Source organism: Astatotilapia calliptera, chromosome 3, assembly GCF_964374335.1.
Source record: "Astatotilapia calliptera chromosome 3, fAstCal68.1, whole genome shotgun sequence".
In the NCBI taxonomy this organism is placed as follows: domain Eukaryota; kingdom Metazoa; phylum Chordata; class Actinopteri; order Cichliformes; family Cichlidae; genus Astatotilapia; species Astatotilapia calliptera.
Genome location: NC_137424.1, coordinates 81,704,895 through 81,761,870, shown reverse-complemented (window position 1 = coordinate 81,761,870; position 56,976 = coordinate 81,704,895). Strand labels below are relative to the sequence as shown.

General features: G+C 43.4%; 2 protein-coding genes across 5 annotated transcripts; one reads left to right on the top strand and one right to left on the bottom strand.

Annotated features, from left to right (window-relative positions):
- Positions 1–3,785: 3,785 nt before the first annotated feature.
- Positions 3,786–19,262, bottom strand: LOC113019575 (CST complex subunit CTC1-like). 2 transcript variants are annotated; one of them, XM_080299469.1, is made up of 25 exons: positions 18,830–19,262; positions 13,218–13,302; positions 12,739–12,838; positions 12,441–12,663; positions 11,243–11,472; positions 11,037–11,166; positions 10,675–10,971; positions 10,472–10,594; positions 10,156–10,385; positions 9,891–10,035; positions 9,615–9,817; positions 9,373–9,542; positions 9,180–9,294; positions 8,629–9,034; positions 8,446–8,535; positions 7,984–8,121; positions 6,913–6,959; positions 6,707–6,792; positions 6,400–6,535; positions 6,055–6,123; positions 5,819–5,981; positions 5,561–5,616; positions 5,298–5,454; positions 4,470–4,590; positions 3,786–4,399 (listed from the first exon to the last, which is right to left on the bottom strand). In XM_080299469.1, exons 1-25 carry the CDS (start codon positions 19,013–19,015, stop codon positions 4,308–4,310), a joined length of 3,798 nt encoding a protein of 1,265 aa, XP_080155595.1. In that variant the 5' UTR covers positions 19,016–19,262; the 3' UTR covers positions 3,786–4,307. The 2 variants fall into 2 exon arrangements, with proteins under 2 accessions (XP_080155595.1, XP_080155596.1); XM_080299470.1 differs by lacking the exon at positions 13,218–13,302 and having other exon boundaries at positions 18,830–18,962.
- A 15,188-nt stretch (positions 19,263–34,450) lies between these two features.
- On the top strand, positions 34,451–56,540 carry LOC113019590 (NLR family CARD domain-containing protein 3-like). 3 transcript variants are annotated; one of them, XM_026163362.2, is made up of 11 exons: positions 34,451–34,548; positions 36,182–36,297; positions 36,382–36,501; positions 36,600–36,719; positions 44,863–44,941; positions 45,619–45,847; positions 46,046–47,852; positions 48,802–48,975; positions 51,876–52,046; positions 54,076–54,122; positions 54,280–56,540. In XM_026163362.2, exons 2-11 carry the CDS (start codon positions 36,209–36,211, stop codon positions 54,807–54,809), a joined length of 3,366 nt encoding a protein of 1,121 aa, XP_026019147.2. In that variant the 5' UTR covers positions 34,451–34,548; positions 36,182–36,208; the 3' UTR covers positions 54,810–56,540. The 3 variants fall into 3 exon arrangements, with proteins under 3 accessions (XP_026019147.2, XP_080155598.1, XP_080155597.1); XM_080299471.1 differs by lacking the exon at positions 34,451–34,548 and adding an exon at positions 34,651–35,033; XM_080299472.1 differs by lacking the exon at positions 36,600–36,719.
- The last annotated feature ends 436 nt before the right edge of the window (positions 56,541–56,976 follow it).

Here is a 56,976-nt window from a genome sequence, read left to right as displayed (position 1 = left end):
GAAGCTGGTCAGGGACTTCATCTGCTCTGCACTACCCGACTCACTGGACCCTCTACAGTTTGCATACCGCCACAACAGGTCCACTGATGATGCCATAGCCCTGACACTACACACTGCCCTGTCACACCTGGAGAAGAGAGACACGTATGTGAGGATGCTGTTTGTAGATTACAGCTCAGCATTCAATACCATCGTTCCCTCGAAGCTGGACAGGAAACTGCAGGATCTAGGACTGAGCAGCTCCCTCTGCAGCTGGATCCTTAGCTTACTGTCTGACAGACGCCAGGTGGTCAGACTGGGCAGCATCACCTCATCCCCCATCACACTGAACACTGGTGCTCCACAGGGGTGTGTACTGAGCCCTCTCCTGTACTCACTCTACACCTACGACTGCACAGCCACTAACAACTCCAACATCATTGTGAAGTTTGCGGACGACACTACAGTGGTGGGTCTTATCACCAACGGTGATGAGACGGCTTACAGGGAGGAGGTCAGCGCCCTGACCCACTGGTGTCAAGACAACCATCTCACCCTCAACGTCGCAAAGACAAAGGAGTTGATAGTGGACTTCCGGAGGTGCAGAGAAGTACACACCCCCATCACCATCAACGGCGCTGCTGTGGAGAGAGTGAGCAGCTTCCGGTTCCTTGGTGTACATCTGGCTGAGGATCTTACGTGGTCAGTACACACAAACAAAACAGTGAAGAAGGCGCAGCAGCGCCTCTTCTTTCTCAGGAGACTGAAAAGATTCGGCATGAGCCCCCGCATCCTCAGGACCTTCTATCACTGTGCCATTGAGAGCATCCTCACTGGATGCATCACCACCTGGTATGGCAACAGCACCGCCTACAACTGCAAAGCTCTCCAGCGAGTAGTGCGGTGCTCTGAACGGATAATTGGAGGTGAGCTTCCCTCCCTCCAAGACATCTACAGGAAGCGCTGCCTGAGGAAAGCGGGGAGGATCATCAAGGACTCCAGTCACCCCAGCCATAAACTGTTCAGACTGCTTCCATCAGGAAGGAGGTTCTGCAGCATCCGGTCCCGTACCAGCAGACTGAGAGACAGCTTCTTCCACCAGGCCATCAGACTGCTGAACACGTCATAGACACCTCAGCTTCACTACTGGAACTTTAACATTATGCACTACATACTGTACAGTAATGCCACTTGTTTTGCACATATTCAACTCTGTATATTTTATATATTTTATTATTATTATTATTTTATTTTATTTTTTTACTATTTAATTTGTAAAAATGTGTATACACACACACACACACACACACACACGTAGGAAAATATTTAGTATACACATCCAGAAATGCATACACTATTATATATTGTACATATATTTATTAGTTTCAGGTTGGCCATTCTTGTATTTTGCTCGTTTGTGTTGTTGTGTTTGCACATCTCTGTTGCTTGTGGGGCTCGCACACAAGAATTTCACTCGCATGTGCTGTGCCAGTGTGCCTGCACATGTGATGTGACAATAAAAGTGATTTGATTTGATTTGCTAGTCTGCATAACACACACACAACTTTCCCCCTGAGGCAACGAAGCAGCAACAACACAAAGAACAGCTGCAGACACACACACGATTGTGCGCTCCCTTTCAGTCTGAACTCTCAAACACACAAACAAACTCTATCAATGTCGTACTGTTAAAGAACTCCTCCTTCTTCAGTACCAAAAAAACCCTTTTATCTGATATTTTCACCTTATTGATTGATTATATATATCTATTATATTTTCTCACCTTATTTTGACCTTTGACCTATGTCCTTGTTAGCCTTGATCTTCCTTCATCAAACGTGAAATTTCTTTCACCTTTGAACTTAAAGCTTAAATCAAACCTTTGTTAAAAAGCTTCTTACCAACTTGTAATTCCAACTCTCTGCATTAAACACGTATCTTATCATATAAACACTGGATCACTGAGAGAACTTTAGGCAGAACCAAATGAAGCAGCTGACCTCGTCAAACTCACAGCGACAGTAACTGACAGTGAATTATTTTAATCTTCTTCATTGTATTTGTTAGAAACATTTATTTTCCTTTAATTGGACTTTGGTTAAGTTCAATCCGATGTATTAACCGACCTTTGAGGTGAAGTGCAGCTGCGAAGAACGCTACGGCAGGCAATGAGGTGCGTTTAATGTCGCTCTGTTAATTTGAGCGTCCATAAATTGAATGTCTTATTTTTTCTTACTTTATTATTGCTCATTTATTGGAGAATTTGGCCATTTAATCAAGATAGATTTTATGTTGTTGGTGGTAAAGATCTGGATGGATGTTTTATTCTGTGTTTCTATTTTTCAGTTTTACTTTTCAAGACTTGGTGAATTGCCTTTTTCTACTTTTTGTTTAGTTTTGTTAAAATTAGCAGCAGTGAGAAGTGTTGTTGTCGGTCTTGAATATATTTGATGTAGCCCATACTGTTAAGGTAAGTGTCATGTTTTTAGTTGTTAGTCTGATGAAGAATCTTTTATTTCTCTCCAAAAGTTGATTGTGTTTATCTGGACATAGTGTTTTTCAGTTCCAGCTGAATGCAGGTTTCCCCAGTCTTATACGTTGTGACAGCCACTATGGTGTGGTGTCCCTTTAAAACACCCAAGTCGAGGGTTGATGGTGTCATCAGTTTGTGCCGCTGCTCTCTCTCTGGGATTATGAGGACACGTGCCTGCACGCTTCTGCTTAACGAGGGACGGATTTACGTTTTCTTCTTGTTTTGTTTGCAACGCTTGGGTTGTATGAACGCTGGGCGTTATGTTGTTGAGCCGCAGCCGTTCAGCCGGGCTTTTATATGGTTGTTGAAGAAGGCGTATTAAAGAACCACCGTGGATTACCGATACCAGCGTGGGTGTGTGTTCTTCCGACTAGCCTGCTAGGTGTTTTGCCGCCTCCTCTCAACCACGCAACACAACCCAACGTTCCAACGTGTCAGGAGCATCAGCACAGCTGAAATGCATTTTTTCTAAGCACCGCGTCTCTGTGGCTTTTAAACCCCAAAACACGCTACAACAAAAATGGGTCCACCCCAAGGATGGGGTCCCCCGGTGTAGTTTCCACTGTGACAGACTGTGGGCTTCCTCAGAGTGAGGCTGAGAGCGGCAGGCCCAGCTGGAGTCTGACCTGTGGCCCTTCAGATAAAGCTGAAAAAGGCCAATATATGATATTAAATATAAAATATAATTAAAAAACAACATCAGAATGAACAACGAGCTGCTGTTAAGAACTCCCGACGTCCATCCAAGGCCCGATTGGTTTCTGTTTCCATGACAACAACAACCGTATGTGGAAAAGACCAAAAACTGAAGCGGTGAAAAAGTTTTGTTGCAGATTAACTATTAACTTTATGTTATTCATTGTCAGCTCGTGCCATCATTAAAGCATGTTAGAACACACATGTAGGATTTCACGAATCATCGCTCCTAAATTTAATCGTATCCATAACAACTGTGTGTACGTGTTCGCTTTGAAAACATCACGTTCTTTATGTTGGTTGGTTTAGACGAGTGATCTCCAGGATGAATGAGGGCAGAGGCCCGTTTCATGGAGACTGTTTAAGTGTAAACCTGGATTAAAAGCCACATTTGAACACCTTCATCAGAGGCTGTGACCATGTTGAAGGACTGATGCTGACGTGCTCTGACACTCATTAGCATAGAAAACAAAGTGGTGAAAGCACAGAGCCCTGAGGAGCTCCACTGGATGGTCTGTTCACAGAACATTTAATTATTTCACTTTTATTTACATGCAAAACAGCCTCAGAGAGAACAGCTGTGTCAGAGCTGCCAGCTTTATTGGAAAGATGAACTGAAATCCTAAAATAGTCCAATTCATGACAAACTGACACGGTGAAATGTTGCAGGATTCAAATGTGTCGATGGATGAACTCTTTCAGTATAAGATGCAATAATACAAAACACATGAAGGTGAGGAGGAATTCATTTAAAGTAAGTGTGATTTAAAGAGGACTGATTCTTTCCTGGTCAGGCTGAAGCTTTCACCGTCTGACCTCTGTAAACAAACCGAAACACGTTCAGTGTTTAGTTTTACCAATTAGGTTTCATGAATCACCATCTGAGAACGTCTCCGATGTGGGCGCCACTCACAGGGATCACTTCCTGTAGAAGGGTCACATGACCTGTTAAACCCAGAGAGCTTCGTGTGACCTCTGACCCTGATCACCAGCGTCAGGGTCAGTGAAGGTGAGATACCGTGTGACAGGAGGAGGAACTATAAAGTTTTATTTGTACGAACACGTAGAACAGATGAAGTCAGAACGAAGCAGGTGGAGCTCAGTCAGGGTGGAGGTGCAGACAGGTGAGCTGAAGGGGAGGAGCCAGTCTGGTCAGGAACTCTCTGTCTCCTCGAGTGAACCTCCTCACCTCTGAAACACACACACACACTCTGAAGGTTGCAGTCAGGGTGGTGAGGGTGGTGTGTGAGGGTGGGGTTACCTTCTGGTCTCTGGTTGGTGTGTTTCCTGCAGGTGAGGCTGAGCGGCCGAATCATGACATCGCTGCTGCACAGACACAACAGGAAGTGGAGGAGGAAGTCGTCAGCGTCCCCGTCACACACCTGAGACAGACACAGAGGTTATGTCTCTGCAGACTCACGGCTCGGCCCTGTGGAAACGTCCTGCAGGACGCCTGTTTCTCTCTGTGGTGGCCCCCCCACAGCGTCCCCACCGTGCTTCACTGTGTGGACGCTGTTCTTTGGGTTGTAGCTGCATCTTCTTCTCGTTTCACCTCCTCTGACCACAGGACGTTTCAGTCTGCAGGGTCTTTTAACACAGCTCCACCTGTGGGTGGAGGGGCCCTGTGGGTTCTCCTGGTGTGCCCCGAGTCCTAAATGCCTCTCGCTGTCCTGCCCCTCCCCTGTGGTCTCCACCCTCCATGTGGGAGGTGTGGCATTCACAGTCAGCCCTGATTACCCTCAGAACTACACCACCTGCTGCTTCATCAGGTCGAGTGGGTGGAGTCAGGGGCACGACCTGAGTCTCGCTGAAACACACGGCTGTAAGGCCCCTCCCTCCTGTTCACGTGGGCCCAGCGTGGGTCCGTCACACCTACAGACTTTTAAAGGTGGAAGTGGCCACGCCCCAAAACCAGTTCAGCAGTAAGGTGTGAGCAGACGGAGCTGTTACCAGGATGCAAACAGGATGTGCCCTTTCAAAGTTAAAGCCTCATCTTAAATTTTAAAGACAAAATAAAGTTTAAAGACGACGATGAGCACGTGACTCACCTGTGACAGGTTAATATATACACCTGACAGGTGCTACTGACCTGGCTCTGCCCACGAGGGAAGACTCTGATGTGACCTCTGACCCTGAGAGCTCTCTGAAGCCCCTCCCACTGAGCATCAGCCAATCCCAGCAGAGCAGGAACCAGAGCAGCTGAGAAGCAGACGTGAGCCTCACCTGTCCCGTCATCGATCACCAGCCTGATCGAAGAGCAGAGCCACATGGTTTGATCATGTGACTGTCACCTGACTCATCCAGGTGATTAACACGTATCAGCAGGTGAGCTCAACAGGAAGCTGCTCTTACTTTGCTTTGGACTGAAACACTGACGAGGTCGAGTGACACTGAGAGCTGCTGCAGCCCTGAGAGAGAGAGAGCAACAGGTAAACACACACACCTGAAATCGTGAGCAGTTTCCTCCAAAACGACACTTTACTTACTGCACCAACACTAACACGCCACCAACACGCTAACAACACATGAAGCACTCTGAGTACTTTCACTGCACCCGAGAAACTGACACTAAACACATCCTGTACACACTGTGTGTATTTTATGCAGTACCTGTGTGTACACGCTGCCACACAGCGAGCAGCTCCACTGCAGTTGCAGGAACAGGAAACACACCACGTGACCTTTGACCTGTCCCACAGCGCACCTCTGCTTGCTGCTCAGAGCCCACTCACCCAGGTGCATGATGGGAGCAGGAGGAGGAGGCTGGGCCGAGCTGATAGAAACCAAACAAACAAATAAACAACAGCACGACAAACACGTGAACCAGACTTTACCTGTAAACTTACCTGGTGTCTCCCAGGGAGACCACAGTTATGGAGCTGACAGGTAAGTACGTGCAGTACACACTTCCTGTCCTGAAACACACACACAGGTAAACCGCACAGGTACGTAACCATGGGCGTGACTTTGTATTGAACATTGGGGGGTCAAGATCTCTGTCTAAATAAATAAATCTGGGTACATTTCCAGATGATCAAACAACTATTTTACTGGTAACACCTGAAACCAGTAAAGAAAACCAGCAGCCTATTGATGCAAGATGATCCAGAACTTTATTGGGGCTGACATTGTTGGAAATGAGTCCAAATAAAGAGTCCAAACTTTTATAAGCCTGTCTATGTGTGTCTCACCTGGACAGCCTCCTCTGGAAACCAGACAACAGCAGAGTGTTACCTGGCAACAGGCCAGGTGGGTAGGGGGTGTGGCTTAGGTCCAGGTACACCTGCAGACTCCTCCCAGCTTGGTCACAAAGAGTGAGACGCACACCTGCACACACACATTCAGCTAACAGTCAGACCTGAGACTCAGACCTGAAGCACTGATGCCTGCAGTTCCTCTAGTGTCCAGCAGAGGCAGCAGTGAGTCGCCTCCATAGATCCCCATGTTACAACTTCACAGCAGAAAAGCCTGATACACAAACCACCTGTGTGTTTGTACCTGAGTGTGTGTGTCCAGAGTGGGCGGTCCTGTTGTTCACACTGATCCTTTCAGACACCACACCCTGAAAACACACCAGCTCTGAGCTGAAACACACACACACACACACACACACACACACACACACACCAGTAAGAGAGTGTGTGTGCAGCTGCAGTTCCTCAGATGGCCACAGGGGGCGACTCAGTGAGGGACGAGCAGTTTACCTGCAGTCTAAGACCTCTGAGACGGACAAGACTGTGGGTGGGACGGCCTGAAAACACAGAGAAGAGACATTAAAAATATGACGTCATTCTGGGGTAAAACCGCAAAGGATTGTGGGAACGAGTGGCAAGCGGTACTAGCGCACGCAGGCTTTCACACGAAAACAGTCACACAGTAATAAAAAGAAACACAAAAATGGCAAGAAGCTGCTGTATTATTAACTGTGTTGTATTATTAAGTCTTCTGTTGGAGTTATTACGTAATTTATCACAACATGATTGATGATGTAGGTTACAAATAAGTCTTATATTGATTTGAATTGAATTCGTTGCTATGCTGCTTTGTTCACTGTGGCTTTGCGGGCTAATGTTTGTTGTGTTTTGTAGGAAAACCAGAAACAAAATGCAGGAATGTGATCCAGACTGGCCCCTCTATCAGCCTGGGTCATACCGAGTTTAAAGCTGCTACCACAGCCAGATCTGATTGGTTAAGAGAGAGAGCGATATCGAAACAGCCACGAAACGTCCGCATATATGTGCCCAAGGGTTGTACTGAAGCAAGCAAGTGATGAATAACTGTTTTCCAGTTTGTTGTTAGCAAAGTTTTTTTTCTTTGCATTGTTGATTTGTTTTTCAGGAAGCAGCTAATAAAGCTGATGGATTTTTACAATGTTGCTTCTTTCTTGTAAGATTCTATAATAGAATGAAACAATGATGCCAGTTATAAATAAAGACAATAAATTGAATGAATTACGAAACACTCATTTTATTTATATTAGATCTGAAAATGTTGTGTAACACTACAACCTGAAACGACAAACAGATTGTGTTGGCCTGTACAGGAGATAAAATATTTAACAACAGCTAAATAAACGGTAAATGGCCTGTATTTGTATTCTTTACTTAGTCCCGAAGGACCCCAAAGTGCTGGAAATGCTAGCGCTTGATGCAGTGTTTTGATTTTGTTGCCACTTGTACCCACAATGCAATGCGTGAAAGTGACATGGTCTGTCAATCTCTAAAAAAAAAAGTTTAAGGGTCCTGGAGGAAGATGGGGAGCAAACCGAGTGTTACCTGTCTGCAGGTGGGCAGCAGCAGTGGGCGTGTCAGAGTGTGGAATCTCCAACCACGTCTGACTTGTAGGGTTGACTCAGCGTGGAGATCCACCCCACTGCGCTCAGAAACTCCACAGCCAATCAGAACACTGGGATCCTGATTGACAGACACATGGGCCAATCAGCTGCAAGGATTCAGGTCAGATCAACTCCCCACAAACAGGAATGGTGGGAGTCATCTGCATAGCAGTAAAAATGTAAGCTGTGTTTTGATGATGCTGCCTAAGGGAAGCATGTATAATGTAAACAGAACTGGTCCAAGCACTGAACCCTGTGGAACTCCATAATTAACCTCAGTGTGTGAACAGCTACAGTTAAAGCTGAAAAACGTGTTCATGTGTACTAATATCAGAGAGCAGAGACCGATGAGGGAAACCTCTGGCCACGCCCCTTAGTGACATCATCAAAGCTGGGTTGATACCTGAGTGTTAGCGGCGATGAGTCTGTAGAAACATCCAGGCTGGAGGACAGGAAACCACCGCGTACACACACCTGAGAACACCAGCACCACCTGCACACACACACACACACACACACACACACACACACACGTAACTGTGTATCCAGGTGAGCTCAGGTAAACACACACAGGTGCGTCTCTCACCTTTCTCTCCTGCTTTTGTTCACTTTCTTTCTCTGTCATTGGCTCATTCTTTGGGTCCCGCCTCCAGCTGACCACTGGACCAATCACAGCAGCTTTCACTGAGAAGCACAGTCTCAGCCCTGCCTCCTGATCCTCTGCCTCCGCCCCTGTATTCCTCCAGGACACACCCTCCTTCTGCTCCACCCTGATCACCATGGAGACACAGAGCCAGGGGTTGCCGGAGTTGGCTTCTTCTTCTTCTCTTCTCCTCCTCTTACTCCCAGCAGTCTCTTCTGCTTCTTCTACTGTCTGCTTCCTGGCAGTGACATCCCCTCCTGGCTCCTCCCCCTTGTGTCTCAGGTGTGTCTCCATGGCAACAGATGGACTCAGGATGTGCAGGTGGTCCAGAGAGAACTGCAGGTAAACCCTGTGAATTGAACCCAGCTTTATTTAACTCATAATGTTTACAACCAGGAAGGAAGCTCACACCCTGAACCAATCAGACGCCCTCTTACATCACAGAGAGTGGACCAATGAGCAGTCAGCATGCTGCAGGTTGTGTGTGTGTGTACCTGCAGTGTTTGTGTGTGATGAACCTGTCCTGGTCCAGGTGTTGGTAGGAGGGGAAATCTGATTGGAGGAATCTCTCTGTCACCATGGTGAACTGCACCACACCCACCAGACAACCTGCAGCACACACACACACACACATTAAAGAATAAAGCTGTGTGTCCCTGTGTGTGTGTCTGTGTGCGTGCATTGTACCGATCCAGGCGCTGTTAAAGACCGCCCTCTGCGCTCCCTCCTCCTCCTCGCTGCTCTCCGTCAGCACGCAGGCTGCAGCTCCCGCGGCGTCTCTGAGCTGCATCGAGTGTTTGAACTCAGACGTCTGTGACGGCAGCTCCAGCACGCCGACCAGCAGCAGGGGGCGCTGCCTGACACACAAACCGGCAAAAACCATTGGTACGTAATCACACGACTTCATGTGGGAGCTGCTGTCACCTTACCTGACAGCGTCTCCACCCCGAGGCTCGGAGGACAGAGTCCTGCAAGACCAGGACAGGAACCCGTTGATCTGGGCGGAGGTCAGGTTGGAGCCATCAGGGGGCAGCAGAGAGCTCAGAGGGGCCGAAGACCAGCAGCCAGTCTGCAGGGACTCCAGGAGCTCCGACACACCGAGGTACTGCCGGACCGCCGAGGACACGCTGTACTGCAGGGACACAGAGCACACTGAGCATGCTCCACACTCACCTGTAAGGAAGACAGGTGAGAGTGGGACCTACCTGCGTCACAGGACAGGTGTGAGGCTCGTCCAGCATCTCAGCGTAGATGTCTCTGCGTCCTCGTCCTCCAGCTCTGCTCAGAGTCTCCATCAGCCTCCAGGACAGCAAGCACACACACTGCTGCCTCCACACACCTTGGACCAGACTGAGGACCAAGACCAGAACCAGGACCAGGAAACAAGCCAGAGCCAGCGGAGGACAGGAGGACAAAGGTTAGGCTCTGCTGTCTCTGACTGTGGACAGGTGGTGGTGGGTGGAGCCTCACCTGTGTGCCAGCTGCGAGCTTAGGTGACAGGTCCACAGGTAATCGGACACATCTGTGTTTCTCTGCAGCAGTAACCGTGGTAACGCCCCATCTCCCGGGCAGCGGTTGTCGGGTGGCGAGCCTCCCGCCCTGCTGAAGGTCGTCACCCTCAGGCTGGAGCGCAGGCAGGTGCAAAGCATGCTGGGAGGGAAGTCCGGGCAGGGCCGGTACAGGAAGTGGGCGTGATGCAACTGCAGGAGGAGGAACCATCAAACTTTATTAGTCGTGGCTGCCACGAACACAAACGGGCATGATGATGTCACATCATGTGACTCACCTCCACTCTGTCTCCCGCCCTCAGCTTCCTCTTCGCCGCCGGCTGATAGGCCACGCACAGACCCACCTTCCCATCCAGCACGTAGAGCCCCGCCCCCTCACTCACAACCTCAGTCACCGTGCCCTATCACAGCAGAGGAGGCTTAGTAATCAGCACACAGGTACAAACCTGTGGTAGCCAATCAGAGCTCACAGCACTCTCACCTGGTAGCTGATGACTTTGGATTGCTTTATCCTCACAGCTGATTGGTCCAGCTCCACCTCCTCATGCTCCGCCTCCTCACAGTCGTCCTCAGCAGGCTGTGACAGCAGGGACTCAGAGTGTGTGTGTTCCTGTGTGTGTTCCTGTGTGTGCATGTAGTCGGCGTGCAGCTCGGAGCGCTTCGTCACACACAGGATGTTGTTTCCTCTCCAGCCTCGTAGCGCACACACACGTAGAGCTGTCACACACACGCTCTGCCCGACACACACACGCTGGATCCAGCTGAGCCGGCTGCTGTCCTGCACACACACACACTGAGCTTCATCGTCCCTCCTCACCATCATCATCCTCAGAGAGCTGGTACCTGTACGAGCACGGGCAGCGAGCGCGACTCATCCGTCAGCGTGAAGCAAAAGAAGGTCGTTCCTGCCACGGCCAGCAGAGGGCAGACTGAGCCCACCTCTCCGAACACGCTCAGCCGCTGACCTTTGACCCTGGAGCACACACACACACATCTGTCACACACACTGCTCAGAAACTCCGCTGCAGTTCAGAGGTCATGTGACCCACCTGTGCCTCAGCAGCCTGCCGGCCTCTCCGACTCCCACCGCTCCGCTTAGCTCCACCCTTCCAGGAGCAGCAGCCAATCCTTGCTCAGCACCAGGACACAACAGGACAGGGGAGCCAATCAGCTCCAAGAAGCCTGCGGCCTCTTCCTGGCCCGATGCATTGTGGGGGATGTAGTTCCAGTGAGGGAGGAAAACAGGACGATCGAGCCACCGGGGCGAGAGAGACAGGCACTGGATGAGGGAGAGAGAGAGACGCGGGTGAGAGAGAGGCGGAGTGTGTCCTGGGTGGATGCTGGAAGCCTGTACTGATGATGACAGCTTCATCAGCTCTGATCTGCAGTGATGCCGTTTGTTTAATAGCTGCATTAGATCAGATTAGATTAGATCAGATTAGATTAGATCAGATCAGATCAGATCAGATCAGATTAGATTAGATTAGATTAGATCTGATCTGATTAGATGAAACTTTATTGATCCCTCGGCTGCGTTCCTCCAGGAAATTCGGTTTCCAACAGCCCAGGACCGACAGAAGTTACAGAAGGTGAGCAGAAATATACACATATACAAATACAGAGTATAGAAATGGGATGAATAGAATAAATAGCAATAAGAACACAAGGGAATTGCACATTTCAAGTACTGTGAGTCATTAATCCGTGCGGTGATGCTAGGACCACACTGAGCCTGCTGCAGCTGTCTGACTGTAATCTGTCAGGTTACTGCAGGTGATGCTATCTGTATACTTTATGTGAGGAGGAGGCTCCACATCTTTATAAAGCTCTGCTGTCATCACGTCTGTGCCAGCACAGTTACTCACTTGCTGACAGACTCTGTCTTTACATCCTTACTTATCGATCAGCTAAGTGAATCCATATAAACACAGCTCACATTTAACAAGTCCTGATGTTTCTGAGTTACAGAAATGAAAGTCAGCTGTTGAGCTTGTTTGCTTGTTTCATGCTGATGTAAACATCAGCAGAGAAGCGTGTGATGACCAGACTCTATCAGCACTTGTGTCGATTCATTTCGAGGAATTCGATTTCATTCACGTTGCACATGAACACCTGCAGTTTGTTGTGACCTCGTTACCATCAGTTCTGACCAGATCCGGTTTAGTGACGCTGCTGTGAAGAAGCTCCTGAGAACTAACCAGCTGATGGACCATGGGTTAAGGTTAGGCTCCTCCCCCTCTGACTCACCTCACACATGACGCTGCCGCTGGCGTCCGTCAGCCTGTACTCTCCGTCAGGGCCTTCTCTCAGACAGCCAATCAGCAGCAGGTTGACCCTCGGCAGCGCCCTCTGACCCGGCACGGCGAGCTCCGCCTCCCTGGCCCAGGCTCTCTGCTGATTGGTGCTCCAGGACAGGTTGCTGACGCAGGCCAGGTGCTGCTGGGAGACGAGCTGGGAGACGGACAGCAGCCTGCGGACAGACGGGAGGACAGCGGTAAGGCCAGGTCACGTGACCTGCTACAGCGATGATGTCAGCGGGCGTTACCTGTAGCTGACAGGTAAGCTGTGGGCCACACACATCTGCTGCTGGATCGCCTGCACCGCACACATGCTCAGATCAAAGAGGCTGAGGTCACCGTGGTTACCTGGGAAAACAAAGTTTAAAGGGTAAACACAAACATAAACAACTGAAGCCCCGCCCACTGAGAACACCTGAAGTGGACACCAGAGCTGGTGTGTGAACAGGTGGGACCACCTGAGGAAGCAGCTGCTCTTCATCCTCAGACTCTTAGTCCTCCCTGTTCCTCACTGACAGTCGGTCACCTTCATGGCTCTGACCTTTGAACCACACTCACATCTACACACTGGACTGCTCTGATGACACCTGTGAGGGCAGGTGAGCCCTGCTTTCACTGTTTAAATAATGGTTTAAATAGTATTTGGTTTCATAAGTGGACATCGTCATTAAGGATTTAAAGTACAGCTGATTTATCAGCCAGCTGTTTCAAACAAACAGGAACTCACCTGTCTGCGAGGGGGCGGAGCTACACACCACAGGACTCAGGTGTTCAGAGATGGAGGTGAAGATGCTCTTTAACCACAGGGACTCCTAAAGAAACAAAGCAGCAGGTCGGAGGTCACAATAATAAATGTAGAACAGGCTCACATCCTTATATTCTCTTTTCTGTGTGGATTTCTGCTATAGAATTAGCTCGAAACAGCGATCGGCTGCTGCTCTTAATTGCCAGGACAGGCCGGGTTTCGGCAACCCTCAAGGGTGCTTCGCAACCAGCGGGCCTTAACGCCGTTAAGATGCCGCCTAAGAGGAGCAACGTTAATGAGGAGGAACTGGAGGACATAAAGAAATCCCTAAACTTTATGTCTGAAGAAATAACAACAATTTCAAAACAACAAAATCTGATACTCAATTTAATGGATGATATTAAAGAACTAAGAAGGCAGAGCGAGGAAAAGGACAAGAAGATTGCTATGCTGGAAGGACGGGTGTCAGATCTGGAACAATATTCAAGAGTAAATGATGTGATAGTGACAGGACTGGAAACCAAGCATCAGACATACGCACGGGTAGCAGCATCAGAGAGAGGGGAGCCACCCGAGCAAGAGCTACGCTCTTTGGAAGAGCAGGTAATGGCCTTCTTTAAAAGCAAAGGTATCAAAATGGACAGTAAAAATATTGAGGGATGCCATCCTCTTCCTGCCATTATCATTCATTTTGTTAATAGAAAACAGAAAAAAGAACTGCTCAAGCAAGGAAGAAAGCTAAAAGGTACAAATGTTTATTTAAATGAACACCTAATCAAGAAAAATGCAGACATTGCAAGACAAGCAAGAATATTAAGAAAACAGAAGAAAATACAGTCAACTTGGACGTCAGACTGTAAAATATTCATTAAGTTAAATGGAACACCAGAGCAGGCTAAGGTTCTAGTCATCAAAGAGATGACGGAACTAGAAAAATATAACTGATAAATGCAAAGCTAGGGATGGGTATTGATAAGATTTTAACGATTCCGATTCCATTTTCGATTCTGTTTAACGATTCGATTCCTTATCGATTCTCTTATCGATTCTTTTTTTTTTAAAAAGGAGAACACTAAAGTCGATTAGCTTAGAACTTTGTTTTATATCTTCTCTTTGAACAAGATAGAAATTTAGGAGTAACATGGCCTTACAAACCCAACAGTGAGATCTTAAGAGAGCCACAGCCTACGGCTCTTCAATGGGGTGTCACAGGGTCCCCAGGAAAAAAAATGGTATATGTAAAATAATAAAATAAATATTCTTCTGTAGCAATAACAAAGTTTAACATAAATTATTCTGTAGCAATTACACAAGAATATCCAGTAATGTCCCTGCCTACAATTAAACACATTCACTTACCAAAGTGAAATCGGGGCATCTGCTGTGGCAAATGGGTGCAAGTCCTTGACCACAAACTGAGTCACTGCTCGGTGACATTCGTCTATCCTGGCCTGAAAGGAGACGCTACTGGTAGACTGCAGCGAGAACTGCCAGCATCTGAGCCAGCCAGACTCTGTCTGTCTCATCATGGTCACTAAATGCACAGTAATAGCAGGTTTTGTAATAAGGTAAATCGCGCTAACATAATATGCAATGCTAATTGATTAGTTACCTGCAGTATTAACGGGAGAGGACGTGGAAACGCTACCGCTGCTGCTGGGTTGAGCTTCGCTAGTCCGGAGCGGATCAAAAACACGACATTCGTTGAAAGCAATCGCGTGTTTTTTGAGCAAATGCTTTTGCATATTCGTAGTGTTTCCTCCCTTTGATGAAATATCTACTTTGCAAGTATTGCACGTTGCCCTGTTGTCATCCTTTCTCATAAAGTGTAACCAAACTTTTGAGCGTTTGTGCCGCTCAGGCGCCGTGTTTCCTACTGGGTAAAAGACGCTACTCAACGTGATGACGTCATTCGGGGCGACTGGAATCGATAAGGGAATCGTTTTTAAAAGTGGCAAACGATTCCAAGGAATTGAAACAGTGGGAACCGGTTCTCAACAAGAACCGGTTTTCGATACCCATCCCTATGCAAAGCAGTGCTAAATATGATGGGACCGTCCAAGTGCACAACCAACGCAGATGTCTGACAATTTTCAACTAACAACTCATATAGATATTGAAAATAAGACATTGATGTATGACAGCAACATAGATCCTGATTGTAATTTCTTTAACAATAAGACAAATGAATGCAATTATTATACAAATGAGCAACTTAAAAAGGAATTCAAGGTAGAACAGGGTATAACAATGGTTCACTTTAATAGTCGAAGCTTATATGCAAACTTTCAATCCATCAAAGACTACATAACACAGTTTGAACAGCCATTCAATGTGATAGCCATATCGGAGACCTGGATAACTCCTGGAAAAGAAGAAGACTTTAAAATAAATGGATATGAATTCCTTCATGTAGACAGGATCAACAAGAAAGGAGGTGGGGTGGCACTTTACATTGATAAAAACCTAAAGTACAAAAGAATGGGAAGAATGACGACTGTTATTGATGGAGTGATGGAATGTTTATCAGTGGAAATAAGTATAGAAAAAAGGAAAAACCTAATTGTCAGTTGTATATATAGAACACCAGGATCTAAGATTGAGATATTTAAGGATAATATGGAGGACTTATTTACAAATATAAATCAGAAAAGAATGTTTATTTGTGGGGACTTTAATATTGACTTATTGAATCCAAATCATAATAAGAGTACAGAAGAATTTATTGATTCCATGTACAGCATCGGTTTATTTCCACTGATAACAAGACCGACCAGAATAACATCTCATTGTGCAACTCTATTAGATAATATATTTACAAATATAATAGAAGGAAAGATAAAAAGTGGGCTGTTAATCAATGATATAAGTGACCATTTACCAGTCTTTGCATCGTATAATTGCCATTATAAAGTGAACAACGATGGACATAAGATTATTTACAAAAGAATAAGAACAGAGAAGACCTTAAATTGTCTTAGAAATGAACTTTTAAAGCAAGATTGGAATATTGTATATGAACAAACAGAAGTTAATAAAGCTTACGAAGGATTTTTAAGAACATTTAACACATTACTTGATAAAAACTGCCCAGTAATTGAAATCAATAGGAAACACAACTATGCAGGAAGACCATGGATGACAAAAGGACTATAAAATGCCAGCAAAAAAAAGAATACCCTATATCGAGAATTCATAAAAGAGAGAACAATAGAAACTGAAATGAAGTATAAAACTTACAAAAATAAATTAACTAATATAATGAGATCCTGTAAAAGAGAGTATTTCATTAAAAGGTTAGAACACAATAAAGATAACACAAGAGATATATGGAATGTATTAAACAGAATAATCAAAAATGAATCAAGGAATAATGATTACCCTGGGTACTTTATAGAAGGGACAAGAAGTATTAATAACATGGAGGAGATAGTAAATGGCTTTAATGAATTCTTCGTAAACATAGGGCCAAAACTGGCAGAAGAAATAAAGGTTGATGGAATAGAAAGGGACACTGGTGAAAATATTGAAAGGAATAGTAGCTCAATGTTTTTAAGAGCAGTGGAAGAGAAAGAGATTTATGACATAGTTAGAGGACTTAAGAACAAAACCAGTACAGACTGGAATGATATTGATATGGTAACGGTAAAGACAGTTATTGATGGTATCGTAAAACCATTAAAATATATATTCAACTTGTTGTTTCAAAAAGGAGTTTTTCCACAAAAAATGAAAGTTGCTAAAGTTATTCCCATTTACAAAACCGGTGAAAGACATCATTTTACAAACTATAGACCAGTGTCAATACTCTCCCAGTTCTCTAAGATACTGGAAAAACTCTTCATAAAAAGATTTGACAGTTTTGTGGAAAAATATGAATTAATGACAGATAGTCAGTATGGGTTCAGAAACAACAGATCAACAGCTTTGGCACTGATAGATTTAATGGAAAAGATAACGGAATGTATGGATAATAAGAGGTATGCGCTCGGAGTTTTCTTAGATCTAAAGAGGGCGTTTGATACTGTGAATCATGAAATTCTATTAAAAAAACTGGAAAAGTACGGGTTTAGGGGAGTGGTTTTGGAATGGTTAAAAAGCTATGTAGGGAATAGGCAACAATATGTACAAATAAATGAATATAAATCTAATTTGATGGATATAGCTTGTGGAGTACCTCAAGGTTCAGTACTGGGTCCAAAAATGTTTATTATGTACTTAAATGATATCTGCAGAGTATCGGAGATTTTAAAGTTTGTAATATTTGCAGATGACACAAACATACTGTGTTCAGGAGAGGAATTGCCACAGGTTTTGGAGATGATCACACAGGAATTAACGATATTAAAGAAGTGGTTTGATATAAATAAATTATCATTGAATCTAGATAAAACCAAATTCATGTTGTTTGGAAACCAAAAGAAAAACATCGAAGTAGAAATATGTGTTGACAATGTATATTTAGAAAGAGTCAATGAAATAAAATTTCTTGGGGTGATCATTGACCACAAGCTCTGTTGGAAGCCACACATTACTTATGTTCGGGGGAAACTGGCACGGGGCATTGCCGTCCTGGGGAAAGCAAAGCATATGTTGGATCAGAAAGCACTGCACATTTTATACTGTGCTTTACTACTGCCATATATGAGCTACTGTGTAGAGGTCTGGGGAAACACATACAAAAGTAACACACAAACAATAACTATAATACAGAAAAGGGCCATTAGATTAATAAATAATGTAGGGTACAGGGACCATACAAATGCACTCTTTGTCAAAATGCAAGCTATTAAATTCCAAGACTTGGTGAAGCTTAAAACAACGCAAATAATGTATAAAGTCAGAAATAAATTGCTTCCCAAAGAAATCTGTAAATTGTTCATAGAAAGAGAAGGTGGGTATAACTTAAGAGGGAAATGGAATTTAAAAATACAAAGTGCTAGAACAACTTTAAGAACTATGTCAATTGCAGGAGTTAAATTATGGAACAGTCTAACAGAAGAAATAAAAGACAGTCAAAACATAAAACAGTTTAAAGTAAAATATAAAAACCTAATTTTAAATAAGTATAAGAATGAAGAAAACGGGGTTAACCCAGGACGGTAATGTAGCTGGTAATGGTGTTGTGGTTCTTTTTTGGTTGTTTTTTTGTTTTGGTTTGTTGTTTTTCCATAACTTGTGTATCTGCAAATATACACATTCTGTATTTTTCATATGAAAGAAACTATACTGTGGTGGGGCTTGCTAATTTCTTGTTTTTGATTTATGTATGTTATGTTTTGTTTTACTTCATATGTTTCATATGTTGTTTGTTTAATTTAAGACAAAAAAAAATTAAATGAATGACAGGTAAAACTTGAAGGGGTAGGGACAAATAAGTAAATACTTCAGCCTACTCCTTTTCAAACAAATACTGGAATGATATTTTGTAATGATTGTGAAGGCACATGTTTGAAATGTTTGAAATAAAAATGAACTGAACTGAACTCTGCCTTACGTCATGACGCAGACAGTCTACGTACGCAGGGCTGTGCGTGTACGTAGACTGTTATTTATCGCTCAGTTCGGGCAAACAGGGTCAGACTGGGACTCACCGCCTCGGTGCTGGGCTTGACCCGGTCCAGGAGCTCCTGCAGGGGGTCCATGTCTTCGCTCCGGGTGCCGGTTTCTCCCCCTGCTGACAAACTCCCGCTCACGGCTTTCAAACAGCTTCCGGTCCTCCTCCTGTTGATGTCCTCCCTCTGACCGTCGCCCCCGTGTTCCCGCCTCTTACCGTTCATAAAGCCGCCATGATGCCCTACCGTCCTACTTTGTTTACTTTTGTTCTGTATTTTAAACAAATCATCAAACTTATTAAACTGACTAGTCGCTGCTCACGCAGGATCTCTACCGCGCATGTGCGGAACAACTTTTCCCTACCCTGCATTTCACAATAAAAGCCCTTCACGTTCACATACACTCAGTGGTCTCCTACCTCCTTTCCTAACCACTTTTCCTTGTTAGAAACGTTGTGAGGTGGAGGAAATGTGTTTAGGAGATGTGATAAGAACTCAGGAAAGGAAACAGCTGTGTTTGAACTACAAGTCGATCACGTGACTCCAGCCCAGCGTGTTCTCAGCCTGATTAGTGCAGGTGAAGAACATGCTTTTATTATGAAGGGGTCAGACTTCCTGCTGAGGCTCAGGGTCATGTGACTGACAGCACCTTTTGCAGCTCACCTGACGCCACAAGGTGTTTCCTTTTCAGGAGGATGACACCGTGCGAACCTCGGGAATCTCCAACAAAAACACATTTCTGTCAAGTGGAAACTTTAAAATAAAATAAAATTATATCAAACTGAAGGTTTGTCGCTGTTTTTTGTTCACTTTTTATCCAGGCTGCAGGTGTCTCAGTGGAAAAATAGAGCGTGGCTGAGCGCACCTGTGCAGACCAGTGATACAGTTTAAGATCAGAGAATTGTAACCCCCTCTTTCATATGGCAGGTACAACAAGCCAAGTCTTCATCTAGGACCTTTGTTATTCCAAATTAACCAATTAAAGATATCGTTTAACTTCTGAAAGGATTCTTTTGGAGGAGGCAGAGGACGTGACTCAATATAAAAACTTTGCATAACCTTTCATCCTTGTTCAGGAATAGGACGGAGGAGGATTTTGAATCATTTATAGCCAGAAAATCGTCTAAATAGCTCCATTTGTAGCATTAATTTTGCAACTTGGCTAACAGACAGCCAGTCTAGGGCCTAGGGCCAATCTCTGCTCTCGATCTCCTAACTGGAAACCAAATAGTACAGCTCTCATTGTAAGTGTCATCACCAGAGGTTCCATAGTCAGAATGAATAGCATTGGAGATAACGGGCACCCCTGATGAGTGGAACGCTCCAATGTGACGGGTTAAGTTGAACCCATCTGAGAAAATGATTTCCAAATCCATATCTTGGGAGAAGGTTAAATAAATCTGACCAGTCTATTCTGTCCGAGGCCTGACGAGCGTCCAGTGATAATAAAGCTGCATCGTTAGCATCACATCTCTCATGAATTATATGAGAACCCTTCTTATATTGTGAAACCCTTGATGCTTTGGTACAAAGTGAATCAAATGTGGGATCCAAGGCTCTGATCTTCATGCTAAACATTTAAAGTATTTTAGTGTCAACCCCCGTCAGACTCTAAATGATGAGTGTTCTGCAGGTTTAGCAGGTTTCTCAGTACTCACTGCCTGTCTCACAGTGGGTGGAGAGCCTCCGTGTGATATGCGTCTACATACATGTTAAAAAGTGGAATTATTCTTTCTTCTGGGAAGGTTTTTTAAAGTCACAAAGCCATCTGGCCCAGGTGCCTTACCACACAGCAAATCCAACATGTCCAAATGAAGACTGTCAGATTTGATTTCAGCTCTTTTAAAGTGTCTTTATAAGTTAATTTAACTCTTATTGGAGAGTTGGAACGTTAACTCTGACTTAGTGTTGAATACCAAATCTGTCTGGAGTTGATCATTCAACACTTATTCATGCTAACTAGGTGTTAAGAGTTTATATACTAACCCCCACAGAGGATTTTAGTTTAACTACATCAGAGTTATCTTCTAATTCATTCTGTGAATTTTACTGTTCTGAATTTCTAGAAATTCCTTTGGAAATAAACATTATTGCAAAGAGGACTGCATCAGCTGAGGCAACATGGTGTACTGTGAGCTCAATTTCCTTTTAATCAGAAAAGGTCAGACACAACAAAAGCCAAGCAAAGCATCAAACAAAGGAAAAATAAAGACAAGTCAAATGTCCAGCCAAAGGATTTATGGGAGACTCCATCAGGGATGGATCGAGTCAACCGGAGCCACAGCTGGACTGGCCAGAGTGGCAACAAGCTCATCAGACCTCTGTGTTGGGAAGGTTTGGGGAGTGTCTGTGATGATAAAGCCACGACTCTGAAGACGACTGCAGAGTTTGGTGCAAGATGTTGCGTCCTTGCAAAACTCCTGCAGCTCCGAGAAGCTCCAGAGTCGACCTTCCCTGGAAAACAGCTTCTGGGAGGCTTTAGCTCTGGAAGCTTCTTGCTCCCTCTCCTGTGCTGTGCCGTGTTTCAGGCACACTCCGCTCAGGTGATTCCAAATGAACAGCTGGGGCTTGTTGCACAGCAGGCAGTACACAATGTTTTTCTCCATGTTGTTTGGACTGCAAATACAAAGAGAGAGACAAACTCTGCACATCACTTTATAGCACCAGTAGCGTGTCTCGGTATGATGCAAAGCTAGCTATGTCGCTACACTGGACACAGAGCAGTACCTACTTTAAAACTGAACCTTTGTTGATCCTCTGCTGTTTCTCCAAAGCACACAATGTTCTGCACAAAGACATTTAACTTTAGCACATGTATAAAACATGCACGCACACGAGCAGTTCGTTCAGCTAAAAGAAACGCTTCATAGAAACCATTTCTACAACCAGCAAACGCAAAGAAAACAAGCCATGACTAAAACAGCAGTTACGTAAATGAGCAGAAGTTGCTAAACAAACAAAACTGAACCAGAAAGTCTCCAGACATCATGTAACCACTGTTTGACAAACGGTCCTACTGTAGGATGATGTTACAGTGATGTCTGACAAACCATCCCACTTAACCGAAGCTGCAAATTCGATAGTTTTGTGCCAAAAGCAGATGGCGTTTTCACTTTAAAATGAACAAACATTCACAAAGGCTTAAAACAATATAGTATCCAAGTCAATAACATGCTAATACTTCCAAGTATGAACACAGAGTAGCGTTAAATCACCCGGTGTTCCAGATTAACTGGTGACGGTGGAACAGATGGTGGATTTTTTAATATTTTGTTGTTAACAGCAACAAGACTGGCGGAGTGTGTCTGAGGGAACCTCACAAATGTCACAGCAACACACTGCAGTGGAACCCCGACTTACGAAATTAATCTGTTCCCGACGGTTTTTCGTAAATCGAAGCAGCCATCGCGCCTTTTGAGTGCTTAGATGCTGGCTGGAGACGAAGTTCTTGGTGGCGGAGGTGGTGGAGGCTGAAGAAAGCATACGTATGCATGCATACATACAGCACCACCACGGGGGAAACTGGCATAACATTAAGGTGTAAAGTTGTTGATTTTTTAATTCAAAGATTAATCAGGCTTTAAACATCAGGAGGTAGTGCAACAGACACTGAAGTGCACATTAAAGACCAGAGAGAACATTATTTTTATTAACAAAAAGTTTTAATCCACCAACAGCCCTGACATCTAAAACACTACAAGTAAAAAAGAAAGGCAACAAAAAACAATTCAGACATTTTTACACAATTAGTAACACTTCAGCTTTCTTTGTAATGTCTGCTTGTATTTTAAGAAGTATCGCATTTGGGTAAAAACATTACCAATAACTCAAAATTAGAGGAATAAGTGTATATATGTGTCAGCTGTATGCATGCATACATATGCTGCATGTACATGACGTTCTAAACATTAAAACTAAAACTTTTTTTAAACTTAGATAATTAAAAAAAATCTATTTTATCATTTATTTTTTACATTTTTTGTGCATTTTTATGTTTTTGAACTAATCACTACTGCTACTTTCATCGCTTTTCGCCCTCTAAGGCACACTTTCACCTGAAGGTTGACTTGTTGCTGGCCTCTTTGTGAAAAATCTATCCAACGACGTCTGTCTCTGTCTACTTTTCAAAATGGATCTGAAGTGGGAGAGGCAGACGTCACCAAAATGCTCTATAGCACGAGCGGTAAAGTTCTTTTCAGGGTGATTGTCCTTGATATCGGCCGATGGTATGACGGCCTCCTCCTCGCTGAATTGTTGCTGTACTGATGAGTGCAGCATCGCCTCCAACTCTTGCAGCTCTGCCGTTGACAGCTCCTCTCGATGTTCATGCACAAGGTCGTTTATATCCTCCTCGTCAACCTGCAGTCCCAGGGCGGTGCCGAGATTTACGATCTCCTCAACCTTGACTTCAGGTTGAGGTTCCCCCTCAAAGCCTTCAAAATCTCGAGGGGCAACAGCATCAGGCCACAGCTTCCTCCAAGCAGAATTTAGCGTTCGACGACTCACCTCCCGCCATGCCAAAGAAATCAACTTGAGGCATGCAGCGATGTCGAAATGATTTTTCCAAAACTCCCTGAGGCTGAGCTGCGTACTCTCTGTTATGTCCGAACACCGTTTGAACATGTGTTTCGTGTACAGTCTCTTTAAATTAGAGGTCACTTGCTGGTCCATGGGCTGGAGGAGAGGGGTCGTGTTGGGAGGGAGGAAGAGAACCTTGATGAACGAGAACTCCTCCAGGATATCGTCCTCGAGGCCAGAGGGGTGGGCGTTATCGATGATCAGCAGGCACTTCATGGGGAGCTCGTTCTCCTCGAGGAACTTCTTGACAGCACGGCCAAAGACCAAGTTGACCCATTCGACAAAGAACTGTCGGGTCACCCAGGCCTTGGGGTTGGACCTCCACATAACCTCGAGCCTCTCCTTTAAAGTTTTTGTGTTTCTTGAAGGCACGCGGATTTTCTGAGTGGTACACTAGGAGTGGCTTGACCTTACAGTCCCACTGGCATTAGCACACAGGGCGAGGGTGGAGACGGTCCTTCATGGGCTTGTGGCCTGGCATCTTTATTTCCTCCGCGGTGATGTACGTACGCCGCGGCATCTTTTTTCAGAAGAGGCCAGTCTCGTCACAGTTGAATACCTGCTGGGGGATGTAGCCTTCTTGATTTATAAGTTCAAATTTTTTAACAAATTCTTCGGCAGCCTTGTGATTGGAACTTGCTGCCTCGCCGTGACGCACAACGGAGTGGTTGCCAGTCCTCTTCTTGAACCGATAAAACCACCCATGCGATGCCCTGAACTCTGGGGAGGTTAGGGGTGCCTCCTGCGAGGACGTCGATGCCGTTGGCTGCTCATCGGAAGCTGCCTTACTTACTAAATCATTATAAATTGAAGACGTCTTCTCGCAAATGACAGTCTCTGTGGGGGTATTGCCAGTCTCTCCCTTGTCTTTAATCCAAACAAGGAGAAGCCTTTCCATCTCGTCGTGTATGGGGGTCCTCCTTTTGGACATGATGGTGGTGCCCTTTGAAGGTTTACCTGCTTTGATGACTTCTTTTTGTTTTAGAATTGTTCCTATGGTCGAAGGATTTCGGCCATACTCGCGTGCAATAGCACAAAGTTTCCCACCTCGTTCATATTTATCAATAATTTCTCTCTTTGTTTTCATCGACAGTACTTTACGCTAGGGCTGGGTTTTTATAATCGATTCATCGATTAAAATCGATTCTGGCTTGGATAACGTAAAATCGATTCATTAAAATCCTGAATCGATTTTTAATATAAATTTATTTTGCCCGAAATGCCAGAATCTCAGGTGACATCTCACAAAATTTCAAGAACCACCAAACAGTAAATGAGAGCAGGTACAGGGACTCTGCACATAGACTTAAACACACAGCGCGACCCGCGGATCAGAATCAGTTAGATGGCGCCTTTCTCACGGTCGGGGCTGAAAGCCGACAGCTCGCTGATTCTGATCTGTCGGCGGGTCGGCGCTTTGTGTTCACGCCCTTTATGCGCTGATTCTAAAGCTGTTAGTTTGATCTCTCTCCAAACAATATTGACCGAACCAGCAGCAAAAGAAGATCCAAACGCTTCACATAAACATCGTCATGAATTCACTTTTACTGTTTTGCTTCCATCGCGATGCGCAGCTCTCTCTCTCCCTCTCTATACTTCAGGAACAGTTTCCCTTTCTTCATTATTCGCTTGCTTGTTACGCACAAGTCTACTGTTGTTTACAGGCTGTCGGCCGCTGTTTTTTTCCCTTTTACATTCTTCCGAAATGAAAACCTCATTTCTGCCGTTCAATACTGAACAAATTTAAACTTTTTAAAATTATTCAAAATGCAAAACGTTAGCCGTGTCTCTAATAAAACCGCTGTAACGTCAGAGGTAATGTTCATATGTTGATTAATGGTTTTCTTTCGTTTTTGATGTACTGCAGAATACTTTTATAAAATCCCAGGCCAGGAAAATCACCTTCATGTGTTTCTGTGTTTTATCCTCAGCTACTTTGACACAAAGGCATCTGCTGTGACGCTCACACCTGTGATAAAGTCTTGCGTGTGTCAGCTTCCTTTTTATAGATACAAAAATATGTAAATGTGCTGATCTGAATTATATTTCTGACTGTCAAAATTTCCCAGATTTAAATCGAATCGAATCGATTCGGGACCTTGTGAATCGGAATTGAATCGATTCTAGAAATCAGTGACGATACCCAGCCCTACTTTACGCTTCATTTTGCTAGCTGCGTGGTTCAAGTGGAACAGCGAAGCGCAAGTACGGAAGCCAAGGGGTTGTCACATGATTCGGAAGGCATTGTGGGCATTGAAGGCTCAGCCAATCAGAGCCAGCGGATTTCGTTACGCGGGCATTTTGCCGTAACACGGGCAGAAGTATTGCCGTTCAGTGCCTTCGTAACTTGAACTTTTCGTGAAACTCGGGGCTCCACTGTATTCTGCATTAGCCAAGTCGCTAGCATTAGCATCCATCAACCTGCAGCCTAAAGCCACAGTGTACACACAATGACCCGCATCCTTTACCGAGATGTGCGAATGACCGAACAACAGCCTGTACTGTGAGGTGCGCCGTGCACATTCATTGTAATTCGTGTTTACTAACCTGAGGCAGTGAAGCTGCTGTCAGCCTGGGTAACAAGTAGACGAAAACACAATAATCTTCTTTAAACCGTGAACACAAACGACACACATGCTGTGCTGGCGTTAGCTTCACAACAGGAAGTTCTTTCTGTGAAATTCTTCTTCTGCGCCCCAAAACACTGCTCGGTACCACCATCGCGCTCTGCGCCCTCTAGTGTCCGGATGTAGAATTGCATTTAATGCCTGAAACTCACAATCCAACAGGTTTCTGCAACGTTTTTAAATCACTGTAACGTTTGAACCGTTCGCTCAATTGAAACTAATCCAATTGTTTCTGAAAGCAGAGACTCTGCGCTTTCTCTGCATTTATCTTTAGCGTGAATATGCATGCACAGTTTGTTCACCTGATAGAAAAAGTCACATATAAAATTACCCGATACTTGAAAAAACACCAAAGTTAGCAGGTTTACTCTCGCTGTAGTTTCTCCGTAGCGTTACATTCACCTGGAAGTATGTCGGTTCTCAGTCATCCAGCTCAGCATAGTGTAAGGAGCTGCTGATGGAGAGTCCCACATTTAGCCATATGGGAGAGTCCCCAACAGGGTCATGGACCCCTAATCATCCTCTACCTAATCATATGAACCGAGGTGTGAAGATAACAAAGCCAGCAGGCAGGGTGGCACCTTTGTCTCTCATGCACGAAGAGAGACGCCTCTGAAAAGGCCTCCAGGCCTCTTTAAGTGCAGTCACACCTGACAAAAAGGGATCTTAAAACTGGATTATAGATGTTCAACGATGGTCGTGCAGCACAAAAGCATTGCACATCTGCCTTTCACGAGCTGCCGTCTTCCAACAAAAAGCATTTACAATTCCTCATCAGCCGTCAAAGGGTTTCCTACAGCTCGCCTCCTGCCTCTGCACAGCCAGGGAGCTCCTAACGACCTCTGACCTCTTGTAGTTTGGAGTTATCAAAGTAACCCATGACAGTAATGTTTATGCTGAGAGATGGGCTTAATATGATGGAATAAAAATCAGGTCTGATTTTATAGAAATGCTGTTGAATGCATTAGCTTTAAAATAAGTGAGGAATGTGCTTTTCTATCTCCAGTGCACCCAGGAGGCATTTCTGCTGCACACAAAGGTAACTGAATGTCATTTCTTCTTTTCAGTGTGGAAATGTGTCCAGACTCTAACATGGACCCACGGGCCCCACCCTTGGGATTTATGAGGAACAGGGAAAATGATCGGGAGAGAAGCAACAGACTGACTGAAAGAACTGGAACGAGCTCGTATAGAATCAGCTAAACAATATTGTGGATGAACAAATAGAAGCTTAAACACCTCAGACAAAACTATTATAAAACGGCCCCAAAGCTAAAGAATAACAGCACGGAAACTGTGCAAACAGTTAGAAACATTAAAAATCCACCTGCTTATTGCTGCAAACCCAAAGATACAGAAGAATCCTTTTGGTCCTCCTTCATCACTTCCCTGCTCCTCCTCTGCCTCACCTCGTGCTCTCATCCTGGGTTTGCATTGAAAGTATCCCCACCTAATCCCTTATCTATGTAATGCTGAGCTTGCTAAACCTTTTTTATACTTTTTGTTTTATTGGTGACTCCAGAACTCGTGCAGCTGTTAGTGATCACAGCAAGTTTCCCAACCCCAGTTTTAGTTTCCACTCACCCTTTATTTACAGACAGACATCAGTAACATTGTCAGCTCTGTCTTGCCTGTTGATGGTCTTGTTTTCACATTTTGGGGTTAATCCTTTTAAATAAACTATAAAAACAATCCATGTGTCAGAGCCTCGTTTGTGCTGATTAGAGTCAAGTTTCTTTATTTGTCACATGCACAGTTATACAAATACAACACGCAGTGAAATCTATCCTGACACGCTCCTGCACTGTGAAGGGGACAGAAGAACATGATGTTATATACATTAAGTATAGCAAATATACTTTGATGTATATATTATATACACTGTAGGTGTTGGAGCTGTTATCGATGAAACACTGTCCTTCTCCCTGCCGTCTCTCTTCATGAGATCCTCCACCGATGGGCCAAAGTCGGCTGTCATTCCCAGAATGGTCCAGGTCTCTATCTTACAATGAAACACAGACCGATCTCTGCTTCCTCCTCTGCCTCCTTCATCCCCTCTGAGGATCCAGAAAAGGCTTCAAAGACTCTACTCCCTGTCAAAATTAGGGCTTAAAAAGTTTTCTCCCCCAATAAAGATTAAACCATAAGCTGGGAGGGCTGGGTTTGTTTGCTCTCACTGGTCTGATCGAGCATCCCTGACGTTTCACACTGGTTACCAGTTCTTCAGAGGGAAAAACACAGGTGGGAACAGGAGAGAAACAAGGCACAAGATAAACAGCTCCCCACGGGGTCACATGGGACTATTTCACACATGGTGTGTTCAAAAGCACATCATTAACCACGTACATTCTAAACCCTAACCAGCTTCACAACATCATTCACACTATATGAGGGTTAGTGTTGAGGAAGGAAAAGACTGCAGAAGCTGGTAATCCACAAGTGCACGGTGCTTCAGGAGACAGGTGGTCAGGAGCTGCTGAAAAGAAAGCTCACCATGGTAGGGACAGTGAGGAAGAACAAGCCTGAACTTCCCCCTCAGCTGGTATCAACCAGAGGAAGGACTCTCATCCAAATGTGCTTTCACTGACACACACACTCTTGTGTCATAAGTTCCCAAGAAGAATAGAAATGTCATCCTGACATCTTGTCGTCCTACACAAAGACGCCGCTGTCAGCACCACAGAGGACAGGAAGCCTCTGATGATCCAGGACTACAACAAGAACAAAGGAGGCGCTGAGAGCCTTGATAAGGTTTCATCCATCATACATTTTATTTTTATTTATGTGAATCATAGCATTTTTTATTGTTATATATAATATATATAATTATATATATTATTTATTATATTATATATATATAGATTCAATATTGTTCCTAATCTCTTATTTATTGTTCTTGTTATTACAGCTTAATGGTACAAACACCTGCAAGTGAATGACAGCACGCACACGCACACACACACACACACACACACACACACACACACACACACACACACACACACACACAGCACAAATTAGTTCTTAATTAATTAAGTAAGTAAGTAACTTTTTTAATGACCTCAGTGAACTGCTGTCTGTGATCTGTGTTGATTTTGACTGTGTAATTATTGCTGGGGATTTTAACATCCATGTGGACAACCCTCAGGACAAAGGGACTAAAGACCTGAGTAACACTCTGGGCAACTTTGGGCTGACTCAGCATGTAACAGAGGCCACACATAATAGAGGACACACTCTTGACCTACTGATCTCCAAAGGCCTGAGCATTTCAAAGGTTACTGTGTCTGATGTGGGCGTGTCTGATCATTACTGTGTTTTCTTTGAAAGTAAAATCTCAGCCCACATAAATATATCAACAACAGTGATCACAAAACGGTGTATAACTGAACACAGTAGTGCAATTTTTAACCAGGTCTTCCCATTAACACCTGACCTGCCCAGAGGGTCAGTCAATGAGCTCGTCAATAGCTTCAATGCTAACATGTTAAATGTAATGGACACTATTGCTCCCATTAAGGTGAAGGTTATCTCTGGAAGGAAAAAGTCTCCATGGAGAAACTCCACACTGGTGAAAAATGAAAAAAGAGAGTGTAGGAAAGCTGAGCGCAGATGGAGAAAAACAAACCTCCAGGTTCATTATGACATCTATAAAGAGAAACTTCACAATTATAATTTACAACTGAGGAATGCAAGGAGGTCCTACTTCTCTGACATCATCACTAAAAACAGCCATAATGCTCGGGTCTTATTTTCTACAGTTGACAGGCTAACAAACCCTCCTGTGCCAGTGGCAGCTGAACTTCATTCGACCATGGCCTGCAATGACTTTGCCAAATTCTTCACAGAAAAAATCCAAAAAATTAGACAAGCAATTGGTACATCAACAGCAGATCCAGGATATGTACTGTGTCCACCAAAAAACTGTTTAAACACCATGAAACAGTTTCAACCTATTAACAGCAAAGACCTGGAGGACATCTTAGGTCAACTGAACTCCTCCTCCTGCTGTTTAGATGTCCTGCCAACAAGTTTTTTCAAAAAGGTCTCAAAGACTTTAGAGTCAGACCTGTTACAGATCGTCAACTTTTCTTTATTATCAGGTGTGTTTCCAGAATCACTAAAAACTGCTGTAATCAAACCTATACTGAAAAAGGACAATCTTGACAAGACACAAATGAACAACTACAGGCCGATCTCAAATCTCCCGTTTTTAAGTAAGATCATTGAAAAAGCAGTTTCTCAACAGCTCAGTTACTTCTTAAAACAGAATAATTGCTACGATGCCTTCCAGTCAGGTTTTAGACAGAACCACAGCACTGAAACCGCTCTGACCAAAGTGTTTAATGACATATGTCTGAATACAGACAGTGGAAAAATGTCAGTCTTAGTTTTACTGGATCTCAGTGCAGCATTTGATACAGTTGACCACAACATATTACTCAAACGACTGGAGAACTGGGCAGGTCTTTCAGGAACTGTACTAAACTGGTTCAAAACATACTTAGAAAACAGGAAATACTTTGTATCAATAGGTAACTTCACATCTGAGCAGACAAGTATCACATGTGGAGTTCCCCAAGGTTCCATCTTGGGACCCCTTCTGTTTAACATCTACATGCTCCCACTGGCACAGATGATAAAGAACAACAAAATAAACTACCACAGCTATGCAGATGACACACAAATATATATCACAATGTCACCAGGAGACCGAGGCCCTGTGCAGGCTCTTGGTAAATGCATTGAGGAAATCAATGACTGGTTGTGCCACAATTTTCTCCAGCTAAACAAAAACAAAACTGAGGTAATAGTCTTTGGCGCCAAAGAAAAACGATTACAGGTCACCAGAGAACTTCAATCTATACATCTAAAAACCACAAACCAGGCGAGAAATTTGGGTGTAGTGATGGATGCAGACCTAAACTTATAAAAACACATTAAGACAATAACAAAGTCAGCTTACTATCACCTCAAGAATATATCAAGGATAAAAGATCTGATGTCTCAACAGGACCTGGAAAAACTAGTCCATGCATTCATCTTTAGTAGGCTTGATTACTGTAACAGCATCTTTACAGGTCTACCTAAAAAATCAGTCAGACAACTACAGCTCATTCAGAACTCTGCTGCTCGAGTCCTCACTAAGACCAAAAAAGTGGACCACATCAGTCCAGCTCTGAGGTCTTTACACTGGCTGCCTGTCCGTCAGAGGATAGACTTTAAAGTTCTGATGCTGGTCTATAAAGCTCTGAATGGTTTAGGACCAAAATACATCAATGACCTCCTGACCCAGTATGAACCTTCCAGATCCCTCAGGTCATCTGGATCCGGTCTTTTATCAGTTCCCAGAGTCAGAACCAGACACGGAGAAGCTGCATTAAGCTTTTATGCTCCTTTATGCTCCACCGAGGGCCCGGTGGCGCCAGTGTCCGGCAGCCTCGCCTCTGTCAGTGCGTCCCAGGGCGGCTGTGGCTACAATGTAGCTGCCATCACCAGTGTGTGAATGGGTGTGTGAATGGGTGGATGACAGGTTGTGTAAAGCGCTTTGGGGTTCTTAGGGACTAGAAAAGCGCTATACAAATACAGGCCATTTATATCTGGAACAAACTCCCAGAAAGCCTCAGATCAGCTGAAACACTCAGTTTATTTAAATCCAGGTTGAAGACTCACCTGTTCTCAGCTGCATTTGAATAAAACAGCAAATCCGCACTTTTAAGCTTAAATTTTAAATTTAAATTTTAACTACTGATTTTATCTACTGTTCTGATTTTTATCTACTGTTTTTTTAAATCAATTTTAAATCATGCTTTTTATTTGTTTTTGTTTTTTAATGTCTCTGTAAAGCACTTTGAATCACCTTGTTGTTTAATTGTGCTATATAAATAAACTTGCTTTGCCTTGCCTTATTGTATATGCACCTGATTGTTGTTGGAACACTTTAAAGTATTTGTACAGATAATACCTGAGTTTACTTTTGCTTCATTTCATGTAAAGCTTGTATAGATTTGGTGTTTGGAAAGATCTTGGACATGAACAGTTTCTCTAAGTTCTAAAAATGATTCATTAAACATGTTTGTGGCTTTCACAGTAAAAATCAGACTTTTCTACTGTCAGCTGGGAGGACTTCAGTGAGCCTCCAAACATGGCTGCTGCTTAGTTTTCCACACATCTGTACACATCTGTATGTTTCAGCTTTGTCCTTCAGTCACAACATGGTTCATCTTAACTTCCTGCTTCTATCATGGTTAAAGCTGATGAATCCTCTGGACATCAAACACTGATGGTGTTATTGGAGCTGAGTGAAGTTTGATGGCTTTATTATCCACATTGTGACACATGGCAGCTGTCAGAGCAGAACACAGGAAGTCAGCAGGTGTGTTTCAATTCAGCCTCTGCTTCCTCTGAAGGTCCATGACATCACAGCGAGGCCACGAAGGCCGTCCAGACTCCCAGGCTCCCACAAACGTGTCCTTCTTCTCCCTGGATTTGAATGACAGGTGGGCCCACCCTATCCCAAGATGCATTGCAGCATAGTGGTGGAATATATATTACGGTCCAGAGATGGAGCAGCGCTCTCTCTGAGTCTCTGAGGCTGTTTTCTGTTTGAGTCTGGCTTCAGTCTAATTTAGCAGCTGTGACATCAGAGATTGTAGGGGAGGAACAGCCACGCCCACAGGTGAGTTTCCCACCCAGAAACAGAGTGTGGACATCACCTCTGTCTGCGCTGTGTTGGTCACAAGCTTTGTTCTGGGCTTTTAAGTGGAGGGTGGAGCTTGTGAGTGATGGAGGCTGAGAGCTGTGTTTGCACATGCTCAGTGTGACAGGATGTTGGCTGCTGTGTTTGCACATGCTCAGTGTGACAGGATGTTGGCTGCTGTGTTTGCACATGCTCAGTGTGACAGGATGTTGGCTGCTGTGTTTGCACATGCTCAGTGTGACAGGATGTTGGCTGCTGTGTTTGCACATGCTCAGTGTGACAGGATGTTGGCTGCTGTGAAAGCTGAATGCTCTCTGGTAGTGATGATATACATTAGGATGACTGTGCTAGCTCTCTGTCAGAGTACCAGGGCCTTGCTTTGACCACATGACTCTCAGTACACAGCATGATGTGCGCTGTAAACAGGAAGCAGAGGAGCAGGTCTGAGGTAAACCTCTGAGGGGTCAAACTGAGACTGAGGTCCAGATGTTTCCACATGTTTCTTCTCTGCATGTGTTTGATGATTATTTCAGGTATAGATGATGGAATATGACCAGTCTGATGTCAGCCTGCTTCTCTGACAGCGCCTCGCCTCTCTGTGCTGCCCCCTGCTGGCTCTGATCATTACTGACTGAGTCCTTGCTGCCACTTTATTAGGTACAGCTTGCTAACACAGGCTCAGACCTTCTTTGCCTTCAGAGCTGAGCCTTAAATCTTCATGGCTCAGATTCAGCAAGGAGCTGGAAACATCCCTCAGAGTCATGTGATCAGTAAAGTGCATCCACATAAACAGGATATATAATAATAATAATAATAATAATAATAATCAAATGCTGATTTTTTCAGCCCTTTGTCTGGGTGCTGATCCAGCTGTGTGTGTTTGTAATGACAGTAAATAAATGTCAGACTTACAGCTCCTGCTTTACTGCATTAAAGTGATAAGATGAGTTCAGCACTTTGACATGGATGGAAGTGAAAGCAGGAAATGTCAAATGTAGCAGAGCAGCAGCGTTTAACACGTCTGAGCTGGAAACACAAACTCTGGTATGAACATCATTCATAGAACAGCTTCCAGCTTCTTTTGTTCGGCTACAGTCTCGTTGGATTTGCATTTAAAGATGCAAAGAGACTGAAGTGGATAGGGTCAGGAGGTCAAAGGTCAGAGCTCCTGTGGGTCTGAGGGCGGCCTCACGCTGGAGAAGGATGAAGGAGTCTGACCTGAGCCAGTGTTGGACATGAACACATCAGCACTGCTGACAGTGAGCCTAACGACAGCCGTTAGCATCATTTCCTGTCACTGTGGTGGTTACAGTGACATCATGCAGTTTGTGCTTTGACCTCCAGAGGGCGACAAATCAGCACAGACAGAGAGCTCCATTCAAACTTTGCTGCCATCAGTAATAATGCTTCAAATATAATCATCAGTGTTTGAGCAGCTATGATATCAGGGACAATCTAGACATGTGTGACAATACTGAACATGTCACATGACACACCTCAAACATCATGTGATCCACTCTCAGTCTGCACTTTCATTCATGACTTCAACAGGTTGAAATGAGCTTTGAACAAACATCAGTTCAGTGTTTAAATATTTAAACGCTGCAGGAAGAAGAACAACAAAGTGATGACGGATGTTTGTGTTCAAACAGGAAAACCGGCAGAAATAAATCACGACCTGCCAACAATATGGGAGTTTCTGAGGTGCACCTGAACGCAGCACACAGTGTTTCGATGCTCGTGAGTGTCCTCAAACGCCTCTCTGGGTGTTTCCGTCCTGCTCAAAGTTTACTTTCACTTTCCTGAGCTTCGTGGAGTGGAGCTTGTTGTTGGTGTGTGTGTTTGAAGAAACTGTAAGTTTGCTTTGTTTCCTCCTTTAACAGTTTGTCTTTAGGAACTTTACTGTTTGTTCAGCTCATGTTGGATTTCTTCACACAACAAACTGTGTTTTTATTTCAGGTCTCTCCATTAAAGTCAGTGTGTAATGTTTTTCAACGAGGTCGAATGTGTCCGCCATTTTCTCTAAGTGTGTGTGATCAGATAAAACACGCTGAATGTTGGCTGAGCTCGACCGGAGAGCTCCGGGACTTTTTATTCGCAGGGACAGCAGCAGACGGAGAGCGGACATCATAAACGAATGTTTTGTTTACATGTGTGTTAGATATAGATTCAACTTGTTCTTCAAAAAAGAAGAAGAAGAAAGTGGAGACATCAACTGTTGGCTCCGCTCCAACCCTCCTGAGCTGAGCTTCAGGTTTAAGCCCGCCTCCTTCCAGGAAGCAGCTCACCTGTGTGTCCGTGTTTAGTGTCCGGGTGTGGCGTGGAGCCTGTAGTTGGTGTGCGTTTGAAGAAACTCTAAGTTTGCTTTGTTTCCTTCTTTAGCAGTTTGTCTTTAGCGTTATAACAGGACGTGGGACATTTCTATTTACATAACATAAATCAGATCAGTGAATTAGGGTGCAAATCAAATAAACTGCTGATGTATGTTAGTCTTTATATGGCTCTGTTAAATAGCATGTTGTTATTGTTGATACTTACAAAGGTCAGCTGTGCTGCATGGGGTTACTAGTTTTGTTTGTTTGAACTTTTATGAAGTATCCTTGGCTAAAGCACCCAACATCATAAAAAAAGCTTGTTTCCCTCCTCATGAGTATGATGTCACATAGAGGAGGGAGCTGCTTGTGTTCTTTTTTCTTGGGTTTAACCCCAATAAGCAGCTCCCTCCACATTATAAGTCCTTCTGTATCTAATGTCTGCATATGATTCCTCATCTTCAAGCATGAGTATTTAAACTCTGACAGTTTTGCTTTGCTGTATCAAAATCCCAGGACCAAAAACATGTGAGGCTCAGCTTTGAGGTCCAAAGGGAGATCACATCTATATGAAGGCTAACATCATTTTTGACTTAAGTTAACTGAAATAGCTGTTAAAAGTTTGCTCACACACCATCAACATCCAACACACAAAAATTCAAAAGACGCTAAAGCGTGTTCTTCAAGTCAGAGAGCTGCTCAACATGTTTTCATGTTAGTGTCTCTAGGACTTGATAAAAAAAGCCCTGATTGAATTCACTACCCAGGTTAAGTGGAATGAGTGGAATATTTCCCAAACAGAGAAATCCAATAACAAAAGATAAGATCAGTTTCTTTTTTCTATCGTCTCTTTTCTTATGGTAGATTTATTTCTCTGAATCTCCACAGCATCAGGTGGAGGAGATGATCATAGATTCTGTTTATAGAACCAAACTCAGTGGAAAGGCCAGACTTTAAGGATAATTTAAAACACTTTCAGACATCAGTATATGTAGCCACTAAAGCTGGTAGGTCTGAATTTCCCACGAGAAAGTTCTTTCATATAAAAGGAAAAAGGAGGAGGTGAGCACTCAGGGCACAGAGACCCCCCCCCCCCCCCCCCCCCCCCCAGCACACATGATGAAAGGAGGATTTCAGTTGATGTGCACATGAATGATTTGTGTTTCCTCTGCAGGTAGAAAGTGTGTGTGAGCTGAGCAGCATGGATCAGTGTGAGGACAGAGAGGAGGGAGCCCCTCCCTCTAAAAGCACTCTGTGTGGGGAACATGAGAGCCAGACCAAAGCTCAGAGGTGAGATGACCATCTCTAACTGTGCATGACTCTTCTCCATGTCACAGCTCAGCACTCACATCACTGCTCCATCATTATTCACAGGAATAAACGAGGAACTAAATCCAAACATGAACCTGGACCCAGCTCTGTCTCCTTAAAGAGTGACCGGTCTAAAGCTGACATTATTGATTTTAAAGTCCAGCCTGTGTCTGCTGCAGAGAGGTGAGCTGTTAGTAACGTGAACTCTTTGATTTAACTGCTTGATGTTGTTGGACATAAACTGTAGTGCAAACACTCCACTGCTCCATCATTATTCACAGGAACCAACGGGGAACTAAATGCAAACATGAACCTGGACCCAGCTCTGTCTCCTTAAAGAGTGACCGGTCTAAAGCTGACATTATTGATTTTAAAGTCCAGCCTGTGTCTGCTGCAGTGAGGTGAGCTGTGAACTCTTTGATTTAACTGCTTGATGTTGTTGGATATAAACTGCAGTGCAAACACGTCATTCCCTCAATCCCCTTTAAACTGTCTCTTAAAAACAAGCCTTTGGGTTCTAAACAACTGAAAATCGCCTTAAGCAAACCAGAAGTAAAACATATTAAAAAAAAATTTGGTCTTCTCCAAAGTGGTTAATGTAGTTGTTTGGGATCCGGCTGAGGAACCTTCACATTACAAATTTTAATACTGCATGAATTACTGGAAATAAAATGCCACAACAGAATGAAATATTTGCTTTGTGAAGAAACACCAGTGAAATAAAGTCATTAATTTTAAATCAGGCACGTGTCCTCCTGCAGCGAGGTAATGTGTGTGTAAATGTTGCTGTGACTCAGTGTTTGTGAATAAATCTCCATCATGTTTAATGTCAGCTCAGCTCTTTTTCACACACATTTCTATGTTCATATGTGAAGCGGTGTGTGTTGGACTGTTTCAAAAAACACAGCAATCAGAATGTACAGAATGGATGTTCTAGGAGGTGTTTCTGTTGCACACACACCCATCATGGTCAAGTGCATCGAGTGGTTCATTATGAGGCATATTAAGGCCCTGCTACCACCATCTTGGACTCATTGCAGTTTGCCTATTGCCCAAACTGGTCAACAGACGAGGCCATTGCCACCACCCTACATTTTGCTCTCAGCCACTTGGACAATAAGGACACATGTGTGAATGCTGTTCATAAACTTCAGTTCAGCATTCAACACAGTCGTTCCTCAGCACCTGATTGGAAAACTGAGCCTGCTGGGTCTGAACACCTACCGTAACTGGATCCTAGACTTTCTGATGGAGAGGCCTCAGACAGTCCAGATCGGTAACAGCATTTCCAACACCACCACACTGAGCAATGGAGCCCCTAAGGGCTCAGCTCAGCCCACTGCCGTTCACTCAGCTGACTCACAACTGTGCAGCAATGCACGGTTCAAACTACATCATCAAGTTTTCCGATGACACGACTGTGGTGGGTCTCGTCAGCATATAGAGAGGAGGTGCAATAGTTAACGGACTTGGCAAATAATTTACAGCCAAAGTATTCACTCACTGTGTCTCTACTGTTTCATTAGCTTAGCTTAGCTCGTAGCCGACTCGTTAGCACCACGGCTTCTTCACCAGTTCCTCCTGCACTTTCTTGCTCATTGTGTCAGATGTTTAGTTACTCCTCGGCCTCCTTTAGCAGTAATGATACTTGTAACAAATGTAGCATATTTGCAGCTCTGGAGGCCAGGATTACTGAATTGGAGACTTGGTTCCCCCCCGATACACCCGTAGCTAGCCAGGCCCCTGTAGCAGGCCCCTGTGCAGCCGAAGATGGCGTAGGCCCCGCTACCTGTTCCCCGGCAGACCCCAAGCAGCTGGGGAAAGAGGGCGGCTGGGTCACGGTGAGGAGGAAGCATAGTCCTAAACAGAAGCCCCAGGTACACCACCAACCCGTTCATGTGTCTAACTGTTTTTCCCCACTCGGCGACACACCCGCCGGGGGTCAAACTCTGGTAATTGGTGATTCTGTTCTCAGACATGTGAAGCTAGAGACACCGGCAACCATAGTCAATTATCTTCCAGGGGCCAGAGCAGGCGACATTGAAGGAAATTTAAAACTGCTGGCAAACTGTAAACGTAAATTCAGTAAAATTATAATTCACGTCGGCAGTAATGACACCCGGTTACGCCAATCGGAGGTCACTAAAATCAATATTGAATCGTGTGTAACTATGTCGGACTCTGTAGTTTTCTTTGGTCCCCTCCAAAATCAGACCAGGAGTGACATGTTTAGCCACATTTTCTTCTTAAACTGCTGGCTGTCTGAGTTGTGTCCAAAAAACGATGTGGGCTTCTTAGATAATTGGGAGACTTTCTGGAGGAAACCTGGTCTTTTTAAGAGAGATGTCATTCATCCCATCCTTTGGATGGAGCAGCTCTCGTTTCTAGAAATATGGACAAATTTATTAAACCCCCCCCAAATATGACTATCCAGAGTTGGGAACAGGGAAACAGCCAGAAGCTTGATGTCTGTAGTGCACAGCTTCTCCCTCACAATGACTGTAGAGCACCAGCTGCTGTTTACATGCAGACATGCCGCCGCCATGTTGCTTATGGTGCGTTCATGGTCTCCGTCCAGATGAAGAGGTAGTGAAAAGCCATCAATGTGCAGCGTGCTGTCGTCATCACTCATGCAAGTGCTTGCAGCTCGTCCAGCTTGTTGCAGAGAGAACACACATTAGGTTAATGGACAGGAGTGCTCGTTGTTTGTGTGTCTCCCTCTTGAGTCTGGCTCTCACCCCTTCTTCTTTAATCCCCTCCTGGTTACCTTGTTTTTGTGAGTTTTTTGATTTCCGTGTCCAAGAGTATTTCCTCGCGAAAATAGTCTGTAGGAGCAGAGCGGAAAAGCCGGAGCCTGGGCTGCAGCTGCAGCTGAATGAGGGACTCTCTGGTGTAGGTGAGCCTTGGGGTCATGTCGAAGTGTCAGAAACAAGTCCACAAAAATGAGAAAAAGGAAAGAATACGAAATGTACAGAGTAGACGGCGAAAAACAACAATGGAAAGAGCATTAAAGTTAGAAAAGAATGCAAAACTGCTCAGCTGACCGGCCATTCGACCACACGAACAGTGACCTGGAACTGGAAACCTCAAATCACAGGCCGAGGGGGCGGTGTGGCAGCAATTTTTCACACCAGCCTATGTATAAACCTTACACAGAGTTTCTGTCTGATTTCTCAGACCTTTTATCTGATTTAGTTCTCAGCTCAGATAAAGTAATTATTGTGGGTGATTTTAACATCCATGTAGATGCTAAAAATGACAGCCTCAACATGGCATATAATTTTTTCATTAGACTCAATTGAAGTATCTCAAAATGTAAAAGAACCCACCCACCACTTTAATCACACTCTAGATCTTGTTTTAACATATGCATAGAAACTGAACATTTAACAGTGTTTCCTGAAAACCCTCTCCTGTCTGATCATTTCCTGATAACATTTACATTTACAATAATTGATTACACAGCGGTGGAGAGTAGACTTTATCAAAGTAGATGTCTTTCTGAAAGCACTGTAACTAAGTTTAAGAATATAATCCACCCACTGTTATCATCTTCAATGCCCTGTACCAACACAGAGCAGCGCAGCTACCCGAACGCTACCCCAACAGAGGTCGATTATCTTGTTAATAACTTTGCCTCCTCTCTATGTTTAACACTGGATACTGTAGCTCCTGTGAAAACTAAGGTCTCTAATCAGAAGTACCTGACTCCGTGGTATAATTCTCAAACACATACCCTAAAGCAGATGACTCATAAGCTGGAGAGGAAATGGCGTGTCACAAATTTAGAGGATCATCATTTAGCCTGGAGAAATAGTTTGCTGCTTTATAAGAAAGCCCTCCCCAAAGCCAGAACATCTTACTATTCATCACTGATTGAAGAAAATAAGAACAACCCCAGGTTTCTCTTCAGCTCTGTAGCCAGGCTGACAAACAGTCAGAGCTCTTTTGAGCCAACCATCCCTTTAACGTTAACTAGTAATGACTTCATGAACTTCTTCACAAATAAAATTTTTATCATTAGAGAAAAAATTACCAATAATCATCCCACAGATGTAATATTATCTACAGCTACTCTTAGTACCATTGATGTTAAGTTAGACTCTTTTTCTCCAATTGATCTTTCTGAGTTAACTTCAATAATTACTTCCTCCAAACCATCAACGTGTCCTTTAGACCCCATTCCTACAAAACTGCTCAAAGAAGTCCTGCCATTAATTAATGCTTCAATCTTTTTTTGTAAGTATGTTTATTGAGATGTTTTGATATAAGGAAAAAAGAAAGACACAAAAAAAACAAAAAACAGACAACATAACAACAAGGGCTAAAACACACAAATAAGACAAAATATTACACTGCAACGACAAAAATACTACTTCAACATCAGTTGAAGTAGTATTACTAGTAAAATTACTATTGTAAATTATTCAAAATTACTTCAACTGGCAATAAACAGAAATAAAACACTAAGGTGGTAGGCCGAGTTATTGGTGATCGATCAAACAGGACTTTGCTTTAATACATGGTCTAAAAATGGCTGCCACACATCAAAGAAATTACTAAGTTTGTTTGCTAATGTGTACCTAATTCTCTCCATATGTAGTAGAGCACTCAGTTCTGTTTGCCACATTTTGAATTGAGGTACAATATCCGACTTCCAGAGAGTCAAGATAATTTTCTTAGCAATTACCATTCCGAACAAAACTGCAGTTTGTGCAGCAGGGCTGAGGTGTAAAAGGGAAGAGTAAGTTCCAAACAATGCAATTATTGGGTCCGGCTCTAATGTGCAATTATAAATACCAGAAAAATATTTTAAAATGTCCAACCAATAGTTAAGCAATTTGGGACAAGTCCAAAATAAATGAGTGAGAGAGCCTTCTCCAAGTTTACAACGATCATATATCACAAATCCTGTGCAGTTTAGTTTTTGAATAATGAAGTCTGTGAAGCACTTTGAATTGAATTAACTGATGCCTTACATTTATAGAGCAAGAATGGATCCTACACAGACTCCTCTCCCACACCTCATCTCCTATTTGCAAACCAAGCTCCTCCTCCCATGCCATCTTCAAAAAGTCAGATTCAAAATTTAAATACTCAGAAAAAGCTTTCACAAAACCAGAAACCAACTTTTTAGAATCCGGGGAACTCAGAAGGAGTGTAAAAATTGACCCCTCTTCCGGAAGAGATGGAAAATTAAGAGTACTCTGACGAACATAGTTTCTTATCTGTAAATAATGAAAGAAATGTGATGCGGGGAGAGAGAACTTGTTCTGCAACTGGGTAAATGATGCAAACTGCCTGTCAATAAATAAGTCTTTGACAGTAATAATACCTTTCTGTGTCCAGACCTCAAAAGAGGCGTCTAAACATGAGGGTGGAAATGCATGATTACAATATATTGGAGTATGGATCGAAGTATCTGGTAGAGCACAACCTTTTTTGTTCTGACTAAAGATTTTAACGCAGTTCGAAACTATAAAATTATTGACCTTGGTTCGTGGATTAGAGGATGAAAAAAGAAGAGCAGGGAGGGAACTATTCTCAACCCCACCACTCTCTATGACCACCCAAGGTGCGGTATCGGCAGACATGACCTTTTTGTACCCTTCCTGCCAGTAAACAAGAGTTCTAGCATTTGCAGCCCAATAATAAAACTGAAACAGTGGCAGAGCAAATCCACCCTTAAGTTTAGACTTACAGTACATAGATGAACTTTTGATATCCTGTGAGTTTTAAAGCCCCAAACAAATGGTAATACTACTGAGTCGATCACTTTAAAAAATTGCTTATTCAAAAAAATTGGTAAATTTAAAAATAAATATAGAAATTTAGGAAGGGAAACCATTTTAATTACGTTAATGCGACCTACCATGGGAATAGGTAGAGCCCTCCATTTCTCAATGTCCTTTTTCAATTTTTCAACTTGTTCAAGATAATTCAACTTAAACATCGATTTAGGAACCTTAGGCAAAATAACACCCAAGTATTTCAATCTGTCTGTAATTTTAAAAGGCAAAACTTTCAAAATTGCAGTTAAAGCCACAAACTCACTCTTCTGCCAATTAATTGTATAACCTGAGATTTCCCCAAACGACCTCACCACATCTAAAAGTACAGGAACAGATTGCTCAGGATTTGACAAGAACAAAACAACATCATCCGCATATAAAGAAATGTAGTGCTTGATATTCCCCAATCGGACAGGGTCAATAGAGGGCTCATTCCTAATGGCTACTGCAAGAGGTTCAATAGAAATTGCGAAGAGCAAAGGGCTCAAAGGGCAGCCTTGTCGTGTCCCATGGTGTAAAAAAAGAAAAGGCGCTGATCTATCTTGGTTAATAAGAATGGAAGAAGAGGGATGTCTATATATCATATCAACCCATGATATAAACTGTTCGCCTAAACCAAACTTCTCCAGTACCGAAGCATATAGGCCCACTCGACCTGGTCAAACGCCTTTTCAGCATCTAAGCTCAGTACTGCGATCTTGGAAGCTCCCTAGTGCCTATGATACATAGTGTTCATCAACATTTGAACATTAAAGAAGGAAAACCTCTGCGGGACAAACCCAGTTTGATCCGGATGGATAATTCATCCAACATGTCCATTTAATCTGTTTGCCAAAATTTTAGTGAAAATTTTCATATCCAAATTCAACAAAGCAATAGGTCGATAAGAGGGACATTCTGTTTCATCCTTTCCTTCTTTCAATAACAAAGAAATATTAGCTTCATATAGCGTACGGGGAAATCTTTGAGTATGGAAAGAATGCTTAAACATTCTCAATAAAAGCGGGGCCAGCTTTTCAGAGTATTTTTTATACAGTTCAATGCCAAACCCATCTGGGCCTCGGGACTTTCCATTGGGGAATTACTTAATAGCTTTCGAAACTTCTTCAATAGTAATATCTGAGTTTAAAGCCTCTCGTGCAACGTCATTCATTTTCGGGAGATCCAGCTTCCCTAACCAATCAGTAATATTGCCCCATGATTTCGACATATAGAGCTCTTCATAATATTCTCTAAATCGCTCATTAATAGCTTTAGGGCTAATTAAAATTTCGCCTGATCTTGATTAAATTTTGTGTATAGCCCTACTGGCCTGTAGGCCTCTTAGCTGCCGAGAAAGAAGCTTATGGGGCTTATCTCCAAACTGAAAATGCTTCTGTCTGATCCTAAATAGCTGATCTGTTACTTGACTAGATAAAATTGTGTTATACTCAAACTTCCTTTTAATTATGTCTTGGAAAAAAAGAGGGACAAGAGGAGGCCTTGTGGTCCTGTTCTGTGTTAATTCAGCTTCTATTTCGAACAGGCGTTTCCGGCGTTCTTTTTTTTTTAACGAAGATTCAAAAGAAATAATTTCTCCTCGCATTACCACTTTAAATGTTTCCCATAAAATCGAATCAGAAACGTTTATCATTAGCTTCCAAGAAATCTGATATTTTAGTTGTCATAAATTGGCAAAAGGATGTCTCACACAGGAGTGACGGGTGAAAACGCCAGTAACCCTGTTGTTTCGTACCACAGAAGTCCAGGACTAAAGAGGTTGGAGAGTGATCCCAGATCAATATGTTATGATAAGTTGAGCATACAACTTTAGACATAAATTTAGAATCAAGCAAAAAATAATCTATTCTGGAGTACGATTTGTGCACTTATGAAAAATAAGAGTAATCTCTAATCTCTTAATGCTTCAATCTTAAATATGATCAACCTATCACTAATAATTGGCTATGTACCACAGGCCTTCAATCTGGCTGTAGTTAAACCTTTACTTAAAAAGCATCTCTAGACCCAGCAGTCTTAGCTAATTATAAGCCAATCTCCAACCTTCCTTTCATGTCAAACATCCTTGAAAGAGTAGTTGTCAAACAGCTAACAGATCATCTGCAGAGGAATGGTTTATTTGAAGAGTTTCAGTCAGGTTTCAGAGCTCAGCACAGCACAGAAACAGCTTTAGTGAAGGTTACAAATGATCTTCTTATGGCCTCTGACAATTATACATGGTTCCCTTAGCCTGAAACGCTCGCCTGATATTGACACTTAAGTATGGGTCTGTTGATTGATTTAACTGACTGGCTTCAAGTTCCACACCACATGGCCGCTGGACCTGCTAACCGGTCCTTCCTCGCTAGACTGCTATTACAATCACTGTCTTGCAAGCTCCATGACCTGGATGACTGAGAAACTACACAGAGAGTTATGTAGTTTCCAAGGAGTCAGGTATGGATGGCTAACTCTGTGCCTTAATCCTGGCAGGTTAGAAAACACTAATGACACATGTCATCTGTGTCATTACAGTTAAGATAATTAGACCATTGGAAATATTACAAAAGATTTACCAGTCTTTATTCTTGTAAGAGCTCCAGGTATTTAGTGGTGTAAGCTGTTTTTTTTCCTTTTCCATTTCTCTTCTTTTTTTCTTTTTCTTGTTTTTGCCAGCAGCATTAAGATGGTGTTTTCTGAGAGCCAAAACTCAGCATTTTCAAATATTGATCTTTCTCCTGTGTTGAACTAATTCTTCATGATTCCTCCACAGAGTGGGCCAGCAGAGCTCAGAGGTTCCCAGAAGTCAGTCTACCCAGCAGCATCAAACACAGCTGGACTCCATATTTATGGTCTGTACATGTTCAACATCTATTCTATTCAGTCATTTCTCAAAAAGAACGGCTATTTATACTTCAAACATATTGCAAGTATTAGTTTTTCGTAGTATTAATTGCAAGATAAGACAAGTTAGAAGCACAACTAAACACTGTTTCAAATAAACAATGAGCTTTAGCAGCTGGGCTGGTCAAAAAAATGTGTTTGTAATTTTATCTATACCCATGACCACCTTGACACATATTGCTACAGACATGTCCTTTAATTTTTGGCTGTCATGGTAGTGTCTAATAAACTATGTAAGCTGGATAAATGATTGGAAAACTTTAGAAAAAGTAATTTATCATATTATTATAGCATTTATTCCACTCTAAACAATGCAAAGTTGAGTTATCTGATCTCAGAATTTGATTTATTTTTTTGCTTCTTTTTTTAAACATTCCAATTTAACAACCTCCCTTGAACATACTGACTACAATTACCATGATGTAGCAATATTCACTCTGTTTCCAGAATCAAAATATGCTGTGGACTGCAACAGAAATATGATTATGACAACACCTTCATATCTCCTGGCTATTTCTGTCTGTTGTTCCTGGTCTCCCTCTGTTCATTGTTCCTCTCTTCTTCCACTGCACCACCAGTTGAGGTTGTAATGTAACATATTAATTGACACAATACTCTATTCCAGCTACTGCAGGACAACATCATCACTTTTGTGAAGAATGAACTGAAGAAGATTCAAAAAGTTGTCAGTCCAGATTATCTGAAATACTTGCCTGAAGGTCAGAGAACGGTTGAAGAGAAAGTGGGTGAGGACGAGGAGCAGAGGAATAGCAGCAGAGAGGCATTTGTGAAGATCACATTGGACTTTTTAAGGAGAATGAAGCAGGATGAGCTAGCTGACCTTCTGCACAAGAGTAAGAGGATTTCTATAAAGATTTAAGCTGCTGGTTGAACAGGTTGTTTACTAATGTCTAACCCTAAAGTGATAGTCAAACATAAATATAAAAATTCTGGACTGATATTTGTTGTCTATTCTGCTGTACAATGATGCGAATGTTGTTGTGATTTGGCGCTATATAAATAAAATTGAATTGAATTATTCTTTCTTTTAGGAACTTCTAATAGAGACGTCTATTGGAGTGAGTGTAAACTTAAATCTACACTAAAGAAGAAGTTCCAGTGTGTGTTTGAGGGCATCGCTAAAGCAGGAAACCCAACCCTATTGAATCACATCTACACAGAGCTCTACATCACAGAGGGAGGGACTGCAGAGGTCAATGATGAACATGAGGTCAGACAGATTGAAATGGCCTTCAGGAAACCAGACAGACCAGAAACAACAATCAGACAAGAAGACATCTTTAAAGGCTCACCTGGAAGAGATGAACCAATCAGAACAGTGCTGACAAAGGGAGTGGCTGGCATTGGGAAAACAGTCTTAACACAGAAATACAGCTTGGACTGGGCTGAAGACAAAGCCAACCAGGACATCCAGTTCATATTTCCATTCACTTTCAGAGAGCTGAATGTGCTGAAAGAGGAAAAGTTCAGCTTGGTGGGACTTGTTCATCGCTTCTTTACTGAAACCAAAGAAGCAGAAATCTGCAGCTTTGAAGACTTCCAGGTTGTGTTCATCTTTGATGGTCTGGATGAGTGTCGACTTCCTCTGGACTTCCACAAAACTACAATTATAACTGACCCTAGAAAGTCCACCTCAGTAGATGTGCTGCTGATAAACCTCATCAGGGGGAAACTGCTTCCCTCCGCTCGCGTCTGGATAACCACAAGACCTGCAGCAGCCAATCAGATCCCTCCAGAGTGTGTTGGTATGGTGACAGAAATCAGAGGGTTTGCTGACCCACAGAAAGAGGAGTACTTCAGGAAGAGATTCAGAGATAAGAAGGAGGCAAGCAGGATCATCTCCCACATCAAGAAAGCTCGAAGCCTCCACATCATGTGTCACATCCCAGTCTTCTGCTGGATCACTGCTACAGTTCTGGAGGATGTGCTGGAAACCAGAGAGGGAGGACAGCTGCCCAAGACCGTGACTGAGATGTACATCCACTTCCTCGTGGTTCAGGCCAAAGTGAAGAAGATCAAATATGATGGAGGAGCTGAGACAGATCCACACTGGAGTCCAGAGAGCAGGAAGATGATTGAGTCTCTGGGAAAACTGGCTTTTGAACAGCTGCAGAAAGGAAACCTGATCTTCTATGAATCAGACCTGACAGAGTGTGGCATCGATATCAGAGCAGCCTCAGTGTACTCAGGAGTGTTCACACAGATCTTTAAAGAGGAGAGTGGACTGTACCAGAAAAGACTGTTCTCCTTCATCCATCTAAGTGTGCAGGAGTTTCTGGCTGCTCTTCATGTCCATCTGACCTTCATCAACTCTGGAGTCAATCTGCTGGAAGAACAGCAAACAACCTCCCAGACACGTGAAACAAGAGAATCTGCAGAGACACACTTCTACCAGAGTTCTGTGGACAAGGCCTTACGGAGTCCAAGTGGACACCTGGACTTGCTCGTCCGCTTCCTCCTTGGTCTTTCACTGCAGACCAATCAGACTCTCCTACAAGGTTTGCTGACAAAGACAGGAAATAGTTCACAGAACAATCAGGAAACTGTCCAGTACATTAAGAAGAAGATCAATGACAGTCTGTCTGTAGAGCAAAGTATCAGTCTGTTCCACTGTCTGAATGAACTGAATGATCGTTCTCTAGTGGAGGAGATCCAACAGTCCCTGAGTTCAGGAAGTCTCTCCACAGACAAACTGTCTCCTGCTCAGTGGTCAGCTCTGGTCTTCATCTTACTGTCATCAGAAAAAGATCTGGATGTGTTTGACCTGAAGAAATACTCTGCTTCAGAGGAGGCTTTTCTGAGGCTGCTGCCAGTGGTCAACATCTCCAACAAAGCTCTGTAAGTAAATATGTACTCATTTTAAAGACTTTTGTAACAAAATGATACAGGGAGTGCAGAATTATTAGGCAAGTTGTATTTTTGAGGAATAATTTTATTATTGAACAACAACCATGTTCTCAATGAACCCAAAAAACTCATTAATATCAAAGCTGAATGTTTTTGGAAGTAGTTTTTAGTTTGTTTTTAGTTTTAGCTGTTTTAGGGGGATATCTGTGTGTGCAGGTGACTATTACTGTGCATAATTATTAGGCAACTTAACAAAAACAAATATATACCCATTTCAATTATTTATTTTTACCAGTGAAACCAATATAACATCTCCACATTCACAAATATACATTTCTGACATTCAGTCTCTGAGTATTGCACACCTTGTGCTCTTGGGCACTCCAGTGATGTTGCAGCTCTGAAATATGGCCAAACTGGTGGCAAGTGGCATCTTGGCAGCTGCACGCTTGACTTTTCTCAGTTCATGGGCAGTTATTTTGCGCCTTGGTTTTTCCACACGCTTCTTGCGACCCTGTTGACTATTTTGAATGAAACGCTTGATTGTTCGATGATCACGCTTCAGAAGCTTTGCGATTTTGAGACTGCTGCATCCCTCTGCAAGATATCTCACTATTTTTGACTTTTCTGAGCCTGTCAAGTCCTTCTTTTGACCCATTTTGCCAAAGGAAAGGACGTTGCCTAATAATTATGCACACCTGATATAGGGTGTTGATGTCATTAGACCACACCCCTTCTCATTACAGAGATGCACATCACCTAATATGCTTAATTGGTAGTAGGCTTTCGAGCCTATACAGCTTGGAGTAAGACAACATGCATGAAGAGGATGATGTGGACAAAATACTCATTTGCCTAATGATTCTGCACTCCCTGTATGAAGTGTATTTCTCTTGTCTACATGAAACAATAAAACTATTTTCAATAATAATTGTTTCAGACTAAGTGGCTGCAACCTCTCAGAGAGAAGCTGTGAGGCTCTGTCCTCAATTCTGACCTCCCCGTCCTCTAGTCTGATGGAGCTGGACCTGAGTAACAATGATCTGCGAGATTTGGGAGCGAAACTTCTGTCTGCAGGACTGGAGAGTCCATATTGTACACTGGAAACTCTCAGGTTAGAACTCAGACAGTCAAGCAGTCATTTACCCTTCAGAAATCAAAAGTGTAACTGGCTATTTTTCACTAACTGTAATGTGACCTTTCTATTCTTTTACATTAAAAGAAAATGTCTCGTTTGTTGGCATTCTATTCAACACAACCTCACGTTTAAATTGGCAGTTTCTTTGTTTTTTTCATTTTGACGTACTGCCTTAACACAACCTAAAATCTCACAAAAAACACTTAAAAACAATGTTTTTTATTTTTATTTTTTAGCATTAAATCACCAACATGTTTAAGAAATCATTTAAAACTTTAGCCGCTAATATTAACTAGAGCAAAAATGTACTGCTATTGAGTATAGTTTACCTTTCTTTCACTAGAGGAAGCCAAACGCACCATGACTGTAGTTTGCCATTCATACCACTAGATGGACTGTAGTTTCATATTCATTTCAATAGGACCAAAATTTGTGCAGAAATTTCATATATAAAAAGTATAAAGGGTTATAACCATCAAAAGTCATAGAACACCATTTGCGATCAAGCCAGACGAAACTATATAACATTTTAACATCCCTCCGACAGAAGACAGAGACGATATGTTATCTGGTTACCTGGTGTTTTTTTTATTTTTTTTTATTTATAAGAACAGTAACACAGGCTACCGTGAACCGTAGCCAATGCCAAAACTACAAGGGAAAAAATGTGCTCCCCTGAATCAAAACAAAAGTTTTTACAGAACCCCCGATAGAACCATGCCCAGAAAGCGACGCAACGTGTGCCGAGTTTGTGACACTGGAAAGTCCACAACGGCCTGAACTTTTTCAGTCACGGGCCATATCTGCCCTTGTCCCACTTGCTTGCCCAAATAGGTAATAGTAGCCTTCCCGAACTCACATTTAGAAAGGTTGAGCGTGAGGGAGGCATCGTTGAACCGCCCAAACACCTCAGAAAGTGTTGCGAGATGTTCAGGCCACAAGGTAAAATAGACAACCACGTCGTCCAAGTATGCCTCGCACTTAGACACTCCACACAGCACCTGCCGCATAAGGCGTTGAAACGTTGCGGGCACATTACGTAACCCGAAAGGCATCACTGTATATTGGAGGAAGTGATCGGGCGTTACAAACGCAGAGATCTCCAAAGCCCTAGGTGTTAATGGAACCTGCCAGTACCCCTTTAATAGGTCCAGCTTTGTAACATACTGAGCAGAACCAACACGATCGAGGCAATCTTCCATCCGCGGGAGCGTAAACGAGTCTGGTTTGGTAACCGCATTCACTTTCTGGAAATATTGTCCGCTATCGCTACCAGAATACAAGGCGAGCTCCACGCGTCATGACTGGAAATAGCAAGGCCATGCTCAATGAGATATTCAACTTCCTACTGCATCAAGCTCCGCTTTGTGGTGTTTACACGATAAGCGTGCTGTTTTATCGGCCTGTCAGTTTCCACCGTGATGTCGTGACACAGGACAGATGTTTGCCTACGGTAGTCAGAAAACAAAGGTTGATGAGCTTTCACTAACGCAAGGACATCCCTATGAGCAGGGGGTGGCAAATGAGAGCGGGAGGACTCCAAAGTGGCCAACATCTCGCAATTCCAATCTCCGAGCCCCCAGTATACAGCCACTTTTTTCCATCAAACCATCGTCTTGTGGGTGGTACTCTGTGGTGCCCAGAGCAAATTACATCACCGGTGGCGAGCTCTTTGGACACATAACATTTGAGCATATTAACATGACACACTTGCAACTTTCGCTTCCGATCAGGCGTTTTAATGACATAGTTAGTATCACTTATTTTCCGATCCACCTCATAAGGACCAGAAAATTGAGCTCGAATGCTAGACACAGTCACTGGAAGCAAAACCAGCACCTTCTCCCCCGGGGCAAGATTCTGAACCACGGATTTCTTGTCAAAACGTGCTTTCATAATGCCCTGGGCTCGCCTCAAGTGGTCGCGGGCCAACTGCACGAGAGAGACATTCCTTAAAAGCACACACATAATCCAACACATTATCCTCCACCCGATGCGATTCGGACAATAATTTCTCTTTAAGTAATTGCAACGGCCTGCGTACCGTGTGTCCAAAAACAAGATCAGCTGGGCTGACACGGAGGAATTCCTGCTTGGCTTCTCGAACGGTAAACAACAATAAGAGAAGCTAACTCAGAGGAGCGATTGCTTACGTAGCCCCCAAAAACATAACTAAACAACAATCACTTACCTCCCTGACTAACTAAACATGAGAAAACTGTACCCAACTGAAAAGGCGATCCACTCGAACTTCCTCATGACTTGCAGAGCAACACAGGGCATGTCGCAGCCCCAGCTGGTTGGGGTAAAACCGAGGATGGATGATTGCCGTCCTCAACCGCGCCGTCTTATACTCCTGGTGTACCATCTTTGGGATCCACCACTCCTGGAGGCGCACCTGCACACTCACATTTACATGTCATAATCCCAGCCCACGACGGCAGCCGTAACAGCAGTGTGTGTGACATTCCATCATTGTCCAACTGTTCTGACACACACACCAAACAAACAAACAAAAAATGTCTAAATTGCACACTACCTACTAACTGTGTAAATTCTCTGTTATGACTGGTTTTCCTTGGTCTATAAAAAAAAAATATTACAATATTACATATCAGAATTTGATGAAATTGTCTATTTCTTCTTAAACAAATAAAACAAATCTCACAAAGTTTTCTTCAGGTGTTTGAGGGTGCATGGGATTTATCCAACAAGTCTACATGTATCTTGTGGACTTGGCATTTGACTATCATTCATTTGTTTGTGACAAATAAAATTTGAATTTGAATGGGTATTTTATCCATAAAAATAATTGAAAATAAGCCTTTAGTGAAGTTTTAACAAATGTATTGGTTTTTTTGTGTGTGTTTATATAGTCTATCAGGCTGTCTGATCACAGAGGAAGGCTGTACTTCTCTGGCTTCAGCTTTGAGCTCCAACCCCTCCCATCTGAGAGAGCTGGACCTGAGCTACAATCATCCAGGAGACTCAGTCCAGAGTTTGTTGGCTGGACTGAAGGATCCACATTGGAGACTAGACACTCTCAGGTATGGAGAGAATGTCTGATAGAGGAGGAACAGTTGAAAACATCTGCTGTGTCCTACATTCAGTTCCTGATTGTTTCATGCAGATGTCACAAATGAAGGGAAGTGCTTGCTCATTACAGACAATCTAAGGAGCTTGAAAAGAGCAACTGGGCTTTTTCTTGCAGACATTTCATATGAGAAGCTTCTTCAGTTCTAAAATAAAATTTTGGAGAGACTTAGGTATTTAATTTAATTTAAAATTTGGTTATCCCTAAAAAGGGTCGTTGACCCATTATTAATTATGTGCCTCATCACATGATCCAAGGTAAGAAATAGATAGAAATGTTCAGCTGAGTCTTTCCCTGTAAAGGTAGCGGCCATCTCTGTCCCACATCTTGGGTAGCACTGCTCTGTTCTGTCAGGGTCCCATGTATGGGGTGGGCTATGTTGTCCAACAGGGATGACATCTTAGCCACCATTCTCCTTTCTCCATTCTTACTCACCACCTCCACTTGGTCTAGAGGGCATCCTAGAACAGAGCTGGCCCTCTGGATCAGGCTGTTCAGTCTCTTCCTGTCACCAGTAGAGATGCTGCCGCCCTAGCAGACCACACCGTAAAAGATGGCTGAGGCCACCACAGAGTCATAGGTCTTCAGGAGTGGGCCCTTCACTCCGAAAGACCTCAGTCTCCACAGCAGGTACAGCCTGATCTCCCCTCTTCTGTAGAGGGTTTTTAAATTGTGAGTCCAGTCAAGTTTATTGTTCAGATGTACACCAAGGTACCACAGCCTCAAAATGTCCATACCTTGGATGTTTAGTGGTTGAAGTAGAGGATGTTTTTGGTTGTGGAAGTCTACCACCAGCTCCTTGGTTTTTCTTGTGTTGATCTGGAGGTAGTTCTGCTGGCACCAGTCCTCAAAGTCACTGGGTGAGGTGTTCCGGAACATGCCCAGAACACCTTACCCAGGAAGCGCCCAGGATGCATCCTTGTCAGATGCCTAAACCACTTCAGCTGGCTCCTTTCAATGTGGAGGAGAAGCAGCTCTACTCTGAGCCCCTCCCAGATGGCTGAACTTCCCTACCCTCTCCTATCTCTAAGGGAGAGACCAGCCACTGTTCGGAGGAAGCTCATTTCCACTGCTTGTATCTGTGATCTTGTTCTTTTGGTCACTACCCACAGCATGTGACCATAGGTGAGGGTAGGGACGTAGATCAGACAGGTAAATTGAGAGCTTCACTTTTGCGCTCATCTCTCTCTTCACCACGACGGACTGGTGCAGCGGCTGCAGCACCAATCCGTCTGTCGATCTCCAGCTCCCTTCTCCCATTACTCACAAACAAGACCCCGAGATACTTAAACTCCTCCATTTGGGGTAGGAACTCGTCCCCGGCTGGGTACTCTGAACTGCAACTCGGCGCATAAGTGCAGATGACAATCAGGACTTGTTCCCTGAATCTAAGGTGCAGAGAACAAACCCTGTCATCCACCGGGAAGAACCCCAATGTACAGGCAGCAAGCCGAGGGGATAGTAGCATACCCACCCCAGCCCGCCAGACTGAGACAGAGTCCACCGCCTCTCCAGGAGACTGGTTCCAGAGCCCAAGCCATGCGTAGAGGTGAACCCGACTATATCTAGCCGGTACCTCTCAACCTCATGCACTAACTCAGACTCATTCCCCACGAGAGAGGTGACATTCCATGTCCCAATTGCCAATCTTTGTAGCCGGGGATCGGTCCGCCAGGGCATCTGCTCCTGGCTGTCTCCCGGCACACAATGCACCCGACCCCTACGGCACCTCATGCGGGTGGTGGGCCTGCAGGAGGATGGGCCCATGTCCCCTCTTCTGGCTGTGGGCCTCGGTAACCCTATCCGGGGCAGGATAAACTGTTGTCTCAATGTTTTCCTCATAAGTGTATTTGTGAAAATGTTGCACTGTTCCTTTATCAGTGTCTAACAGTATGTATATGAGAGCCATGTAATGTCCAGTTGTGTATGCTGAAAGAGACTGTGCTGGTCTGACACACCCCCCCCCCCCCCCCCTCTTTCAGGGTGGAGCCTGCTGGAGTCCAGTGGTTGAGACCAGGTCTGAGGAAGTGTAAGTGTGTTTTTAATGTGATTCATGAAAACAAAGCAGCACACATTCAACCATCTTCAAACTGTCACATCACTCATTTACATCTCTGATGTCAGGAGTCAATCAATGAACAGATGATCAATAACTGCAGCTGGATTGTGTTTGTTCTCTCCATCAGATTCCTGTCAACTCACAGTCGACGCAAACACAGTGCACACAAAACTCCAACTGTCTGACAGCAACAGGAAGGTGGCACATGTGGAGGAGGTTCAGTCATTTCCTGATCATCCAGACAGATTTGATTACTGGCCTCAGCTGCTGTGTAAAAATGGTCTGACTGGTCGCTGTTACTGGGAGGTCGAGTGGAAAGGAGGGGTTTATATGTCAGTGAGTTACAGAAGAATCAGAAGGAAAGGAGACAGTAAAGATTGTTGGTTTGGATACAATGATCAGTCCTGGAGTCTGATCTGCTACGATGATGGTCCTCATTCTGTCTGGCACAATAGCAGAGGAACATCCATCTCCTCCTCCATCTCTGTCTCTAACAGAGTAGCGGTGTATGTGGACATTCCTGCCGGCACTCTGTCCTTCTACAGAGTCTCCTCTGACAATCTGATTCATATTCACACCTTTAGCACCACATTCACTGAAACTCTTTATCCTGGGTTTAGATTCAGGTATCTTGGTTCCTCAGTGTCCCTGTGCTGAGCTGAGTTTAAAGTAGGGCTGCTCAATTAATCGAATTTTAATCTCGATTACGATCTGGGCTTTCAACGATCATTAAAAATGACCGAGCCGATTATTAGCCCCTCCCTCGTGCTTTACTCTCGCGCTGCTCCGTGTGGCAAATCGAGCGCACCTCTCTGCATTTCGAACACGCGTCACAACAATTAAGAGCAGCGGTCTCCAACCTTTTTTGCGTCACGGACCGGTTTATGCCCGACGATATTGTCATAGACCGGCCTTTAAGGTGTCGCGGATAAATACAACAAAATAAAACTAGTACCGGTACCGAAAAAAAGAAAATTTATTCCTAACACACGTGAAAAGACCCAGGAAAACCGAGTAAATGATAAAAATGATAACAAAATAACGCTGAAAACCGATAAAAACCCTGAAAACTATACATTTCACACCTGAGCCTCAACTCTCGCGGCCCGGTACCAAACGATTCACGTACCGGTCCGAGGCCCGGGGGTTGGGGACCGCTGATTAAGCGGACCCGAGGGAAGCTCGGAAAGCTCAGCCGAAGTTATTTGGAGAGGAGAGTGACTGCCATTGGTTGAAAAGAGAGGTAAAAAAAACTTCAGTGGTGTGGAAACATTATGGGTTTGAGGGGTCAGACGTGGATCAAGTAGACATAGTGTGTAAACTTTGCTACAGTGTTGTAGCTGCACCACAGAGCAACACTGCAAAGCTCACTAAACACAGATGTTTACATTTTTCATTCATTTTTATATTGCAAACATTTGCACTGTTATCAGTATTTGCACTATTTTATATTATTTTTTGACAATCTTTAAAGTCATTATTCAACACGTTGTTATTGTTAAATAAATATCTTCAAATAATCGAGATCTCAATGTCAGTGAAAATAATCGTGATTATCATTTTTGCCATAATCGAGCAGCCCTAGTTTAAAGAGTGTCTCCTGTTAGAGAAACACTCTGACTGTTGAACAGATAGTTCAGTCTGTACATGTCTCTCTTTCACTCAGAAACACGTTTTCAGATTCATGGATTCAATCAGTTGATGTTTGAAACTGTTCTAAATGATTCCTTGTAAACTTCTTCCTCTTCAGTCCTTTAAAGATGGAAGCTCCCATTATTACAGGATCCACATGTTGTTTTTCTGTCTTTTTACACTCAAAGTTTCAGAGTGAATATCAATATGTTGTTTTTCTCTGAAGCTCAGTTCACAACCAGCTCCTCTGCATTTTCAACAAGTCTGAGCTCATTAAAATGAATCCAAATGTTTGATTTCTCTTTCTTAATGGGATGTTTCCAAACTCTCCACATCTTTTACTCATTGTTGGAAGCTCATCATTTCAAAATGTTTCAGCCATATAAGCTGAAAATATTGGCTCAATTGTTTTGAATGCAGTTCAAGCAGAAAATGATTGTATTGTACTGAGGGATCATAATGCATGCGGCTTATCTAATAAACAGCAGACGCTGATTATTTGAAACTAGTCTTGTGTTTTTCCCATTAAGAACAAGAACATGGTGCAGGATGTTGGTAACAGCTTCGTTATCAAACTCTTAGAAACATGTAAATATCTGTGTTTAGCACTGCGTATGTTGTGTATCACTTTAGTTTGTATGAAACATGAAAAATATCACAAAGGGTCCTGGTGAAGAATATGCTGGAATTTGGTGACAGAGATGCTCTGTATCTCATTGTACAACTGTATAGTGACAATAAAGGCATTCTATTCTATTCATTCTATTCTTTGACGTCAAACTTTTAGAAGCCGTTTCATTGTTTATCATGCAGCTCTAGTTTGATAAAACGCTGCATCAAAAACACAGGAAATAATGTCACATGTTTATTTCCACAAAGCAGAATGAGTCTATTGCTGACAATAAGTGATGTTCAAACAGAGTGAGCATTTCTGAGCCCCCCAAAATAAACTGAGTAGTTCACTAAATGAAAAATGGACTGTGAGCTCAGTTCCTTCATCATTAGTATGTATTATATATGTCTATGTATTTTATTACTATAATATATATCCGGTACCACTGCTGCTAGTTTCAATCATTGTGCAAATGTGCTGTTTATAAGGTTGGAAACCTGCAGTCAGCTAAGACTGAAGAAGTCACCTGGATCAGTGACCAAACGTTTCTCCCACTGAAAACGTCCAGATGAGCAGAAT

Coding starts and splice junctions, on each gene's coding strand:
- LOC113019575 (XM_080299469.1), bottom strand. CDS start 19,015: ATGAACGGTAAGAGGCGGGAACACGGGGGCGACGGTCAGAGGGAGGAC. Junction 10,036..10,155: donor AGCTCGCAGCTGGCACACAG/GTGAGGCTCCAC, acceptor CTTGGTCCTCAG/TCTGGTCCAAGGTGTGTGGA. Junction 9,543..9,614: donor CGGGGTGGAGACGCTGTCAG/GTAAGGTGACAG, acceptor TTTGTGTGTCAG/GCAGCGCCCCCTGCTGCTGG.
- LOC113019590 (XM_026163362.2), top strand. CDS start 36,209: ATGGATCAGTGTGAGGACAGAGAGGAGGGAGCCCCTCCCTCTAAAAGC. Junction 36,502..36,599: donor CCTGTGTCTGCTGCAGAGAG/GTGAGCTGTTAG, acceptor CATTATTCACAG/GAACCAACGGGGAACTAAAT. Junction 45,848..46,045: donor AGCTGACCTTCTGCACAAGA/GTAAGAGGATTT, acceptor TCTTTCTTTTAG/GAACTTCTAATAGAGACGTC.